A 72,089-nucleotide genomic window follows, 5' to 3' on the forward strand; every position below is an offset into this window, starting at 1 on the left:
ACACACGCACTCACAGACGCAACATGCGCACACACACACCCTCAGCCACGCCACACACCCTCAGCCAAAACACACGCCCTCACCCACACACCACCTCACACACGCACTCACACACACGCAACACGCGCGCACACACGCCCTCAGCCACGACACACACCTTCAGCCACAAGGCCTCACACACACACCCAACCCTCCTGTGCTGATACGCCACACAAAACAAGACTTCCACACACACCCTACCTACCCCCCACACCACAAACACCACAACGCATGCTGCGGCATATTCCACACACCTCCCCTACACAACGCTTCAACACACACACGGACGCACAAACTCACCAACACACCCTCGCCCAACCAAACACACCTCCCCTTCACCGTGCTGCCACAAACACACTACACTCAACACAATGCATATATACAGCTCTGGGACACCTCTCCCCTTGCACCTCAACCCGCCAAACCCCCAAACGTGCGCACCAACACACACCCTCCGCTGCCACCACACCTCCCACAGGAAATAAGCTCTTCGGTGAAATAAAAGATATTCAGAACATAATGCACATTCTGCCATCTGTGTCATTTCTTGCACAAACTCTCAGCACACCCACACACAACACCCACACAACAGTCACACACACCCACACAACAATCGCACAACACTCCCTCACCCACACAACACTCACACACACACACACCCCTCCTGTGCTGAGACACCACACACAACAACAATTCAACACACCCCTACCCCCACAACACACTCAACGCTGCAAACACAACTCTACTTCTCTGTGGTGCCACACACACGACACTCAAGACAATGCACATTGACACGTCTATGCACCCCCTCCCCTTGCACCTCAAACACCACACCCCCCTTCTGTACAACGCAAACACACCACAAAAACATGCACACCAACACACACCCTCCACTACCACCACACCTCACACAGCCAGTCCGCTGTTCCTTTCAATTAAATCAATTAGCAACACAATGCTAATTGCCCCGTATCTGTCATTTGATGCACAAACATTCATCACAGACACACACAACACTCACCCACACACACACACACACACACACAACACTACAGCAACCACACTCACCCACCCCACACTCACCCACCCACCCCACCATCACTCACCTATCCACCCCACACTCACTGAATCACCCACCCCACACTCACTCATCCACCCACGCACCACGCACTTAGCCACACACACCACACACATAAGCAACAATCACACACAACACACATACACACACTGTTCACCCACCCACACACACACTCACCCACCCACCACACACTCACCCACCCACCACACACTCACTCATCCATCCACCCACCCCACACACAACCAACAATCACACACAACACCCATACACACACTATTCAGCCACACACACAACCAACATTCACAAAACACTCAAACACACACCAACACACACAACATTCACAAACACACACCACAAAACACCCCTCAAGACTGTCACCCTTAACCCATTTACAACCCTTTCACAGACCACCGCCTGATGCCTTGAACACCTCGACACGTGAACGCTGTACACAGAACGCAACAATTGGATCCTATTGACCCTTCACACAACAACATCAGGAAGTATTCTAAGCACACATGCACTGAAACACTTCACTAACATCACACTCCACGCCTACTTTCGACAACACAGCACAAGTCACACACACAACACCTCTACACCACCTACAATACCGCACATCAAAACATCAACGCAAACAACACATCTTCCCAACACAAAACATGCCTCCCAAAAAACAACTTTGCAAAACAAAACATACACACCCTGACACTACACGCCACACGCACACACACACATCCAGGATGTGTACGACCTCACACTATGCACACACACTTGACACAATTCAAAATGGCCACACGCAATCAACACACACAACTCACAACGCATGACACAGTAGCTCTTCAACAAATACTCACAAACACAACATCAACTCCAAGACATAGCACACAACAACATCACACACTACTTCCATATGATACACAGACACCAACTACATCAAAGGGACAAAGAAACACAAAGCATCCTAACACACCACTTCCTCGACACACACACAAACAACATCAACTGCTAATCAAACACTACAGCGCCAAACACGCCTTGCACTACAAAGAGACAGAGCCAGAGTCAGAAGAGCAACACAACGACAACTACACCAACAAAAACACAGAGACACAAACACTACATAAACAGTCACACAGACTACACAAGACCATGAGCCACGCCTTGCTAAAGACCAACAACATGCTACAACATCACCAGCCGCACAAACACCAGAACAACATGACGCACGCCTTGCAAAAGACCAACAACGTGATACAAGATCACGAGCCGCAGAGACTACACAACAGCATGAGGCACGCCTTGACAAAAAAAAAAAACGTGCCACAACATCACGAGCCACAGAGACACCAGAACAACATGAAACACGCCTGGCAAAAATGCGACTACGAGCTAGAACATCAAGAGCCACAGAGACACCAGAACAACATGAGGCACGCCTTGCAAAAGACCAACAACATCAGACAAGATCACGAGCCACAGAGACTACACAACACCATGGGGCACGCCTTGCAAAACAACAACAACGTGCTACAATATCTTGAGCCGCAGAGCCTACACAACACCATGAGGCACGCCTTGCAAAAAAAAAATACGTGCTACAACATCACGAGCCGCAGAGACACCAGAAGAACATGAAACACGCCTGGCAAAAATGCGACTACGAGATACAACATCAAGAGCCACGGAGACTCCACAACAGCATGAAACACACCTTGCTAAACTCAGAACAATACGACGCACATCAAGAGCACAACAAAATACAACAACAGAGACACTTCAACAGCAACAACACAAACATACTACATTCACACATTCAACACATTACACTTTGCTACGCGCCACTTTCCTATATAATCCACACATAGTGTACCAGCAACATCCAAATGTTAACATTGAACACTTTGACACTTTATGTCGCTACTGTCAAGCAAAGAAATTCCACAAATAATCAGCTGGAATGTGCTGCAGCAATGGAAAAGTTCAGCTACCACCTCTACACTCACCCCCAAATCCACTTCTTTCATACATGTCAGGGATAACTTCAGAATCTAAACATTTTCTACAAAACATACGCAAATACAACTCCTGTTTCCAAATGACATCCTTTGGTGCTACATCTATAGTGGAACAAATCGGCTTTAAAAGTACTTTCAAAGTACAAGGTCAAGTTTACCACAGGGCCGGCTCTCTGCTCCCATTACCAGAACAAGATCCACAATTCTTGCAAATTTACTTCATGGGTGATGAACAACAAGAAGCTGATCAACTATGCTATTGGATACCCAATACAAGACGTGATATTGTCATCTCCTTACAAAGGATGTTACATGAACACAACCATCTCATTAACACATTCAAAGCATCACTTGAACGCATGCCAACTGATGACTATAAAGCCATTATCAGAGCCAACAAAATACCAGTGAGGCAACATGAACGTCGCTTTAATGCTCCTCAAATCAACAAAGTCGCTATTGTTATAGCAGGGGAACACTTTAATACACGGGACATCATTCTTCAGCGACGCGCTCATTCACTCACATGCATTTGTGAAACACATCGCTCATATGATGCACTTCAATACCCTCTCATAATTTGGAATGGTGATGATGGCTATCACTTCAACATCATGCAAATAGACCCAGCTTCACAAGCAAACACAAAGAAAACTGTCTCCGCTATGGACTTCTACGCATACAGATTAATGATACGAGATGCATCACAAAACCACATTTTACATTGTCGCCAACTCTTTCATCAGTTTATTGTTGACATGTATGCAAAAATTGAAAGTGAGCGTCTTCTATACATACGTTTACATCAAAAACAACTTCGCGTTGATCAATATATACATCTCAGGGATGCTGTTGGCAACGATGGTCACGTTGACAACATAGGCAAAATGTTAATTCTACCAGCAACATTCACAGGAAGTCCTCGACACATGCACGAATATGCTCAAGACGCTATGGCATATGTTAGAGCATATGGACGCCCAGACTTCTTTATTACCTATACAGTGGCGACCAAATTTATTCTAACTCGGCTAGCTCCGCGAATTTCAGAATATCCCGGTGATGTGCAGTTTTGTGTCGTTTTCGCCCGGAGTGTATTGCGTTATTTTCGCGGCTGTGATTTAAGCATTTTAATCCCGCTGTCTGCAATACTGCAATGCCGTGTAAAAACTCATGGGGGTGTTTGCGAGCTGTTGTCTTTGAAGCCGTCCCCTATAACCCCTAACATACACATACAGTACTGTATATGCACATCAATGATACTATAGGCCGGCGGGGGTGAGATGTGTTTGCAGCAGAGAGAGATCCGCTGCTCTCTCTGCGCAAACATCGGCACATTAAAAATTATTTAAAATATATTTTTATTCATAGTGTAGATGTGCAGGGGGTCTCCGGAGCTGAACCGCATTGGTTTCAGGTCCGGGGACCCCCTGCTTCCTGAGATACAGGCCCCTTTATGAGGTGCCGGTATCCCTCTGCATTTAAAGGTCCCGATCACGTGACCGCGGCATGTAAACCAAGCAGAGGGATACCAGCACCCCAAAAAGGGGCCTATATCTCGGGAAGCAGAGGGTCCCCGGACCTAAAACCACAGCGGTTCAGCTCCGGAGACCCCCTGCACATCTACAGTATGAATAAAACACATATATAAATAAACACTCATTCCTTACCTTTGCGGCTATGTGCTATGGTAACGAAGCAGCATGAATGTATTTTTAATAATATTGTACAGTGAGCAGGGGTTCCCTGAGCCAGAAATAAAATCTCAAGGGACCCCCCCTGCTCCTGCACAATATTATTAAAATACAGAAATGCTGCTTCATTACCATAGCTGATAGCCGCTAAGGCAATGAAGGGTTAACCCACCATGCCTGCTTTATTGTGGGTAGCGGGGGTGGGTGAAGGGGGTATTTGGCCCTTGGTGTGAGTTTAGGACTTGCGGGGGGTTGCGGGTGCACTTAACCCATTCACGACCATAATAGTTAATACTGCTACGGTCATGAAGGGGTTAACCCCTCCCGCTACCCCCCCCCCCCCGCAAGCCCTAAAAAACCATCGTTGGGGCTAATACCCCTTTCACCCACCCCCTCTACCCACAATGAAAAAAATTCACACACAGCAGCCGCCCAAAAAATAAATAAATACATCTAAATAAATAAATAAATACATGAATATAAATAAATAAATTTAAAATACATTTTTATTCATAGTGTAGATGTGCAGGGGGTCTCCGGAGCTGAACCGCTGTGGTTTTAAGTCCGGGGACCCCCTGCTCCCCGAGATACAGGCCCCTTTATGAGGTGCCGGTATCCCTCAGCATTTAAAGGTCCCGATCACGTGACCGCAGCATGTAAACCAAGCAGAGGGATACCGGCACCCCATAAAGGGGCCTGTATCTCAGGAAGCAGGGGGTCCCCGGACCTAAAACCGAAGCGGTTCAGCTCCGGAGACCCCCTGCACATCTACAGTATAAATAAAACACACACATCAATAAAGAATCGTTCCTTACCTTTGCGGCTATGTGCTATGGTAACAAAGCAGTATGAATGTATTTTTAATAATATTTTACAGTGAGCAGGGGGTTCCCTGAGCCAGAAATCAAATCTCAAGGGACCCTCCCTGCTCCTGCACAATATTATTAAAATACAGACATGCTGCTTCATTACCATAGCTGATAGCCGCTAAGGCAATGAAGGGTTAAGGCAGAATAGCATGTTTATTGGGGACATTTGCCCCAATAAACATTGCAATAAACAACATACAGTACAGTACACCCCCTGTGTATTTAAAATACATAAACAATAATAAATACATTAAATACATATGTTTAATGTGTCTGTTAAACCTCCCTGCCTTGACTGTAATCTATGTAAGGCCCCCTCTCCTTAATGTGTCTGTTACACAGATTACAGTCAAGGCAGGAAAATTTAAGCCCCCTCCCCCTAATGTGTCTGTTAAACTTCCCTGCTGTGACTGTAATCTGTGTAAAGCCCCCTCCCCCTAATGTGTCTGTTTAATCTCCCTTGCCTGTGTTTCTGTGAGTGCAGTGTATGTAAATGTGGGGATGTGCAGGGGGATGTGCATGTGTAAATATAATGCAGAGCCTCACTGCCAATGGCCCACCCCGTGAGGCCTAACCACCCACACCCACTACCCACCTGCCCATGGCCCCTCCGCTGCTGCAAAACAGAGACAAAAATTAAAACATCCAAAGTAATGTCCCCTAACCCCTCAATCACCATAGCGGTTATTAACCGCTACAGTTATTAAGGGGTTAACCCACCCTCACCCACCACTCGGGATGCCTACATACCCTCCCACACTAACCCCCCACCCCGTGAGGCCTAACAACCCTCATCCACTACCCACAAGGGAGGCCTACCCACATACCATTGGGGAACCCCCCTTTCCCCCAGTACCCACAATAAAAACAATACAGTGACCCACAATAAACATCATTATATTTATTAAATACATTACCCACCCCCTGTGCCCCGCATAAATACAAGATTTATCCTTTTACAAACAGGGTTCATAACGCAGCCCCATGCGAGTCCCCGGTGGGCTGGTGGGACACCTGACAGACCTACAGGGTACCAGCAGCTCTTTTCAAACAGGTTCTGGAGGCCTGCTGGTGGGTCCCGCCAGCACCATGGCCCCCAGGTGGTCTCCTTGGGTCACCGTGGGCCACAAATGGGTCCCCACGGTAGGGCCGCGGATGTCTTGGAGCCCCGGGTCAGACCCACAGGTGTCTGCGGGGACTCGGGTGGTTCCCACGGGGGTCTGGGAAACTCACGGGTGCTCACTATGGGTCCGCGGTGCCCCCACAGAAGTGGGACCACACATCTTCATCCCCGCACCTACGGGTCGGCGGTGCCCCCACAGAAGTGGGACCACACAGCTTCATCCCCGCCGACTACGGGTCCGCGGTGCCCCCACAAATGTGAGGCCACCGCTTCATCCCCGCATGTATCACCCATGGAACCACCAGCCTGATACCCATGAGATACCCGAGAAAACCACAGGTCATCTCCAGAGGTCTCACGCGGAACTACGGAACAAACCCTGAATGTAAAAAAATAAACCTGGCCTATACATTCAATACATACACCCCTCCCCCCCCCCCAACACCTACAGCATAATAATGTGGAAAATAACTATTATCCAGATATGGATAATAGATTAATTGCCCATTATTAAAAACATTAACTAGCATATTCAAATAAATAAAGTACTACTGACCTCATCAATAAGAAGTCTCTGTCGCCAGCGACATCCTTGTCTTGCCCAGAAAATACATAGCAAATAAAAAGCCAATACATTGCAAGTACATTCAGATATCAATTAACCCCTTAAACACCTTATCAGATAATAACCGCAAAGGTAATTAAGGGGTTAAGCCACACTGGCCCGATACCAACCCTTCGCCCATGAATTTGTACAGTGGCTTCATCATGCAACTATATATACAGTATATATATATATATATATATATATATATATATATATATATATATATATATATATATATATATATCAGTATATACACACACATGATGAACCAATATACAAATAAACGTAGAAGGGTTATCAAAACCATACTGTACTACAAATAACACTTTTCCATACAGACACACTACATTACAATGAATTTCCTTTAATAATCCTAACTGATCTTACAATCTAAATCATCAAATTCCAATGAAAAACCTCACATTCCAATCAATACATTGCATTTACATTGTATAAATGATGCATAAAATCTATGCACCATATACATTCTGCAAATGAATGTTAACAATATCATTGCAAGCAAAATACAAATACCTCCAAACAAGTAAACTACTTCCTCCTCAGCGTCTGGCTTCAAAATGAGACGACATAGGGTTTTAAAGGCCTATGACGTCACATTTTCGTCATATGGTTCCCACGGCCCTGATTGGGCCGTGAAAACCATGTGTTTTGGCCGATAAAAATAAAAATGATGACATCACTTAAAGGCAATGAAAGCACAGCAAATCAGAATGGCTTTGCTTCAATTGCCATTTAGATGACGTCAATAAAAGAAACATGGCCGGCCTCACATGGAATTCCATCCCTACTCTGATTGGCTCTAGTATAACATGTGACAGAGGCTTGGGGGGAGAAAGGATGTGACATCATTGAAAGCTTCTCACATGGTACTAGAGCCAATCAGAGCATGGGAACTCCATCCCTACTCTGATTGGCTGTAGTACCCTGTGACAGAAAGCCATTCTGATTGGCTGTGCTTTCATTGCCTTTAAGTGACGTCATCATTTTTATCGACCAAAACACATGGTTTTCACGGCCCAATCAGGGCCGTGGGAACCATATGACGAAAATGTGACGTCATAGGCCTTGATTGGAATTGATTGGAATGTGAGGTTTTTCATTGGCATTTGATGATTTAGATTGTAAGATCAGTTAGGATTATTAAAGGAAGTTCATTGTAATGTAGTGTGTCTGTATGGAGAAGTGTTATTTGTAGTACAGTATGGTTTTGATAACCCTTCTACATTTATTTACTACTCACCTCATCAATAAGAAGTCTCCGTCGCCAGCAACATCCTTGTCTTGCCCACAAAATACATAGCAAATACAAAGCCAATACATTGCAAGAACATTCAGATATCAATTAACCCCTTAAACACCTTATCAGATAATAACCGCAAGGTAATTAAGGGGTTAAGCCACACTGGCCCGATACCCACCCTTCGCCCATGAATTTGTACAGTGGCTTCATCATGCAACTTTATATAGAGTATATATATATATATATATATATATATATATATATATATATATATATATATATATATATATATACTGTATATATAGTTGCATGATGAAGCCACTGTACAAATTCATGGGCGAAGGGTGGGTATCGGGATGGGCGAAGGGTGGGTATCGGGCCAGTGTGGCTTAACCCCTTAATTACCTTTGCGGTTATTATCTGATAAGGTGTTTAAGGGATTAATTGATATCTGAATGTACTTGCAATGTATTGGCTTTGTATTTGCTATGTATTTTGTGTGCAAGACAAGGATGTCGCTGGCGACGGAGACTTCTTATTGATGAGGTCAGTAGTAATTTATTTATTTGAATATGCTAGTTAATGTTTTTAATAATGGGCAATTAATCTATTATCCATATCTGGATAATAGTTATTTTGCACATTATTGTACTGCAGGTGTTGGGGGGGGGGGTGTATGTATTGAATGTATAGGCCAGGTTTATTTTTTTTACATTCAGGGTTTGATCCGTGGTTCCACGTGAGACCTCTGGAGACCACCTGTATCGCACGGGTATCAGGCTGGTGGTTCCGTGGGTGACAAATGCGGGGATGAAGCAGTGGCCTCACATCTGTGGGGGCACCGCGGACCCGTAGTCTGCGGGGATGAAGCTGTGTGGTCCCACTTCTGTGGGGGCACCGCCGACCCGTAGGTGCGGGGATGAAGATGTGTGGCCCCACTTCTGTGGGGGCACCGCGGACCCGTAGTGAGCACCCGTGAGTTCCCCAGACCCCCATGGGAACCACCCGAGGCCCCGCAGACACCTGTTGGTCTGACCCGGGGTTTCCAGACATCCGCGGGCCTACCGTGGGGACCCAATTGTGGCCCACGGTGACCCAAGGAGACCACCTGGGGACCATGGTGCTGGCAGAACCCACCAGCAGGCCTCCAGAACCTGTTTGAAAAGGGCTGATGGTACCCTGTAGGTCTGTCAGGTGCCCCGCCAGCCCACCGGGGACTCGCGTGGGGCTGCGTTATGAACCCTGTTTGTAAAAGGATAAATCTTGTATTTATGGGGGGGCACAGGGGGTGGGTAATGTATTTAATAAATATAATGATGTTTATTGTGGGTCACTGTATTGTTTTTATTGTGGGTACTGGGGGTGGGGAGGGGTTCCCCAATGGTATGTGGGTAGGCCTCCCTTGTGGGTAGTGGGTGAGGATGGTTAGGCCTCACGGGGTGGGGGGTTAGTGTGGGAGGGTATGTAGGCGACCCGAGTGGTGGGTGAGGGTGGGTTAACCCCTTAATGACTGTAGCGGTTAATAACCGCTATGGTGATTGAGGGGTTAGGGGACATTACTCTGGATGTTTTAATTTTGTCTCTGTTTTGCAGCAGCGGAGGGGCCATGGGCAGGTGGGTAGTGGGTAGTGGGTGTGGGTGGTTAGGCCTCATGGGGTGGGCCACTGGCAGTGAGGTGCTGCATTATATTTACACATGCACATCCCCCTGCACATCCCCACATTTACATACTGCACCGACACACTTTATCCGAGCAAATACCCGGTATGTACCTGGCAGATACCTGGAATGCGCCGCTCCTCACCTCTGACAAGCCCCGTTGCATTTGCCTTCCCAGCCTGGGTTCATGCCTGGCTGATGGGCGGCTGATCTGTTAAATGATAATGATTAGGATTTAATAGGCTGCAATGCTTCGCGTGTCTACCAGATGGCATAAATTCATGAATTGTAATGCAGTATATATATATATACTGTGCAGTATTGCAGCCAGCTGGAATAAAATGCTTCAATCCCGGCTTGGAAAATAACTCAATGCACTCGGGCAGAAAACAGTCACAAACCTCAATACACCCGGGTATACCCGAATTCGTGGGACTAGCCGAGCTCGAATAAAGTGTGTCGCCAGTGTACACTGCACTCACAGAAACACAGGCCAGGGAGATTAAACAGACACATTAGGGGGAGGGGGGCTTTAACTTTCCTGCCTTGACTGTAATCTGTGTAACAGACACATTAGGGGGAGGGGGCCTTACATAGATTACAGTCAAGGCAGGGAGGTTTAACAGACACATTAAACATATGTATTTAATGTATGTATTATTGTTTATGTATTTTAAATACACAGGGGGTGTACTGTACTGTATGTTGTTTATTGCAATGTTTATTGGGGGCAAATGTCCCCAATAAACATGCTATTATGCCTTAACCCTTCATTGTCTTAGCGGCTATCAGCTATGGTAATGAAGCAGCATGTCTGTATTTTAATAATATTGTGCAGGAGCAGGGAGGGTCCCTTGAGATTTGATTTCTGGCTCAGGGAACCCCCTGCTCACTGTAAAATATTATTAAAAATACATTCATGCTGCTTCGTTACCATAGCACATAGCCGCAAAGGTAAGGAACGATTCTTTATTGATGTGTGTGTTTTACTTATACTGTAGATGTGCAGAGGGTCTCAGGAGCTGAACCGCTGTGGTTTTAGTTCCGGGGACCCCCTGCTCCCCGAGATACAGGCCCCTTTAGGGGGTGCCGGTATCCCTCTGCTTGGTTTACATGCCGCAGTCACGTGATCGGGACCTTTAAATGCAGAGGGGTACCGGCACCTCCTAAAGGGGCCTGTATCTCTGGGAGCAGGGGGTCCCCGGACCTAAAACCACAGCGGTTCAGCTCCGGAGACCCCCTGCACATCTACACTATGAATAAAAATGTATTTTAAATAATTTTTAATGTGCCGATGTTTGCGCAGAGAGAGCAGCGGATCTCTCTCTGCTGCAAACACATCTCGCCCCCGCCGGCCTATAATATCATTGATGTGCATATACAGTACTGTATGTGTATGTTAGGGGTTATAGGGGTTGTTGTTATACAGTATATATACTGTATACAGTATATATACTGCATTACAATTCATGAATTTATGCCATCTGGCGGACACGCGAAGCATTGCAGCCTATTAAATCCTGAACCATTATCAATTAACACATCAACCGCGTGTCAGCCGGTCATGACCCGTGGCTGGGAAAGCAAAAGGAATGTGGCATGCTCCGGGTGAACTGCGTGGCATTCCAGGAACAAGCCAGGGACAAACCGGTGATTTGTTAGAATAAAGTCTGCCGCAACAGTACATGTAATCCAGCTTGGCCAGAAATAAAACAAGATCTTGCCGAAGGACAAGCACACAGCGATCGACACGACTTAATCGCCAGAGTAGTTAGACAAAAACTAATCACATTAATTTACATCATCACTAAGAGTTATATCTTTGGACAAACACGATGCTGGATGTACTCAATAGAGTGGAAGAAAAGAGGCCTTCCACATGCTCATATTCTTATATGGCTCAAAGAAAAACTGCATGAGATAGACATCGATAACGTTATCTCAGCAGAGTTGCCAAATCCCCATGAAGACCTAGTACTGTTTGTGATAGTCACCAAAAATATAATTCATGGCCCATGTGGAAACATTAATATTCATGCACCATGTATGAAAGACGGGAAATGCACCAAAAAATATCCAAAATCATATATTGCAGCCACACAAAGTGGAGATGATGGATATCCTCAATATCGAAGACGCGCTCCCACAGACGGTGGATACACAGCAACAATGAATATTTGAGGAAACAAACACATCCAAGTCGACAACAAATGGGTTATTCCATACTGTCCACTTCTTTGTAAAATTTATAATGCACACATTAATGTTGAATACTGTAATTGTGTTAAATCAATTAAATACATTTGCAAGTATGTCAACAAGGGAAGCGACATGGCCATTTTCGGAATCACAAATGAACACATCCGGGACGAAGTTACGCTCTACCAGCTGGGAAGATATATAAGTAGTAATGAAGTTGTTTGGAGGATTTTTGCTTTTCCCATTCACGAACGACACCCAACCGTTGTTCACCTCACTGTTCATTTAGAAAACGGACAGAGAGTATACTTCACACCTCACAACACAGAGGCACTTGCAGCTCAACCACCAAACACAACGTTAACTGCCTTCTTTAGCTGTTCCAGGAACCAATGCCCTTGCAAGTGAAGCCTTAGGGCGTGTCTACACAGTTCACCCAAACAACGCCGAATGCTTCTTTCTCCGAATGCTACTTCATACCATTCCAGGACCAACTTCATTTGACGCTCTTAAAACTGTCAACGGTCAACTCTGTCAAACTTATAGAGAAGCTTGCCAGAAGCTTGGCTTACTAGAGGATGATCAACACTGGAATACTACCTTAGCCGAAGCTGCATTACACTCTTTCCCAGCCAAAATTCGCAACCTTTTTGCCATTATCCTTACCACCTGCAACCCATCAAACCTCAACACTCTATGGGACACATATCGAGAGAGCAGGACTGAGGAAATACTTGCCAAAGCACAGAGAGACAATCCATCAGTCAATGTTCAGTTTTCAACTGAGCTTTTCAACGAGGTGCTCATATTGTTAGAAGATACATGTCTATCTATCAATAACAAAACCCTACTTCAATTAGGTCTACAAGCTCCACAACGTCATCATCACGATGTACTCAATACAGACCTTATGCGAGAGAAACAATACAATATTTCACTTCTACAACAATATGTTGCTACCAGAAAACGAATGTTAATTGCACAACAACTTACCACCTACCAGAACATAATGGATCACATCACCAACGGACAAGGTGCAATACTGTTTCTTGATGCTCCAGGTGGAACCGGCAAAACATTTCTCATCAATTTACTCCTAGCAGAAATCCGAATGCACAATGATGATGCACTTGTACTAGCATCATCTGGCATTGCAGCCACTCTTATGGATGGAGGACGAACTGTGCACTCAGCTCTTAAATTACCTCTAAACATTGCTCATGAAGAAAACCCAACCTGTAATATTACCAAAACATCAGGTCAAACACGCGTTCTTCAAATTTGCAAACTATTGTTTGGGATGAATGTACCATGGCGCATAAGAAAGCACTGGAAGCCCTTAATAGAACCTTGCAAGACTTGCGTAACAATAAACAAATTATGGGCGGAGCTGTCATTCTTTTAGCTGGTGATTTCAGACAAACACTTCCAGTGATACCAAGATCCACACCAGCAGACGAAATTCATGCATGCCTTAAATCCTCTATTTTATGGCAAAATGTCAAACATTTCCCATTAAAAACCAATATGCGAGTACAACTTCTCGGCCACTCAAATAACCAAGCTTTTGCAGACACCCTTCTTCAAATTGGTGAAGGTACTTTACCTACTCACTTGACATCAGGTGAAATTGCGTTTCCCACAAAAAAAATTAACATTATGACATCACTTCAAGATCTCATACATCACGTCTATCCAAATCTCTTACACAATTACACAAATCACCAGTGGCTGTGTGAAAGAGCATCCTTGCTGCAAAAAATACTTCGGTCAATCACCTAAATCATCAAATTCAAGATATTCTTCCCCACACAATTACTCAATACAACTCCATCGACACAGTGGTGGATACCGATGAAGCCGTCAACTATCCAACAGAATTCTTACACTCCCTGGAACCATCTGGAATGCCACCACATCACTTTCGGCTGAAAGTTGGAGCACCCATCATGATACTTCGCAACCTACACACACCTAACCTTTGTAATGGAACAAGACTGTGCATAAAAACATTGATGCCAAACCTGATTGAAGCTACTATCTTAACCGGCAACTCCAAAGGACAAGATGTCTTCATCCCCCGCATTCCACTGATTCCAACAGACATGCCTTTTACTTTCAAAAAGCTACAGTTCCCCATCAGACTAGCTTTTGCTATCACCATAAACAAAGCACAAGGACAGTCCATCAAGTGCACTGGTATCAACTTAGAATTACCATGTTTCTCCCACGGCCAGTTATATGTTGGATCACCTAAAGAATTGTACATCTTTGCTCCAAGTGGAACTACCAAAAATGTGGTTTACAAACAAGCCTTACAATGAACATACACTTTGCTACATTTGCCTCACCACTACCTATTCTACTACCAACTTCAAGCAAGCACAAACACACTCAATGTACCGCACTCATATTTTTTTACCAACTATTTACACCACACCCACTTACACCTGCCATGAAATACAGTACTCTCAACAATGGAGCTAACCATCTTTCACCAAGCCTTGCCAAAACAAAAAACATTTCCACTAACAACCGTAACAACTTTGCTAAATTCTGCTCAACCGTAACAACTTTGCTAAATCCTGCTCAGATGCATGTTCTTTGTACTGTTCGTGGTTTACAAACACAGTTTGGAAAAATATTACTGAACATTTACATTCCATTTCAATTTTTCACTACACATTATTATACAACATTAACACATAATTAGTCACGGTTCCCATCCCGGGCACCGCCGGGTCTCTCAGCTAGTCCTTTTCTAAAAAATTGATCAGTAGTATGTTGTTTATACACTATTCTTTTTTTTTACATTTATTTTAATATTCTACAGTATGTTTTGTACAGTTTATCTTACCACTTCATGACATACATTTCTGAATATGGGCCTCTACTATATGTTACGAGGGGGAATACTAGAGGTCCAAATTCGAGCATCTACATCATCTAGGAGCAGGGAAGAGTTGCATTTAAAAAAAATAATCTTTTTATTTGACATCAGTTTGAAGCAGGGGTCTCTGAAGCTTAATCCCATTAATTTAATCTCCGGGGGCCCCCTGCTTTCTCTGTGGGGTGCTGTTAGCTGCATCATACTTGGCCAATAGAAAGCCGTGACATAATCTGGTCATGGCTTCCAATTGGTCCACGTGACGTGAGAGCTTTTAACTTGCAGGAGATATTGGCACCCCCAATGTAGGACTGTATCTCTGGAAACAGGGATCACTGGAGCTGGAATGAATGGGGTTCAGCTCTGGAGACCCCCTGCTTCAATCCTATGTTAAAAAAATTATCAAAAGAAGCAATTGTTTCTTTAAGAGGTACTCATAGAGACAGAGAAAAACTGCTTCTTTCGGGGACTCCTTTGGGCCACTCGTAAAAGCTGGCTGAGCAGTAGCAGAAAAATAAGAGAGAGTCACACAAGTACACAGAATTAACCCCTGAGGAAAATCCAATTGAGTTAAATGCGTAGGGTGAGCGTACAGTCTGTCTGAAGAACCCCAAAGTGTGTGGTGGATGTTTGTGAGGATCCTGGGCCAAGATTTGGTTCTCCCTTCCCTGAACTCTGACATCTTCTCCTGTGGATGCCACCACAGTTGACACCTCAGTGAAGGAAGGAGTGCTGCAGTTTTCCTCCACTGTCTGACTCTGGGTGGTCTCCCTGCTTGTACATGCAGCTTATTTGAAAGTGTATTACTTTTTTTTCATCTTTTATAAAGCAAAAAGCACTAACCTTGTGTCCTCTCTGTTCTTCGCATATGGGAATCCTACCCATCCCATACATCTTGTTCTGAGGGACGTCCTCCAAGATTACCTGAATAAACATCTGAATTGGTTACTCTATACTACCGCATTGCTTTTTACAGTCACAATAATTGTGAGTGGGATACCTATAATCCTTCACTTTTCACTTTTTGGTCTAAACTAAATTTATTTTTCATTGACATAATCCTGGATGTATTTGCGCTTTCTTGGCTGGTCGAGTTGGATTACTTCTGCAGGGGACCAAATTTAATCCTGCCAGGCTTCGAAATTTACTTTTTTTCTTGGCCACGGATGTACCGCCTTTATTTGCATGTTAGTCCACTGCACTGAAAAAAAGTAAGTCTGGACACATCTGTAAAATATGATGCTATTTAAACCTTGTTATTACTCCCATCCTGAGTGAAAGTTTGCGAGACAAAAAAAAAAGAGAGAAAAGCTTTATACCTTACCTTATACAGATGAAGCGGCCATAATTCGAACAAATCACGGAAACGTTTTTGTGTGCGCTGCTGTACTCCACGCGGGCATTAACGCTGCCAATCGCCCCAGGCACATGTGTTTATTGCGGTTTGCTTTGTTTGAATTGCATGCATTCTGTTTCTTTGTGTGCAATGAAATGAATGAATTGTAATGTGTACAGTACTGTGCTACTGTGTCGATTTCAGTGTTTAACACTAAAATGCCATTTTCTGCACTCACGTCTTAAGGCGGGAAGGGGCGGTATGGTTGGAAGAAATCCCGCGCCATGACATGGGTGTTCCGAAGTATAGAATGGGTGAAGTGTTTGAATAACGGTCGTTGCATCTGTATTAACTAAATCAAAATCAATATTTAAAAGAAATAAAGGACTTGGCATATATATGTAGTCTTTTATTGTACTATACTGTGCTTCATGTATTTCATAATGAATTCATTAGATAGCATATTATCTTCCGAGGAAGCAATGTTTTATACAATTTTATAAAATGTTTTAATAATTTGTTGCTGTTATACCCTTCACTTATGCTATACCTAAATATTTTCACTGCAATATTTTAGTACATTTACAGTATTTGTATTAATTGTATTCATCCTTTATGCCATTAATCAGTTTATCTTGCACAGTTGTATTCATCCATCATGCAATTAATCAGTACATTAATCAGTTCGTCTTGCACAGTTTTAATCAAGAACATAAGCTTCTACACTCTAGTGAAGCTTTTTTTGTAGCTAAGCAAAGGTTTTTGTACAGAAAAGTAAGTTAGGAAATCATCTCAATCAGTAATCTGTTTATGCCTTTCATCCACTAAATCTAACATTTTACATCAGCATAATAACACATTTTTACATGATAAGTGATCAACTTTTTCATGTAAAAAATATTTTAATGAAAACTGGAATCTGAAGTGACTTCATTTTCAATGTCCTTTTCCACTGAAAATGATTTATTGACCACTTATAACTGACATATTCCCCTGTCTCAACTAACATGCCACATATTTATTTTCATGAAAAATAGCCACCATCATAATTGATAGATTCATACAGAAGACTAGATTTATTTCTACAATGAATAAAACCCTTTGTTATATACAGGCTGCATAATTCATTTCAGCACTTACCCTGGATTTTATTTCACACCTCTTCCTGCTTATTTATCTTACTACAAATCAATCAGGAGATAACTATTTTGTTCTTTCTAACCATGGCTACAATGTACTATGAAATCTCAGTATTTTTGAGAATGCATGACATGACATTGCTTAGACTTTTATAAATCGAAGAACCTTCCAAGTGTCTAATGCATCCTTCAATAAATTGTCAATCTCAATTGAGTTTTGCTTACTGTTCCTCTTTTGTAATGCAGCTCTACAAACTATCTAAGTTGGTGTTCATTTTGGCATTGGCTATCATTGAAAAAAAAAACGTTGCTTTTATAATCTCTAGCTCATACAACTGTGTTCAAGATTGAATTGCAAAATAGGTTATAGGTTAAACCTCACTTAGTGAGTGATGTAACACTGGCGACACACTTTATTCGAGCTCGGCTAGTCCCACGAATTCGGGTATACCCAGGTGTATTGAGGTTTGTGACTGTTTTCTGCCCGAGTGCATTGAGGTATTTTCCAGGCAGGGATTGAAGCATTTTATTCCCGCTGGCTGCAATACTGCACAGTATATATATATATACTGCATTACAATTCATGAATTTATGCCATCTGGTAGACACGCGAAGCATTGCAGCCTATTAAATCCTAATCATTATCATTTAACAGATCAGCCGCCCGTCAGCCAGGCATGAACCCAGGCTGGGAAGGCAAACGCAACGGGGCTTGTCAGAGGTGAGGAGCGGCGCATTCCAGGTATCTGCCAGGTACATACTGGGTATTTGCTCGAATAAAGTGTGTCGGTGCAGTAAAGAGTGCTTATTTAAGAATTAACTGTATATTCATGTTGTTGCATTACCTCTGGGAGACAGTCAGAATAAGGAGCTTCTAAAATGGCAAGAGAGACTCTGCAACAAATTAAAAAAAACTACAAAAAAGGCCAGAGTATGTTCAACTTGTAAAATATCTGCGCTAGGGCTGAATAAATTATTTAAAGACAGTCTGAAACCAGTGTCAAGTGAAACAAACGAGTAAGTAGAAAACGTCTTATTCTGTATGAAATATACGGTAACACAGAGTTTCAAGTCTATCATATATAAGTGACTAAAAATCTCAGATGTATGTATGTGCTGTATGTATGTATGGATGTATGGATGTTACGTATACTGACTGATTTGTGTGGTTGATTTGAAGTGCTGCTTGTTTAAAGTGTGTGCAGTTAGAAACAGAAGCAGTTTGAACAAGGAAGTGGTTAAACAAGGTATATTGAAGTACAGTTTACTGTTAGTACTTATAAACTTCATAGTTGCTAGAATGAGCAGGATTGAAAATGTCACTCAATGCACATCTTGCCACATGTATGTGCACTTGGAGAAGCTGTTTCAATGAGCATACTGCTGTGAAAAGTGTGAGCGGGTTGTCTCTTTAGAGTCAGAGATTGCTGATCTGAAGAGGCATCTTGCAATATTGAGGGACATTGGCAATCTTGAAAGGGGTTTAGAGCTCACTGAGCAGGCCCTTGCTTTGAGTAGTGGTGCAGATGGTGGCACTGTTAGTGAGGAGCAGGTAGGTAGCTTGGTTGATGTTAGTGAGGAGCACTAACTTAGGTAGCTGGTTGACAGTTAGAAGGGGAAGCAGGGGCAATAGGGAGAGTAAACAAACAAACAGGGAAGCGCTATATGAGTTAGGATCAGGCCCAGCAGCCACTTTATGTTGAAAACCACATATGAAATAAGCATATAATTGCATGAATAAATACACAAAAATATATAAAATAAATAGCACAAGTCTCTGCCAGAGAGAAATTGTCCAGGTGGTGTAAATACAAGTTAATGCCCCTGTCTGATATAACAGACTCGGGCAAGAGTGGCCTTTGAGAGGTTAAAATCCAGAGTGGTAGCTTAGATGGAAAGCGCTACCAACTGTGCAGGTATTGAAGTGTGTAGAAATGGGAAGGTGCCGTAGGCATCAAATGTGGAAAGCGCTCACCCAGACTTCATACACTTCGCGCTGGTGGCTCCTTTTGTTTCCTCCTTCACAGCACTCGCTGCAGAAACACCGCTCCACAGCTCTCCTGGGCTCGCACACCAGTGATGGAACTGCTCACAGGGCGCCGGGTTTCCGGGTATGACGTCACGGCCGGACGTGACGCACCAACCCTTCCCGGGCGTTGCCTGGAACTACCGGAGCGCACAGGGGCTGAGAGCCGAATCTCACACACCCCACACAGCTTCAAAATTTCACAGCCTCCGCAGTACACTCTCCAAGGGACTCCACGTTAAACCACCAGGACTGGGGCAATGAGACAGGGATGCACAAGAGCTGCAACCCCTCGAGGCTCCTCCTCCTACACGTTTCAGCATGTGACGTGCTTTCATCAGGGATCAGGCAGGTCGTTTCTGAGCTGACCCATCCCAATAGATTTGCCATGTTGAGTGAAGATATTGGGAACGTCGGGGCAGAAATGGCAAGGCTGGGGAGACTAATTCCTCTAGCAGCCAGGGGAATAGTTCCTCCAGCACAGTGGGGACTCGAGATGCTCAGATACAAAGAAAGATTGTGTTGGTAGGGGACTCCATTATTAGGAAGGTAGATAGGGCAATCTGTTGCCATGACCGCATGAACCGAACAGTTTGTTGTCTCCCGGGTGCTCGGGTTCGGCACATTGCGGATCGGGTAGACAGATTGTTGGAGGGGGGGGGGCTGAAATTGACCCGGCAGTCTCGTACACGTTGGCACCAATGACAAAGTTAGAGAAAGATGGAGGGTCCTAAAAAATGATTACAGGGATCTAGGCCAAAAGCTTAAGGCAAGGACCTCCAAGGTTGTATTTTCTGAAATACTACCAGTGCCATGTGCTACCACAGGGAGACAGTTAGAGATCAGGGAGGTTAATGCATGGCTAAGAAAGTGGTGCAGGAAGGAGGGGTTTGGGTTTTTAGAGCACTGGGACTCCTTTTCTGAGTGGTGCCATCTATATTCTAGGGACGAATTGCACCTCAATGAAGAGGGATCTTATGTGCTAGGGGAGAGAATGCTATAAAGGTTGGAGGATATTTTAAACTAGGATGGAGGGGGAAGGGAATTAAACAGATAATGAACTAAATGGAATAGAGGAGGATACAAGGTTGTATGGAGGTAGAATGGGGGCAAGTGCGAGTTTGGCAAGCAGTGAGATACCCATAGTAAATACAAATAATACTAGAAAACTTCTAAAGACTAAACCAAGTGGGCGCAGAAAGGAAGGAGTAGATAAGATAATAGTACAGGCTGAAAAAATACTTAAATGCATGCTTGCTAATGCAAGAAGCCTGATAGATAAAATGGGGGAGTTTGAATTAATAGCTGCAAGGGAGCAGTATGATATCATAGGCATTACTGAAACATGGTGGGATGAAACTCATGACTGGACAGTTAATTTAGAGGGTTATTCCCTTTTTCGGAAGGATCAGACAAATAAAAGGGGAGGTGGAGTATGTGTATATGTTACAGATTCTCTGGTCCAAACTGAGCTATATATCAAAGAGAACAGTAGGAATACAGTACCTATTTAAGAGCAGACAGTGGACATCCACCAGCTCTCTTGAAAGGTATCGCCAAAGGGCAATTTTTACGAATAAAAAGACAGTGTTCTGACCAATATTCTTTTGAAATTCAGTCAAGGGACCTCATGTCCAGATTTGTTTCCAGAGGTTATAATGAATCAGATCTGGAATTAGCATTTCAACATGCGAAAGCAGTTAATAGATCCGATTTGTTAAAAAATAAAAATAAAATACATTGGCATAAAAAAATTCAATATCACAAAGCAGATTCTGATAAAATAGCACCACTGTTTATTACTCAGTTTAATCGTCAAGCCACACAAATTAAAACCATTATTAAAAAATACTGGCATGTCTTGAAATTGGACAAATCTTTGACACCATGGGTATCACAGTGTCCTCGATTTGTTTTCACAAAAGCGAAGACAATTGGCTCTAGGATTTCTCCTACTGTCTTTGAGTCTAGAAAGACTGGTTCAAGGTTCAATATACATTTTGGTTCATACAAATGTGGTAAATGTTCCATATGTTCATATATGCATCAAATTAAAACGGGATCCCTGACGAAGAAACCCACAATTAGGAGTTTCGAAATGCGTTGGACATATTTGGCATAGCAGGAACACCATAGCAGTGGACACTAGTGGTGACGTCAGCAGAGGAGCCGATCGATGAGACTCTGGCAGCAGCTGACTCCGAGCACGGAAGGAGGATCTTCTCGAGGTACTGGCATACTTCACCCCACGGCGAGCGGTGTCAACCAGCTAAAGAGACCAAATATCATTTGCGTATGTTCTAGCCACATTTGGGGAGTAGGATTCCAATTTTTCCAAACGGCGGAGCGAAGTTTTATATAGGTGCTATTGCACTGAGATGTTTTATACTTGATTTACACATATACGCAATTTTATTATTTTTTCATTGTTGTTATAATAAATTGCTCTGTTCATTTACATATATATTTAGTCCTTGGGTAATGCACTATTGCAGTGTTCTCTATGTTTTGTCTCCCCTCTCTTGAGGTATTCATTTAAAGGAACAGGACAATATCCATGGTCCAATCAATTCTCACAGGCCATTCCTTGCCTCAGTGCCACAAGAGGTTTATTACTCTTACATCTATTCCTGGTTGTGAGATAACCAGAGTAACTTTTTGGGCAGCTCCAGAACTCTTTTTTGGACTCTAATTCACAGGTTTATTATTATTATTATTGTCATTTGTTTATTTACTTATTTAGGTTGTCACGCGAGCGCTATATTGCACTTATTTTTTCACTTGTACAGTTTCAGCTTGTGCTCCACCATGCAATACCTTAGTCAATGCTATTATAGCCTGCCACCTTTCATCTTCAATTCCCGAATAGAACCTTCAAACCATGGGGTTTGGTGCTGTGCGGTGAGGGGTCGTATGTTATCAGGAGGAATGGTATCCATTGACGCCGTCAAACTTACTTTTATTGTAGTCATGGACAAGAGCACTGGTATCCATGCAGTCACTCAATGTGTCAGAGAAATTAAGGTTTGCCTTCAGGTCCTGGGGAGTAACACCCCTCAATGGTTGATACCTTTTCACCTCCATGAGAGAGGGCACCATGGAGTGGTGGTCTCATCAGAGAACTGGGTCTCGTTCTAAGTCATATATTTCTTGGCAGTCTGGAAAACAAGATCAAGTATGTGTCAACTGCTTTGGTAGCAGAGCAAACACATAATGACCATAAGACTGGCATTGAGAGCAAAGTCTCCATAATTACTGATGACACTACATTGTGTAAGGTAATAAAATCAGAGCAGGATGTAATTTCTCTCCAGAAGGACTTTAATGTATTGGAAACTTGGATAGGTCAATGGCAGATTGTGGCAATGAGAGGGTTAATCGGGCCTAAATAAAGGTATTATACCCGGCTGATTAACCCCAACTCGCTTTGGGAAGGAAGGGGTTATAAGTATTTGCACTGGACTGCTGTATTTGCCCTGTCCCAGCCTTCTTAACCCCCATTTGCAGAGTTTTCCCTGCCTGCTGTAATAGAAATACATGTAAGCTGTGCTATCTGATTTTTCAGGCACAAGATGGCGTGGTGAACACCAAAGCCAGCGCTGAGTATGGGGGGTCTGCTATATAGTATGAGTATCCATTTCAAGCTCTTGACTCCGTAACCGCAAGTCAATTGAATAAGTGGCTTGTGGTTAGACTTGAAGTGCTTTACCGATACAATGTATCCGTACCTTATTAGCTCGCAGAATTTGAAAGGCAGAAAGTCAATGGCCGTGAGAAGTAGGTCAATTGATGTGGGCAAAACAAAACACAAAACAGCGCACAACGCTCATGGTGAAGTAAGAATGAACAATTTATATTAAAAAATAATTCAAGGTTCTGCGTACATCAGATAAAGGTAAAATAGGCATGTAACTGTAACTATGACAGTTGTTACCACTCAGGTATCAGGACACAGGAGAAGGCTGCAGCGGATCACCCAATGTCAGGAATCTGCAGTCATATCAGGCTGTGCTTTCATCTGCTGGGCTCTTTAGAAGCGGAGGGTTCCCTTTAGGCTTCCACGTAATCCAGGTAGATATGTCCCAAGCTCCGTTTAGGAGTAGCTGGTAGAGGGACAGTCTCACCGATCAGGGTCAGCTCTGCCTCCCACACCAGTGCACTGAGTGCCGATACATGCCGACAAACAAAGATGACTTCACCGGAGAGGCGTCGGCTGAGATTATGCCGAAATCGAATTCTTAACTTAACCAGCAAAGTGATAGAATACTAAGGGTACTAGTAGATCAATAAAAGCATAATTCCAACTAGTTTCGTAGCAACTATAAAGGCCACTTCATCAGGGACTGAAAGCAGTGAGCAAATGGTCACATTAAATACCTTCTAAAGATCTACAATAGGTTAATTGTTAATCACAAAGCAACCAATAAGCAGTAGGCACACTGCATTGTTATCTTGTTACACTCCAATTGATGTGGGAACTTTGTGAACTTGAGTTCCCACAAGAAAGCTTTTCAATGAAGCGGGCTAACTTGCGAACGGAGGTTTTTGGTGTGCAAGTGTAAATAAATAAAAGACTCACATACATATAAAAATTACAGTAGTGGTAAATCCAGAAAATGATGTTTTAATAAAGTGTGTAATAATGTGAATTTAAAATGTACAAGCAGGAACTGTTTTCTGTAAGCCCGGGAAGAAATCCTTTGGCATGTAAATACTGCATGCTAAGGGTGCATGAGCTGAGGGTATTTATCTTCCTGCATTTCAAAGAGGTCCCGCTAAGTGGGAGCCTCTAAGGCTAAGTAAAATGCAGGGATGAAAAGCCTCAGAGATCCAAGGTGTGCAAATTGCCGGGATGTTGCGGAGTGCTAGATCCCGGCACGCAGCATGAGACATTCGCGCCTTGGAGCCAAACCCCAGACCCAGGGTCACCAGAAAAAGGGGTGTATTCCAGGTATGCTAAACCACATGGGTGTCAAGGACTTGGTGGGTTAAATGTTCCCACGGAGGGGTTTGGGCATACATGATAAGAAAAGGCTAGTGAACCCTATAACTGTGCCCACCGGACTATCCCCAGTGTGATCCAGATGTGATTCATGATGTGACTACGCTCTACGCCAGATTTCGTTCAAGTACAGAGGTAGCGGTTCCAGGACGCAAGGGGTTAATAACATCGCAACCAAGGATTTACCCCAAACACCAGAATTTGTTAGCCCTGGTGACTCCCGAACGAAGTCCTACGAAATTCCTTTATTTGGCGGAGTTATTAGATCGGCAACTTGCGATCTAGCCAACAGGAATTTAAACAGACTGCATTTCTTGCGCTTTCTTGCAAAGGACATGTTATTTTGTTCCCCCATCCCAGTAAGTGTTGTATTAAGTGTATTCTGAAGCTGTCGTGTATTTGTCTAGCAAGGCAATAAATGACAATTTATTTTGCCTCCTTGTCGTGTTCAATCGAGAATCCAAAAAATATAAAAAGTGTTGATAAGTTCTGGCCCACCGTGACACAGATGAAGTTCAAGACAAATAAATGTAAGATTATGCATTTGGGAAAAAAGAATAAACAGGTGACTTACAAATGAATGGGACTAGGATACTTGGGGTTGAAACTAGGGTTCTGTGGGACACTGTGAAGCCCTGGTGTTATTCACCTCATGTACCCGCAGATCATGCCTGCACGTCAGGGAGAATTACGGTACTACCAGTAACTTGGTTCCCTGAACGCCTACATAAGTTCTGAATTTATTTTCACCCAAATATCTCCCCTGAAACTTAGACTCCTGAAATCCCATTGTGATTCCACGATGGGAAAAGTTTATACATATACAGGACAGGTTTATAGTATGTTAAACAATGTGTCCCTGGCTTATGGTACACTTAGCTGCCAGGGACCTACGGTTTCAGGGGTACCCATTCAGGCTTCACCTTTATTATGAAGACTGTCTTCCCCCTACCGTCACACACATATTGAATATGGAGTACAGTTTTGGGCAAAACTCCATAAAAAGACAAAAATTTGAGATTTATATCTCAAGACTCCACTATATTTAATGGCAAATAGCAAAATAAATTGTAAAAACTCATGCAAGTGTACCCCTCTTTCCCCCACCCTCTGGGAAATGGTCTTGCTACTGGAGTATTCTGTGGCTGCTGTTTAATACCTGGTTTGTAAACAGGAGGCAGGAGATCTCTGTGATGTTGTGTGGAGGAAATCAGGACAGGCTCACGGTGATTCTTTACACTGGATCACAGGATTCAAATGATACCCCATCTTGAGACATTATCCATTATCTCCTTAGTACCCTACCCCCTATTAGGCTAGGCTAGGCCTCAGCAAACTCCTCTAGCAGGATAACTCTATTCTGTGTCTGCACACTCTGAAGTTTATCCCAGAACTCCCTTAGCTCAATCCCTTTACTCTATAGAGAAGAACACACCCCCTCCTTCCCTAGGGAGTGGCTTGTAAGTCGGCCTATTCTCTGTCATAGACCCCCCTTACAAACACAGGCTGGTCCTGAAATGTATTAAACATACACAATAAACATTAGAACATTCCCTGCAGGAATAATTCCCACACTGTCCACACTTATTGGAACTTACAGAGTAACTAGGGTCAGGGAATCAGTAGTCCAAGGGGACTTGGCTACACTAGCAGTAATGCTTTTTCATACAATACAGGTGCAATAATGTCTGCTAAAGGTGTACGTAAATATCCCAGCAATGAAAACGTAACCTGTAAAAGGCCTCCTGCCCAAACGTTCTATCAAGTTTATAGAAGTCTGCATGTCTATCCAAGTACACAAAATGTTGCAACTACATTTATTATGTCTGTAGATCAAAACTTTCACAAAAAAAGTTTGAAATATGTTGTGAAGCGACGGGTTCCCAGACATCACCGAAACATGGATCTGCTTAGTGGGACACCTCAATTTAGGTATAAAAAATGTAAATGTTTTTTTTTTTTTTAAAGCGTACAGGCAAGACTTTTGCAAGACTATTGCTTTACAATTACTACATTACTACATTACTAAATAACGTGTGGAATTAAAAGTTTATCAGAAAAGCTAAAAAGTTAACATACTTGCTAGGATTCTTTACAACAAAATAAGTGATGAACATGCAGTATAGTACATTTGTTTAGTTGAATATCTATTTTGGTTAAAAAAACACGCAGTATGTATTTATTATGTTAAAGAAATGTATAAAGCCTTATTGGTCTTATTGTTAAAGTGAATAAGATTTTGCTGACACAATAAAATATCTACTGCTAGTTGAAAACATTTAAACTTTATATACAGTAGCTGTATGACATGCACATCAAAAATAATATACAGCAAAGGTTAACTACTGCACCATACTATGCTGATAATTAGAAAAATGTTGCTGTGAAGGAAGTAACTCGAGCCCTAAACTGCATTAGCAGCAAAATAAAATAAAAATTCCTAGATGTAACTCCATGGATATTTAAATACAGTTTTTTCAATGTTACATTATTAAAATGTTGCACGCAAGAATTTATTGAATTGTAACAAGTCATCGTTTTTAATTCAATGAATACATGACAAAAGCATTTTATCACAATTATACATTTAAATTGCATTGTCAGTTTTAATAATTGTAGATTTTTATTTTATTGACTCAGCAGCCACAACAAAATCTGTATAATTAGAATACCCAGTTATGGAAGTTTCATTTAATAATTGTGTTTACTGTTTCAGATGTCAAAATCTGACCATTGTTTTAAAGTTGCATTTCAATTATATGCAGTAGGATAATCCATAACATATGTTCTAATGGGATTAAGGCTGCAGTTACCAGCCCAGTGAGAGTAGGGCTGCGCTGGGATTGACCACTGTACCCTCTGGTGAAAAAAAAAATGTAATCACCAAATTAAACCCCAAACACTACAAAGCACACACAATATCCCCGTTTTCCCACAACAAAATATATCAAATTAAATAAAAACAATACAACTGTTTTTTTTAAGAGGATGAGGAAATGTTCCAATTTAGTCAATTCTACAGTTCTATATATGTCCCCTCAAACTTCCCTCCAAATTAATCAAGAAGAGATGCGTGTGCTTATAAGGGAACCTGAGGTGCCATGGGTGACAAGTGTAAGGGCCCTTTTTTGTTTGCATGTTCTTGTATAGCGCTGCTAGTTTTACATAGCGCTTTACAGAGACATTTTTCAGGCACAGGTCCCTGCCCTGTTGAGCTTACAATCAATGTATTTGGTGCCTGCGGCACAGGGAGATAAAGTGACTTGCCCAAGGTCACAATTAGCTGATACCGGGAATTGAATCAGGTATCCAAAACTCAGTGCCAGTCAGTGTCTTTACTCACTGAGTCACACCTTCTCCCGTTGTGATAAAATAGCTACTGGTGTAAGACCCAACAGGATGAGAACCCACAGCCTCTGCTATTTAAGGCAGCAGCTCTTATACAATATGTTTTTGTACCCCATGCCTCTTGCCCATGACAATACTTTTTTTCTTAATAAGAAGATGAAGTTATTATGTTTCTCAATGCAAAGGTAAATTTAAAAAAAAGAAGGTACCTGTTTTAACTCTGAGATGGGTATCCTCTCAAAGTTCCTACACACACTCTAGTACTGAATAAATAAATAATAAATAAAATAAATAATGTCATTAAATGTGAATAACTAATACATATATATGCTTTATTGTCAATCACGTACTTCTTAGTTTCCTTTGTTACAGTGTACATCAAGAGCCTGTAAAAATCATATTTTATGGTATGGATATAAGTAATCCAAAGTTTAGCTACTGTATGTTCTTAATAATTATGTAACATTAAGTCAGTGTTAGCCTTAACATACATTAGTGAATATGTGTTGTTATAAACATTACTCATTTGCATTTGATTTGCAATTATTTGTATGATTAAACAATTCACAAAAATGTTCACTAAAGTATGAGTCAAAGGTTCTCTGAGAAAGACATCCACAGAGAAAACAGATAATTTTCAACTGCTTTACTATCAAGTATTGGTATTAAACTCTGGTACTATCAAGTATTGGTATTAAACTCTGTAGGTGGGGAATACAACTGCACCCTCTCCATTGGCAAATTGGGTATGCACCTTGGGCCTTAAAATGTATGGTGTTTAGGATGAATTTGATCTATTTACCTATTCACTTAATCCATATAATCAGTGATAAAGAAAGGATAAGGGGCTCTTGACCTCGCCGATATATATGAACAATTTATTTAATGCAACTGAGGCAAATGAGTGATTTATGAAAAATTATTCACATTCTATTAACTAAACTCTGATACCTGACAATATTGGACAAGCACCTAAAATATTGCCCATTTAATCCCCTACCAAAGTTATCTTTAAGTAATAAAAATACATAATATTGACAATCTACTGTAAAACATATTAATATATTAACCACGAAGTCGCTCCAAAAGGCAGCTACTTTTTATTGAAGAGTGTTTCTTATTATTGCACTGTTTCTCATGAAAAGGGATGTAACAAGATTAAAAGAGTTGACCAAGTATGTGCATGGATTGAGAGTGGAGTTTTCAGAATGTTATATTTTCTGATTAAACATTTGTCAACCTGGAAAAAAAATCCTCTTTCTATACAATTCCGGAAAAAAATAGTTTAGTCCTCAAATCTCAGCCGAAGCATCCACTCAAACTTTATATGTTGGGGGCAATTTCAAGACTTGGACCAGGAACCATATTGTTTTTCCCCAGCAATCCTGGATAAAATGTTCTTCCAGGAGGCCATATCAACCAAATAGCACCATACATTTATGATCTCTTCCCATAATGTCTTTGGATCTTCCAAGATAAAACCCAAAACACAGTGCATCTGCTACCTTTAATCAGTATAGTAGAATCAACTGGGTCAGAACACCACCAGAGTAAGTACTGTAACTGTTCTGAGCAGTATTATACTATTCACAGTTCTGTGTTGCTGTTGTGCGTACTTACTTTATTCTTGTCAATAACCATACAGTTTTTGTCTCTATATATTTAAATCCTCCAATTCGAACCACATAAAATTGGTGTGGCCTGCAATGAAATATCCTCTGAGGAAATATGTAGAAGCTGGGAAACACAGAAGAGCTTGAGAAGGGAATCCTTGATGACTGAGATGAGTATCTCAGTGTTGAAACTTGCAAAAATGTCATAAATAAAATGAATAATGTGTTACTTGTTTATTTAAAGATTTGGAATGGCTACAGGAATTTGATCATAGTCTAAAAATTAATTGTATTTCAAAATAAACAATTTTTCTAGTATATATTTTGACTTTTCCAGATACAGGTTTTGGTACCTGCTGACAAGTATTGACTGATGACTTGGTGTCAACAACTTGATCATATTTGACCATTGTTTAATAATAATCGTTCTCGCTTTTAAAAATGTATGCAATCAGTGAAGCATTAGTGTTGAGCAGAAATTGTGTTGCTGAAATCACACCCAGTTAAGCACAAACACTCAGGGACAGGAGAATATGAATGATTCACGCATAGCTTATTGTGTGTAGCTATGTATAGCAATTATTATAGCAATAACTATATCATACTATTATTAATATTCTTATTATAGAAACTATTATAGAAATCTTTTGCGAATAAAAGGAGAGATAATCGTTCTCAATTTTAGCAATGTATGCAGTCATTGAGGCAATAGTATTGAGCAGAAATCGTGTTGCCTACATTATGTCTATGTTAGCCCTAAGCACAGACACTCAGGGGGAAAAGCATGTGAATGAACCATGCATAAAGTGCCCAATTTTTTACAGTTACAATTTTTATATTTAAGTATAATAAATACAATTATAATAATGTATTTCTCTATGTGCTTATTCTTATTAATGTAATAAAAAAGTTGATTATGCTACACCAAGTAACTTTCCTGTACTTGAATACTTAAAGAAATAAAGGCTTAAGGTACCTGAGGTGTACTGTGCTCAATCCTGTCTATGTGCATGCGTGTCTATGGAACACTGTAAGGGACTCATGGAGTTAAATTTCCTTTGCAAGCATCAGGAGATTGCACTGGTGTCAGGTTTCCTACCTGAGCTGGGAGGTGGATATAATTAACTCCTGATTGAGCAGGGTTTATAAGGCAGGAAGTAAATACTTGTCAGTGTCCCTGTTAGGAGAACCACAGACAGAGTTCTCGCCCACAGGGGTCCAGTCTGTTTGGTCAGAAGATTTTGCCTGTCAACCGTGAGGAATAGGTATTTATTTTATGATGTATGTTGTGGCTTAAAGGGGCAGTAGACTTACTGTTTGGTTGCTGTTTTGTGGAATAAAATCACTCAACATTTGTTTACCCTAAAAATTGCATTTGTGGAATCTGATCTGACCTCACCTACAGCTGCTCCGTAACCAAACACATACCGGTATGTGGGTTTTTGAATTTAGTGGGAGGGATTATCTTCACATGAATGAAAGGCTGAAAAAACAGTTGGGACCTTGGCCACTGGTATTGCACTGTGGATATTTTTGTTTTGCTTATAGGAAGAGTTGTTGCCGGACCTGAGAAGCAGTGAGTGGGGGAGGGTACTGTGTGCAGGCTTTGTCTATGCAGTAGATGGTGTTGTCAATTTGTGTCAGTATTGTGGTCAAATCTCACATTACTAATGTCAGCATTCTATACATGTAAATATTACACAAGAAAAAGCCCATTCCAGTTACACTGTTTTTAATTAACATTCAATGAAAGGATGAATCCTACTTCACATAAGGATATCATATAGTAATACAATAGGTGAGGGGTGCTGTCTAGGATCTAAAGCTATATCACAGAATAAAAAAAGAGAGCATAAGGATCCCTTGTGCCGCACACTTTAAATGCCTCCTACAAAAGTATGATAAAAATAACTTAATATTAAAAATAATTATTTTTTTTTTAAACATAATTCTAAAAAATGTATGACATACATAGATCGTCACAAAAATAATAAAATCACTTAAAAATGTTAGGGGGTATACTGTACTCTGATCTAAAGATCAATGTTATGTTAGGAGATCAGTACTCATACATTTTTCTTGTTTCACTGGAAGTTTCATCCAGTAAAAATAACAATGGGCTAGATATTATAGGACACGGTTATTGTGAAATTGAAACAAGGTACTGTGGTGCAAACTATAATATTTAAAAAACTATAGTTGTTTGCTTACTATGAGTGTAGAAAGAAAATGTGTGGTGTTTCTTTTCTTTCAGTTACTTCTACATGTTATCTAACATTGTGACACTGACTGCTCTGCTCCTTTGGAGCCAGAGAAAAACAATACTAATTGGTGGGGAGCATTCAAGTCAAGCAGCGTAAAAAAATAGTATGCTTGGTTCAAAATCCAAAAATATATCTTCTCAAGTCTGGAACATATTCTATCCTGACAAAGAAAACAAATACATGGCCACATGCAGCACATATAATATCATAATCGCTAGAAGTGGGAATAACATTGGAACTTCAGCATTGCTTCACCACATGCTGAAATGGCACCATGTTTACAACCCTCTACTAGATCCATATCCACTGCATATTTAGATGGAGATGCAGTACTCTTTCTGAATTCCTGCTCATGTTCTTTGGCATATGATTTTGACGGGAGGGCGTAACCAGGCTATATAATAAAGGTCAAGCCCGTTTTGGTTACCCCTGATCCCTGTATATGGGTCCCAGAGAGTTAGCTCTTGGACCCGGTAACATTGTATGATCACATTGTACACTATGTAATAAAACTTTTTTGTGTGTTTTTTCCTTTCCGGGCATGCCAGCAAGCAGAGATTGCTATTGTATGAGATTCAAGAGGGGTTTTGCAGAGGAACCGTTGACAGAATGTGCCTAGGAAGTTGGGGTCCGGAGTTGTCGGGTCCCTATAGATGCACCCGGGAATCATGCCTGATTCTCGGATACATATAGGCACATTGTCCCAGCAATACCTCCCCTTGAAAATGCTTACGCAACTCACCACTAGGGTTACCTTTACTACAGATACAGCTAACATTGTATTTGTTCAAATCCTGTATGGCACCATCTGTCATGCAGTTTAGTCACTATACCAAGAGACATAGGGCCTTATTCAGAAAGCCTCGATAAGGCCCTTATCGAGCACTTATCGACCAAAATGGCTACTGGTATTCAGATAGCCTCGATAAGTGCTCGATAACGGCCTGTATCGACGCAAAATTTTATCTCCGTCCGAAATTCGCTGACTGAGCAGCGATCAGGCCCTTATCGACCATTTTCAGAGGGTTGATAAACTCCCGCTATTCAGAGACCTGCGAGTCGGGTGTCGCGGCCCATCGCAGCCCATCGCAGGCTTAAAAAACGATTTTCTCCCCAAATCCACTTCCCCACCAAATTGTTGGACAATTGGTGGAGAGATGGCCTCGATGAGCTGCGATGGGTCGGGACTTAGAAGAAATCAGGCCCCTTTCCTGCCTCGGATTGATGCCGGGGGTCTCCGGAGCTGATATCCATTAATAGCAGCTCCGGACCCCCCCGGCATGCATCCGATGCAGGAAACATGCATGTACAGCAACTTCATTACCTTAGCGGCTAACCGCTAAGGCAATGAAGGGGTTAAACACCCGTGCCAGGCTTACTGTAATAAACATACAGTACAATGCAATACAATACTGTGGCTATCGGGGGTGGGTGAAGGGGGAATTTGGCCCTTAGTGGCTGTTTAGGCATTGCGGGGGGGTTGCGGGGGGAGTTAACCCCTTCATTACCTTAGCGATTAATACCGCTAAGGTAATAAAGGGGTTAACCCAACCGCTACCCCCCCGCAAGGTCTAAACACCCATCCTTAGGGCTAATACCCCCTTCACTCACCCGTGAGGCCTAAGCACCCACCCCAGACTGACTATACCCACCCTATACCCATTGAGTAGTATAGTGGTACATCATACCCATATAATAATAATATGGGCATGATAAGCCTCTATAGCACTCAATGGGCACCCTAATAAAAATACAGTAATACACAAGACACACAGTAATAAAACCTAACTATACTCCCAAAAAAAACACTTCACTAAATAAAATCAGAAGCCAGCTAATCCAATCAATAGAAGCAATTACAACATCAACAATGAATTAATTAAACCATTACCAAATCAAACCAATTAATCCCTAAAGCAACTCAAAAGGAATAGTAACACTAACCAATGTAAACAATGAATTAATCCTACATTAATTAATGTAACCATTGAAAGACAAATAAATACATTAAAACTATCTCTGAATTATCCATAAAACACATTAACATAATGTAACTTTAAGTACAAGCGAACACCAATCGCAAACCTTTTAATACATTAACCATAAACAAACAATCACATCCACATCAATAACAAGCGAGAAATGCCCCCCAAATATTGGCATAATAATGTATTAATCTGTACCCGAAAGAGGTACAGATTAATATATTAGCAGTCAATGTGCCTCCCCCAAAAAATCAAAAAACACACCCAAAAAATAGACCTGTAAAAAGAGACATTTACAAACATAGAATATCTTACTTACCATTAGAAGCGGTGGCCCTCCGACTCCCGGGGTAACAGGAAGCTCACGTACCTTGAAGACCTCCAACAGCATCCGATGCCATCATCCATCTGGATCCGGCTCAGGTACCCCAAACTTCTTTTTTCTTTCTTTACTCACCGTCTTCTATCTTCATCTGTAACCATTTCTTGTTGTTCTTTATCTTCTTTCTTCATCTGTCAATCCATAAAACCCCATGTTAAATCCCAGCCGATGCTGTCTCATCAGCTTCTTGGGCTCAAATGAGGCGTCACGGCCTTAAATATGGCTTGTGACGTCACATTTACCCTCACAATGGTTAACAGTCACCTGATTGGCTGTTAAAACCATGTGCAGACTTAAAATTTTTTTTTTGCTGTGACGTCACTTAAAGAGAATGATGCCAGCCAATCAGAATGGCTGTGCTTCATTTACCTTTAACATGACGTCAGTAAATCCAAGATGGCCGCTGTGTCACAAGGTATTTCAGCCAATCAGCGTGTGGAATTGGTTCCCACGATGTTGCCAATATTTGGGGGGCATTTCTCGCTTGTTATTGATGTGGATGTGATTGTTTGTTTATGGTTAATGTATTAAAAGTTTTGCGATATGTGTTCGCTTGTACTTAAAGTTATATTATGTTAGCTAATGTGTTTTATGGATACTTCAGAGATAGTTTTAATGTATTTATTTGTCTTTTAATGGTTACATTAATTAATGTAGGATTAATTCATTGTTTACATTGGTTAGTGTTACTATTCATTTTGAGTTGCTTTAGGGATTAATTGGTTTGATTGGGTAATGATTTAATTAATTCATTGTTGATGTTGTAATTGCTTCTATTGATTGGATTAGCAGGCTACTGATTTTATTTAGTGAAGTGTGTTTTTTGGGAGTATAGTTAGGTTTTATTACTGTGTGTCTTGTGTATTACTGTATTTTTATTAGGGTGCTCATTGAGTGCTATAGAGGCTTATCATGCCCATATTATTATTATATGGGTATGATGTACCACTATACTACTCAATGGGGGGGGGGTTTGGGGGGCGTGTATTGATGTGTTTTTACATATTAATTTAAATATCCATTTCTTTAATAGTGTAGAGGTGCAGGGGGTCTCCGGAGCTGAACCACGTTGGTTTTATGTCCGGGGACCACCTGCTTCCCGAGATACAGGCCTCTTTATGGGGTGCCGGTATCCCTCTGCATTGAAATGTCCCGCGTCACGTGACCGAGACATTTCCTTGCATAAGAGATACCGGCACCCCATAAAGAGGCCTCTATCTCGGGAAGCAGGGGGTCCCCGGACACAAAACCACCGTGGTTCAGCTCCGGAGACCCCCTGCACCTCTACACTATTAAAGGAATGTATATTTAAATAAATAAATTTCGGGCGACATTTCCGCTGGGAGAGGCGGCTCTCTCAGAGCAGCTCTCTCTGCAGCAGAAATGAATCGCTGGTTTTTGCCTTTGCAGAGGCTCGAGGCTCGAGCTGGCAGCAACTTGCCAGGTTTGGGCATTCTGCTATCACAGGTATTCAAGCCTTTCTGAATACCGTGATAGCAACGCCCAAAAAACATTCATTTTAAATTCCTTGGCGAATTTTTTTATGAATGTTCTCTGAATAAGGCCCATAGAGATAGAGTCATACAAACACTGAGGGCCTCATTCAGAGAAGGTTCATAAAAAAAATCACCGGACCATTTAAATCACCCTTTTTATGAGCGTTGCTATCATGGTATTCAGAAAGCCTTCATTACCTGTCATAGCAAAATTCACAAAACGGGTGATAAGCCGGTGATCTGATGAACGACCCTCTGAAAAGGCCTTACTCGGCGAGTTGTATCTGCTGCAGAGAGAGACGTCTCTCCCTGTGCAAATATTGCCCGAAATGTATGTGTATAAATTTAAATTTTGTTAAAAGTTTAGATGAGCAGGGGGTCTCCTGAGCTGAACCGCATTGGTTTAAGCCTCAGGGACCCCCTACTTCTCGAGATACAGGCCCTGTTATGGGTGCCGGTATCTCCTATGCATTTTATTCCAATGGTCACGTAACACGGACATTTAAATGCATAGGAGATACTGGCCCCCCATAGCTGGGCCTGTATCTCGGGCAGTAGGGGGTCCCTGAGACTATCCGCTATGGTAATGAAGTTTACTGTAAATGCATTTTTATTGCACAGGATTCATGCCAGGGGTCTCTGGTGCTAATATTAATGGATATCAGCTCCAGAGATTCCCGGCATCAATCATATGCAGGAAAAATGCATTTTTTTTCTAATTCACATCTCGCCGCTTCTCTGCAGGTTTCCAACACCTTTAAGCCAACTTTTTCTGGCATGAGAATTTTGTGATGAAATCACCATTCTAGAGCGGTGATAGGCATTCATAGCCAAATCACTGCTAGTAGAATTGCACGAGTTTATGAACATGCCGAAAAGTGGTGATAAGTGGCTTATCACCGCTGCCTCTGTGATTTTTTTTATGACCAATTTTTTTTGAGCAATTCAGTCTTTTATCACCCACTTATAACTTCTTACTGAATAGCAGTAGGCATTTTGGGTGATAAGTGCTTGATAAGTGGCTTATGAACGCTTTCTGAATGAGGCCCTGAGACTCTAACGCGCATAGACACTCATACATCCTCTTGGCTATTTACAGAAATTGTTCTCCTCCAGACCGTTGTGGCAAGCCTGGGACAGCTAGGACAAAAATACTTACTGACTTTTGCTGTAACAGGCAGACTATTTTCGGCAGACACAGGGTTAATCTTGTGGTTCCACCTCCCGTCTACCACTCAGGTGGTGTATAGAAAGGACAATAGGGGAATTATATGAAAAGATCGTTGACATTTTGGCACTTTGAACTAGACCACTCAGGATCACGGATGGTAACTACATCTCCGTTGCACACACTACAATCAATGACTAGCATATTGACATCACAGGGTAACTCTATATAAATAATCTGGCTAGAACAACTTTGCTATCTATAAGATGTGAACATAAATAAATGTAAACAGGTATCATGCCTGAGATTCGGATACATGTAGGCATATTGTCATGGCAATACTTCCCCTTGAAAATGTAAGCGCGACTCACTACTAGGGTACCCTGCTTAACACAGCCCAGAAAGGAGAATGAGGCACAGGGATAAATATTATTCCTGTAGCTGAGGGAATCCCTAGGTTAAGGGGGATACCCCAGCTAGTGCAAAGGTGACCCACAACCAGTATAGGGTTTGATGATGTCCAACCATATATATAAGGTTGGGGAGACTCTGGGGGTCATGCACTAAGCTCCGTTAAGTCGTTTTTACAGCGCAAAGTGCTCTTAGAACGTGATGTTGCGCTGAACACGCAAACAGGCACTTTGCGCTCTAAAACTGACTTTTTTTCAGGAATTTTTTCTAAGTCCAACTTTGCTCGTTTGTTACCTTGTTTGCGTTAAATTCTGCCCTTAAGCGGGATGCACTAAGCTACGTAACCTTAGCATACGCGAAAGTTGCGTTCAACAGAACACGTCAGCTCAAGGTAGACGCAAAAAAGCTGACTTTGAAAAATGTCTTGCTTTACATTTTTGCATGCGCAACACCCATACAACAGGCCAGGGGGTGTCCCCAGCTGACCCCGCGGGGGTCCCCGCGGGAGGCTGGAGTTCGCGCGGGGGTCCCCGGCTGACCCCGCGGCCGTCCCTGGTCCCCGCGGGAGTCCCGAGTACCCGCGGGCCTGCGGTACCAATGTTGTGCCTACAAAAATACTAAACATTATTTCTAACTAAATACACCCCCCTAACACATACAGTACAATAATGTTCAAATTAACTATTATCCAGATATGGATAATAGATTATTTGCCCATTATTAAACACTGCATTAGCATACCTAAATAAAAACACTAGCCAGCTAATCCAATGAATACAGCAGTAACAATAAATTAATTAAACTATTAACCAATGAAACCAATTAATTCCTAAACCAACTCAAAATGAATAGTAACACTAACCAATCAAAACAATGAACTACTACAACATTAATGAATGTAAACATTAAAAGACAAAGAAATAAATTCAAACAATATCTGAAATAACCATAAAACGCATGAGCTAACATAATACAACATTAACTAGAAATTAACAAAAATCGCAAACATTTTAGTACCATTAAGCAGGAAAAAAACAAACAATCACATCCACATAAGAAATTGAAATTAAAAAAACCAACAGCAATACCAAGCCACAAATGCCCCCAAATAGTCATAATAATGTATTAATCTGTCCCCTAAAGTAGTACAGATTAATATATTATCAGTCAATGTGCCTCCCCCAAAAAATCAAAAAACACATCCAATGAGGAAACCTGTAAAAAGAGACATTTACAAACATTCAATATATTACTTACCATTAGAAGCGGTGTCCCTCCGACTCCCGGGGTAACAGGAAGCTCACGTACCTTGAAGGCCTCCAACAGCATCCGATGCCATCCGCCATGAAGATCCGGATCAGGTAGCCAAATCTTCTTTTTTATTTCTTTAATCACCTTCTTCTATCTTCATCTGTCACCATTTCTTGATCTTCTTTATCTTCTTTCTTCATATGTCAATCCAAAAAAAACCCCATGGTAAATCCCAACCGATGTTGTCTCGTCGTCTTCTTGGGCTCAAATGAGGCATCACGGCCTTAAATAGGGCTTGTGACATCACATTTAGCCTCAAAATGGTTAACAGCCCCCTCATTGGCTGTTCAAACCATGTTCCAACTTTAATTTTTTTTTTTTACATGACGTCACTTAAAGGGAATGATGCCAGCCAATCAGAATGGCTGTGCTTCATTGGCCTTTAAGATGACGTGACAAAGCCGGCGTCACATGGTATTTGAGCCAATCAGATCGTGGGAACCAATTCCACACTCTGATTGGCTGAAATACCATGTGACACCGGCCATCTTGGATTTAGTGAAGTAATTTTAAAGGCAAATGAAGCACAGCCGCTTCGTCTATGGTTATTTCAGATATTGTTTGAAATTATTTCTTTGTCTTTTAATATTTACATTCATTAATTATGTAGTAATTCATTGGTTTGATTGGTTAGTGTTACTATTCATTTTGAGTTGATTTAGGAATGAATTTGTTTCATTGGTTAATGGTTTAATTAATTCATTGTTAATTGTTGTTCCTGCTTGTATTCATTGGATTAGCTGCCTACTGTTTTTATTACTTTATTTAGGTATTGTATTGTATGTCTTTATTTATATAGCGCCATTAATGTACATAGTGCTTCCCAGCAGTAGTACACGTGGTAATCAAATAAATAACAGATAATATAAATAACAGATCATGGGAATAAGTGCTTTAGATATAAAAGTAACATTAAGGAAGAAGAGTCCCTGCCCCAGGGAGCTTACAGTCTAATTGGTAGGTAGGGAGAACATACAGAGATAGTAGGAGGGAGTTCTGGTAAGTGCGTCTGCAGGGGGCCAAGCTTTATGTATCATGTGTTCAGAATATCCACAGTGCTATTCATATGCTTCTTTAAGCAAGTGTGTCTTAAGGTGGGTCTTAAAGGTGGATAGAGAGGGTGCTAGTCGGGTACTGAGGGGAAGGGCATTCCAGAGGTGTGGGGCAGTAAGTGAAAAAGGTTTAAATCGGGAGAGGGCTTTAGATACAAAGGGGGTAGAAAGACGACATCCTTGAGAAGAACGCAAGAGTCTGGATGGTGCATAACGAGAAATTAGGGCTGAGATGTTAGGAGGGGCAGAAGAGTGTAAAGCTTTAAAAGTGAGGAGAAGAATGGAGTGTGAGATGCGGGATTTGATCGGAAGCCAGGAGAGGGATTTCAGGAGGGGAGATGCTGAGACAGATCTAGGAAAGAGTAGAGTGATTCTGGCAGCAGCGTTTAGGATAGATTGTAGGGGAGACAGGTGAGAGGCAGGAAGGCCGGACAGCAGGATGTTACAGTAATCAAGACAGGAGAGAATGAGGGCCTGAGTCAGAGTTTTAGCAGTCGATCAACAGAGGAAAGGGCATATCTTAGTTATATTGTGGAGGAAAAAGCGACAGGTTTTAGAAATGTTTTGAATGTGAGGGGCGAATATGAGAGAGGAGTCGAGTGTGACCCCTAGGTAGCGTACTTGGGCTACTGGGTGAATGATCGTAGTTCCAACAGTAATGTGGAAGGAGATAGTAAGGCCAGGTTTGGGAGGAAGTATGAGGAGCTCTGTTTTAGCCATGTTGAGTTTAAGGCGGTGGAGGGCCATCCAAGATGATATAGCAGAGAGACATTCAGAAACTTTGGTTTGTACAGCAGGTGTAAGGTCGGGTGTTGAAAAGTATATTTGTGTGTTGTCAGCATAGAGGTGATAATTAAACCCAAAATATGTTATTAGGTCACCTAGAGAAAGTGTATACAGAGAAAAGAGAAGAGGTCCCAGGACAGAGCCCTGGGGTACCCCCACAGAGAGATTAATAGAGGAGGAGGAGGTGTTAGCAGAAGAGACACTGAAAGTACGATGGGAGAGGTAGGATGAAATCCAGGATAGAGCTTTGTTCCGAATACCAAGAGTATGGAGAATGTGAAGGAGGAGAGGGTGGTCCACGGTGTCAAATGCTGCAGAGAGGTTGAGTAATATGAGCAGAGTGTAATGACCTCTGTCTTTGGCAGCATGAAGGTCGTCAGTTATTTTAGTGAGGGCTGTTTCCGTGGAGTGAGCAGTGCGGAAGCCAGATTGTAGAGGGTCTAGGAGAGAATAGGTGTTGAGAAAATGGAGCAAGCGAGAGAATACAAGACGTTCAAGGAGTTTAGAGGCAAAAGGCAGGAGGGAGACAGGTGGATAGTTAGAAAGACAGGTAGGGTCAAGCTTGCTGTTTTTGAGTAATGGTATGACTGTTGCATGTTTGAAGGAGGATGGGAGCGTAGGGATTATAGTAGGAGCAAGAGGTTTTAGGAGATGGGAGGGAATGGGGTCAAGAGGGCAAGTGATAGAGGGAGAAGAGGCGATCAACAGCGACACATCCTACTCTGAGACAGTGGAAAAAGAGTCAAGGAAGGCAGGAGGAGAGTTAGGAAGAGGTGTAGGATGGGAGGAAGAAACAGAGGGGATGTTCTGACGTATGGATTCCACCTTTTCCTTAAAATAGTCAGCAAAGTCCTGAGCAGAGATGGAGGAAGGAGAGGCAGCTGAGGGTGGTTTGAGTAGAGTATCAAAGACAGAGAACAGTCGGCGTGGGTTAGACTTGTTCATGTTAATTAGTGAAGAAAAGTAAGCTTGTTTAGCTTGCGAGAGGGCAGAGTTGAAACAGGATAGCATAAATTTGTAGTGAAGGAAGTCTGCGAGAGTATGAGATTTCCTCCAGAGGCGTTCAGAGGAACGAGTGGAGGAATGCAGCATGCGCGTGTGGGAATTTAACCAAGGTCTAGGGTTAGATGGACGAGTGCGGCAGAGAGAAAACAGGGCATGTAGATCAAGAGAGGAGGACAAGGCCGAGTTGTAGTTCCTGACCAGGTTGTCAGGGTCTGTAGCAGAGCTGAGAGAGGAGAGGGAGGAGTGTAAAGTGGACTCAAAGTCAGGTAAGTGAATAGAGCTCAGGTTTCTGCAGAACCGGGGGGTAGACGGAGTTGGAGAAGGGGAGAAGCGAGATAGAGAGAATGAGATGAGTTGATGATCAGAGAGAGGAAAAGGGGAAATGGGGAAATCGGAGAGAGAGAAGTTTTTAGTGAAAACCAGGTCTAAGTAGTGGCCATCCTTGTGGGTGCTGGCTGAAGTCCACTGTTGAAGGCCAAAAGAAGAGGTTAGAGAAAGAAAGCGGGAAGCCCAAGGGAGAGAGGGGTCATCAATGTCCGACACGTGGACAGTGAGAGGAGAGAATATCTGGACTGTGTGAACCTCAAAGGAGGGAAAAGCAAGAGAGGGGGGAATAGGAAGGGTTCGGTAACGGCAGAGAGAGGAGAGCAGGAGCCCCACACCTCCACCCCTGCCATCAGGGCGCAGAGTGTGGGAGAAGGAAAGGCCACCATAAGAGAGGGCAGCTTCCAGAGCAGAGTCAGACTGAGTCAGGTCTCAGTTATAGCAAAGAGATGCAGGGAGTGAGAGAGAAAGAAGTCATGCACAGAGAGGAACTTGTTAGAGAGGGAGCGAGCATTCCAAAGGGCACAGGAGAATGGGAGAGAGGAGGGAGGGTGGCAGGGGATGGGTATGAGGTTGGAAGGGTTAACACCAGAAGGAGTAGAAGTTGTATGTGGGAGGCGAGGACGAGAGCAAGAAGAAATAAGGCAGGGACCAGGATTGGGAGAGTTATCCCCAGAAGCGAGGAGGAGAAGCATGGACAGAAAGAGAATGTGTGAGGATGATTTGTAGGGGTGTGTTTTAGTGCAGGGTGTATAGCTGTGTTGTGACAGAGGGCGCAGGTAAGAGAGTTCATGTGAACTGAGAAGTGGGGAAGAAAGGAGAGATGGAGATATATGAATAGAGTTAGAGACATAAGGAGACTGGTGGAATGAAGTGCATAATTTGAAAATAAGTGAGGTTACAGCAAATATAAAAATAAAGGCTGCATCACAGCAATAGTTAAGTGTTGAGATGTGCAGTCTGGGATAGATGATATCCTCCCTTCCAACGTAGATCAAAAGCAGGAATCAGAAGCAGTAGGTGTTGTCCACTTTTCCACTTCTTTTAGAACTTCCTTTTTAAACTTCATATCTACTTGAAACATTTCTACTTAAAAGCATATCTGCTTAGGAGCATTGGCTGCAGGCAGCAATGGCTTTTATGAGTTTACTTATATACTTTTAGAAAGTCACCTGGTTGGCACAACAAACTTAATTAGCACATGTGAGGGACGTTAAAGCAAATGGTTTTTCTAAGGTGGGTGTTGTCTTGCACAAGTATGAAAGCTAAATTAAATTAAGACAGTAGGGGGATGATTTACAGCCAGACAATTTGGAATATGGTTTTACCTAAATAGAACTAAATACACAGCAGGGGAAGATATCAGGACAGACTGACAATTTGGAATATGGTTTTACCTAAATAGAACTAAATACAAAGCAGGCGAGGATATCAGGACAGACAGAGAATTTGGAATATGGTTTTACCTAAATAGAACTAAATACACAGCAGGGGAGGAAATCAGGACAGACAATTTGGAATATGGTTTTACCTAAATAGAACTAAATACACAGCAGGGGAGGATATCAGGACAGACAGACAATTTGGAATATGGTTTTACCTGAGGAAAGAGAAGAGATGAGATGGGTGATTCAATAGTCTTCCTTTTTAAACTTCATATCTACTTGAAACATTTCTACTTAAAAGCATATCTGCTTAGGAGCATTGGCTGTAGGCTAATGCAGTGTTTAATAATGGGCAAATAATCTATTATGCTGTGTTATAGTGAATATAAAGCGCTAACTCTACTAGTGTCCACTATCAATATACAGTGGTTATTCTTAAATCAATTGATGCAGGAATATGACAAATGCATGTACACACGTGTATAATATTAAAGTGTATAAAAAATGATATAAAGACCCCCTGCTCGACCCAGCTGGTTAGGGACTGGTTCCACTGGTCCCTCAGGTTGTACAAGTCCGTGCGTGATCCAGGGGGAGCATGGGAGAAAAGAATATAAAAAAACACAATATAAGTGCAGACAGTTTGATACTGGGTGAATTAAAGTGGTTTTTATCACGGCTCATGAGTGTTGCCTACTCACAAGATTTAAATAGGACACGGGCAGTTTAGACACAATGGTCTCAGTGGACTGGATCTGTGGATTCTGAGTATGATGCGATCTTCACTCTCAGCCAGACAGCATATGTGTGGAGGGAAAGAGAGTATACATAGTGCAGACCAGTATGGTAAAAAGGTATAACTTTATAGAACTTTAAAAATGAACACTTACAATAAAAACATTAATTTCAGGCATGTATCACAATAATTGTGAGTGGAAGGAGGTGGACTGCAGATCTTAGGGCTCACCCGCCACCTTTGCTGCGCAGGCACTGCAAGGGAAACTGCTCCGCTGGAGGGTCCTTCTCAGTCCCTTCCCGGGTACTCGGATGCTGGAGGCTCCAATCTCCCTGGTGTGTGTCTGCTGCGGTATCCCCACTTCAGAAGTACGCCGTCTGATGGTACTCGAGTGACTCCGATACGTCACTTCCCGTGTAGTCCCGCTGCGTCACTTCCGGTGGTGGGCTCCCGATCTCCGTCCTACTCCTCTCTCCCAGAAGGCGGATACCACTCTACGCGTTTCGCCAAAGAGTGCGTGGCTTCGTCAGGCACTCTTTGGCGAAACGCGTAGAGTGGTATCCGCCTTCTGGGAGAGAGGAGTAGGACGGAGATCGGGAGCCCACCACCGGAAGTGATGCAGCGGGACTACACGGGAAGTGACGTATCGGAGTCACTCGAGTACCATCAGACGGCGTACTTCTGAAGTGGGGATACCGCAGCAGACACACACCAGGGAGATTGGAGCCTCCAGCATCCGAGTACCCGGGAAGGGACTGAGAAGGACCCTCCAGCGGAGCAGTTTCCCTTGCAGTGCCTGCGCAGCAAAGGTGGCGGGTGAGCCCTAAGATCTGCAGTCCACCTCCTTCCACTCACAATTATTGTGATACATGCCTGGAATTTATGTTTTTATTGTAAGTGTTCATTTTTAAAGTTCTATAAAGTTATACCTTTTTACCATACTGGTCTGCACTATGTATACTCTCTTTCCCTCCACACATATGCTGTCTGGCTGAGAGTGAAGATCGCATCATACTCAGAATCCACAGATCCAGTCCACTGAGACCATTGTGTCTAAACTGCCCGTGTCCTATTTAAATCTTGTGAGTAGGCAACACTCATGAGCCAAGATAAAAACCACTTTAATTCACCCAGTATCAAACTGTCTGCACTTATATTGTGTTTTTTTATATTATTTTTTTATATTCTTTTCTCCCATGCTCCCCCTGGATCACGCACGGACAAATAATCTATTATCCATGTCTGGATAATAGTAATTTTGCACATTATTTGTACTGTATGTGTTATGGCGGAGGGGAGGGGGATTCGTGTATTGATGTTTGTTAATTCTTTTTTTAATATACATGTGTTTCATAGTGTAGATGTACAGGGAGTCTCCGGAGCTGCTACACGTACAGAAAACCTGCACTGCTATTGTTAACCTGTGAGGTGCTGACTGGATGGAGACGTGATAATATCGATTGGAGAAAAAGAACCCAGTCTTGTAGCACTCGTACACAACAATTGTATAGTGATAAATTTAAAATACTTTATTAATAACTCTGAATAAAAAATAGGGTGTTAAAACGTAATTAAATACTGTGTAGAACAGCACGTGACTGTATCCTTTGGTAACCCACCCTGGTATAGGTGGGTAGATATAGTGTGATCCCTGATAGGTACTAGAGATCAAATGCTATAAATTATAGCGACCTAAAATGTAGGAGAGGAGCCAAAGAAAGCCCACCGAAAGGACTGTTTCTATTGGAGTGCGTCTAGGCGTAGATTGCGCTCTAGAGGGATACACTCATGATAATGTGGCATATACTACGCTAGGTAAGACCTATAAGTATCTCCCCCCCAGATAGAGATTGCTCTGTTTTGTGTACAAATTCACCTTCATAGTATGAGCTACATCTCTATAAGGGATATGTGTTGCCTATTTTCTAAGGTGCAGGCTATTAGGCAAGCAGTGATTACTGTTGTAAGGTATAGCTAAACTAGAGCAACTATAGGAAATCACCAAAACACCTAGGAGGTGATATGAGGCCGGATAGGTACTCCTACAATGTTGTGGTAGGTTGTTGGTGATGTCTGCTGCTCTGCTGTTGTTGGGTCAGTGCCCCTTACTGTTGTAGCACAGTATAAACTTAGCTGCCACACACAAGCACTATGCGCTTATGGTTAATTCCCCTAAGCACACCAGGGTCTTATCATGCGCAGGAGGTGGAAGCTGATGTCAGAGCAACCTCCACAGTGATGCGTGGGTAAGTATGATGCTTGCGCTAACTGTAAGGGTTAATGTGTGGACATAAACAGCTTGAGAAGCTACTCAGCAGGTCATGGATCGCTGCATATGCCAACAAACGAGTGTGCTGGAGTAGGGTATACAGGAGGTTAATATTGAAATGGGGTCAAAGCCCCAACACACCCCGTGGAGGGTCCCGCAGTAATGATATACAGCGTGATCCCTAGTAAATCATGCACATCAGGGGAAGTTTAAAGCCCAAACGCAGATCAATATCTTCAAGTTGAGCTGTTTAAATAAACAAACTTCCCGCGTGTGCAGGGAGAAAAATGCCAGTTAACATGCACATCAGGGGAAGTTTAAAGCCCAAACGCAGATCAATATCTTTAAGTTGAACTGTTTAAATAAACAAACTTCCCAAGTGTGCAGGGAGAGAAATGCCGACGCGCGCGTTTCACGTGTTAAAACGCTTCTTCAGGGCACCCAGGAGTCTCTGAATTTACTCACCTAACAGACAGGCAGGTCCTCGAGCACATCGGCACTGATATAACCAGGATCAGTGCTGATGTAGGGGACACTGCGATGATCAGCTAGACCGGCTCCCCATGTCATTACTCTGTGCACGCTATTGCTCCAACCTGTAGAGAGGGGGGATGGGGTGTGTTGGGGCTTTGACCCCATTTCAATATTAACCTCCTGTATACCCTACTCCAGCACACTCGTTTGTTGGCATATGCAGCGATCCATGACCTGCTGAGTAGCTTCTCAAGCTGTTTATGTCCACACATTAACCCTTACAGTTAGCGCAAGCATCATACTAACCCACGCATCACTGTGGAGGTTGCTCTGACATCAGCTTCCACCTCCTGCGCATGATAAGACCCTGGTGTGCTTAGGGGAATTAACCATAAGCGCATAGTGCTTGTGTGTGGCAGCTAAGTTTACACTGTGCTAACACAGTAAGGGGCACTGAACCAACAACAGCAGAGCAGCAGACATCACCAACAACCTACCACAACATTGTAGGAGTACCTATCCGGCCTCATATCACCTCCTAGGTGTTTTGGTGATTTCCTATAGTTGCTCTAGTTTAGCTATACCTTACAACAGTAATCACTGCTTGCCTAATAGCCTGCACCTTAGAAAATAGGCAACACATATCCCTTATAGAGATGTAGCTCATACTATGAAGGTGAATTTGTACACAAAACAGAGAAATCTCTATCTGGGGGGGAGATACTTATAGGTCTTACCTAGCGTAGTATATGCCACATTATCATGAGTGTATCCCTCTAGAGCGCAATCTACGCCTAGACGCACTCCAATAGAGACAGTCCTTTCGGTGGGCTTTCTTTGGCTCCTCTCCTACATTTTAGGTCGCTATAATTTATAGCATTTGATCTCTAGTACCTATCAGGGATCACACTATATCTACCCACCTATACCAGGGTGGGTTACCAAAGGATACAGTCACGTGCTGTTCTACACAGTATTTAATTACGTTTTAACGCCCTATTTTTTATTCAGAGTTATTAATAAAGTATTTTAAATTTATCACTATACAATTGTTGTGTACGAGTGCTACAAGACTGGGTTCTTTTTCTCCAATCGATATTATCAGGTCTCCGGAGCTGAACCGCATTGGTTTCAGGTCTGAGGACCCCCTACTTCAGGAGATACAGGCCCCGTTATGGGTGCCGGTATCCCCTGCACTTTCAAGCGTCCGCGTCACGTGAAAGGGACATTGAAATTCTGCAGGGGATACAGGCACCCCATAACTGGGCCTGTATCTCCTGAAGTAGGGGGTCCTTAGGACCTGAAACCAATGCTGTTCAGCTCCGAAGACCCCATGCTCATGTACACTATTATTCAAATGTTTTTATTTAGTGTACGATCGCCTGTAACAGCCTTGCATGGAGATGGCAAATCTCCATGCAATTGTTACATGCGGCTTTTTTTTCTAGCTGCTAGCGTACTTGAAGTTTAAGAACGCTAGCAAGGGGAAAAAAAGCAACACATACGCTGTGGGTGTTTTGAGCACGTACGTTAAAAAATGGGCTCAAGGCCTTAGTGAATCACGTCCCTGGCCTCACTTTTTAACGGACGTGCTTTTTTTGAACATCAGAACGCAAACCCATTGAGCTTAGTGCATATCCCCCTCTGACAGTCCAAACTGAGTCACAGGGAAAGTGTGTGGGGAAATAAGACAGGCAGAAATAAAGAGACAACCTTTTTTCCTTTTCTATTCCTTGTACCCCAAGACTCAGAGTGTGAACAGCATTTGGTCAGTGGCGAAAGGTGGAGTACTAGGTCTGGAGATCAATGGCAGTCCTCTGGTATGCCATTTGTCTGCCAGACCTACTGAAGCCTGCCCAGTGGGTGTCATTTGGATGGCTGCGTGGGGGGGGGGTATGTGTCAGGTTTGTGCACGCCCCTTAGCTGTTCTGAATTTCCCGCTGACTCAGCTTTTCTAGCCGTCTTGGCTCCGATTGGCTACTTGGGAAAGTTCCCATTTGCTGATTGGCTGTCTGCTTCGCTTCTGTTTTATGAATGAAGTAGAGAATACTGTAAGAAGCCTTGAGCAATCAGATGGTGTGTTCTCTTTTGAGTCTGAGCCAGAGGAACGTGGGCGGGTTTTTCAAAGATGATTCGTTTGCAATAGAAAAGCAAATGGCTACGATTTCAAGCCTTAAAAGCCTGCCCGCCAGAAACTAAGTCCAGCATTTTGCGCCCAGGTTCTCAGAATCCAACATAGCGATCGCGGCTGGGATTTTATGCCGATTTGAGTTCCAGGAGATTTGGGCTGACTCATGGTAAGGAGGGACTAAATTTTCAGAAGAGAATGTCGCTGTGGCGTTTGGAACTTCACACCGATTTTGGAACCAGGAGATTCCAGGCCGGTCAGAATACAACTCTCCCATAGAGTTCCCTGCACCTAGGAAAGTCTCCCTAGCCCAAAGTAACTGTGTGTTTTTGTCACGGTAGACCAGGTCTTACCAACACATTAATACCGGGATTCTAGGTATTAATAAAGCAGTGTGCTCAGCTGGTTACCCTATTTTGCATTGGGGATGAAGGGGTTAAATTTCCATGCACTGTACATGTATTATTTTTCCCTCTGTCCCTTTGTTGTCCCCATTTTGCAGGAGTGTATGTGCCTGCATTAGTATATAACCCTGTACACTGACGTTACTGGCTTTGGACACAAGATGCCGCCGCGAGCGCTAAACCACAAGTTAAGTGGATAAGCAAGGTGCGGTCTCTTTGTTCCATTGCCAAGTATACAGTAGGTATTCATTACTGAGACTTGAAGCCGTAACCTCAGAGTCAATTGAATCAAAGGGCTGCGGTTTCTAATCTCAAGTGGTACTCGGATACAATATATCTCTGTCCAGTTAACGGCACGTCTTAAAAGGCAATTCCCAATTGGATTGGAACTCGGTCAATTGACGTGAGAATACCATAGCCCAGTTCAAGAAGAAGCCATAACTCGGGAACGGCAGGGGGTAAAAACCTGAAATTTGGTGTGCAGCTCCCGTGTAACATCCCAAGCACACACATATAAAAATATAATTGTGAGAGTAGGGGAACATGTATTTTCAATAAAGTGTATTTTTGTTGAAGGTTTTAAAAGGACAAGCAGGATTAAAAATTTTCTCCTGTCACTAAAATGCACACAAGAACCAAATGTTTTGACACTTATGAACTGGATCACTTTCCTATGCAAGCTTCAAAGATTGCATGCTGGGCCAATGCCTGTGAGTCTAGGGAAGTGTTGCATATGAAAGCCCAAGAGTCAGCATGTGTGAATTAGCCAGGATGGTTGCTAAATAGGAAATCCTGTTAGCCATCTGGGCTAGCTCACACCCTCAGTTCCCTCCCCAGCCACGGAGATGCCAGGTAGAAAGGGGAGTACACATATGCTAAGCAGGCGAGGTTGCAATGTCGCACAGGCGCGGTAGCAACAGGAAATCCCTAGAGTGCCCACTCTCCAAACTGTGGGCAAGTAAGGAATTGTGGGAATGAGGAAATTCCCACGAGAGGGATTGGGTGGACATGTTGGAGATAGGCTCTCAAACCCTATATACATGCTGCCAAAGCTATCCCCGTTGTCTTTTGTTTTTCATTTAACCATGTGAGCGGACTTTCATCAAGCTTCTAATAGCGGATAAGAGCAGCACCAGCAAATTCAAAACGCAACGAAATCTTTCCATCGAAACCAAGTACAGAACTCTGCTTCAGGATTGCGTTAGTGCTGGGGGTTACCTAACAAACCAGAACGAACTTTGCCATTTTCACGGAGATATTGAATTTACAGCATGCACCCCTCGCAACAGGACTGCATGTTAAAGAGACAATATGCCGGGGCTTTGTTTTATTTCTGGACATTCTATCCCATTCTCTGTTCAGTAAGTGTTTTTATTAAGTGTATTCTAAGGTTGTCGTGTGTCTGTCTATCAAGGAAATAAATGACAATTTATTTTGTTCAACTTGTATGCACAATCTAAACCCAAAATATAAATGTGTTGATAATAGTTGTGTCCATCGTGACAGTCCCAATCTTCAAAAGTGGGGACAAAAACACTGTCTCAAACTAAAGGCCAATCTCCCTTCTCCCAATCCTATCCAAAGTCATGGAAAAATGTGTCCACTCCCAATTAAGCGATTACTATACCAAGACAAATTTCCCTAGCCAATTCCAATCTGGCTTTCACCCCAAACACTCTACTGTAACTACCCTGCTAAAAGTGTGCAATGAAATCCAGTGTGGAATGGAACGGTGTCAACTAACTGGTGCAATATTCCTAGATTTTGCAAAGGCTTTTGATACTGATCATGTTATCTTGCTTAACAAACTCCAGAGCTCTGGAATAGATAAGCATGCTGTAAACTGGTTTCAGTCCTACCTATCAGGTAGATCCCAACATGTGTCCATCTCATGCTCTAACTCCAACCCTCTGAATATCACCTGTGGCATCCCGCAAGGCTCTGTTCTAGGGCCCCTACTCTTCTCAGTGTTCATCAATGATCTTCCCACAGCTTGTAAGGAAGCTTCAATACACATGTATGCAGATGACACAATCCTATATGCACACAGCCATAGCCTCTCGGGCCTTCAACACATACTTCAGTCTGACGTTTTGAGACTCGAATACTGGATTTCCCAAAACAAACTGGTTTTAAACACTGACAAGACTAACAATGGTATTTGGGACCAAGACTAAATTTTTAAAGCTTCCAGTGACTGAGCTCCAGATCAGAACCAACGCTAACACTACCCTAACTCCTGTTACTAGTTTTAAATACCTGGGCATATGGTTTGACTCCCACTTAACATTCGGAATGCACATTGATACCCTTACATCCAAAACCTTTTCCAAACTAGGTATACTTTACAGGAACATATCATCCCTAAGCCTGCTGGTCAGAAAGCGTATCGCACAGCAGATGCTAATGCCAATAATAGACTATGGAGATATAGTATATGGCTTGGCACCCCAACCCCACCTCAGCAAACTTGACACCCTCTACAATTCAATTTGTCATTTCGTTCTCCAATGCAACTACAACACACATCACTGTGAAATGCTCAAAGAACTAGATTGGTCATCACTCAAGTCTAGGTGCAATGTTCACCTTTCCTGTCTTGCCTTCAAATACTTTCTTGGCAAGCTATCCATCTATCTGAACAAGCTCCTCACCCCTACCACATGCAGCACTTATCATCTAAGATCAGACTCGAAAAGACTGTTCATGGTCCAAGGCTCAATAAAGTATCCGACCGCTCCTCCTTCTCTTACCGTGCACCCCAAAACTGGAACAACCTACCAGAGACTTTCAAATCCACCACCAGTTTAAGTTCTTTCAAAACTAAGGCTGTCTCACATTTTAATCTGGTCTGTAACTGTTACATACAGTAGAGGCAACGATTATTCTAACATTTGCCGTAAACTAGCCGGGTTACATTCTGGGTATGTGCTGGGTATGTGCTGGGTATGTTCTGGGCTAGTTTGAGGCACGTTTAAGGCATTTCTGCATTGACTAACGACCCATAGGATTAACACAGCAGGGATCCCTGGCATTCCAATTCAGTTTGAATGGGACTGCCAGGGACCCCCGCTGTTAATCTGATAGGACATTAATCAATGCAGAAATGCTGGGGCTAGTTTAAGGAAAGTTTAAGGCATGTATTCAGAATGTACCTTGGTGTTTCCTGGGTTTTTTGGGGAATTGCCACTGGTTTTTGTTCGAATAAGAGTTGCCTCTACTGTAAGCCTATAATATGCATCTTCTCTAACTGTGCATGCAATGTATTGTATATAATGTATACCATGTTCATTTATGTAACTGTATTTTTAACCATGTATTATTTGTCATATTAACATTGTCCAGGACATACTTGAAAACGAGAGGTAACTCTCAATGTATTACTTCCTGGTAAAACATTTTATAAATACAGTAAAGTGTGAAGCGCCCATACTTCACACTGGTATCTGGTACTTATAAATATCCCGGCCACCCAAACACCTCGGGTCACTGAGGCTTTTCAACTTCGGACTTCTTTGGACACTGGGGCACCAACTTAGTAGGGTGCCCTTTGAAGTACGGAGATGAGAAAATCCCTCAGCTCATTCATCCATAAAATATGGGCATGTTAATGGATTCATTGCCAGTCTGGCAGGAAAGGGTTCCTGCCTGTACATTTTATAACACCAATACAATACAGTTTATTTATAAATTTATGTTCTTCTTATGCAACAATTATAAACCTTATATGTATGTTTATGGTTTCTTTCTACCTAGTTGAACTCCAAAAATGTGATGGTCTGACCACACCCAAAGCATTGAAGCCTTTACCAAGGATTTCCGCAGGGTATTCGATACACCAGGTCGAAAGGTATCTGCAGCTTCTGCTCTATTCTTTATTTCTCAGGGTGCCTGCTCCGTCACCCGTTATGCACTCGAGTTTAGCACTATTGCCGCAGGGATGGATTGGAATGGAGAATCATTGTCTGCTGCCTTCTGGCGGGGATTGTCTGAGACTGTGAAAGATGAACTTGCGACTCATGATTGCCTACCGACCTGGAGGATCTCATTGCGGTGGACCATCGCCTCCAGGAGAGAAGGACGGAGAGACGTCTTCATCGCACGACTTCTTCCAGGATAAACCCCAACCAGGTGGGTCAGTTAGAACTTCCTGCTCCAGATTCTTCTGAACCTATGCAATTGGGAGTTACTATTCTTTCACACACTGAGAAGCAACGGCGCATATATGCTGGACTTTGTCTGTATTGTGGGGGTCCAGGACATTTCACCTTTTCTTGCCCCAACAAAGCAGGAAACGCAAGGTTACCATGAGGCCATGGGGAGTCTCATTGGGAACAATCTCTCTTTCCCCTATAGCTACTGTACTTCTAATCCACAAAGATCATTGTCCCTATCTCCTTGTCTGGTAAAGGATTCTCTGTCTCCACTTTGGCATTTCTTCATTCGGGTGCTGGGGGCAACTTTATTGATCAAGCTTTTGCAGAGCATCACAAGATCCCTTTAGTGTGCAAGAAGAACCCCATCGCTCTGGAGGCCATTGATGGTACACCACTTCAGCCTGCCTTCATCTCATTGGAGACCCAACCATTCAGCTAAGGCCGGTGAATAGTCATGTAGAAAACATTTTGTTAAATGCCATTCACACTCCCTCTATTGCAGTATTTTTGGGACTACTCTGGTTACATATTCATAATCCACAGATGATTGGGTCAGCAAGGAACCATTTTCGGTGGAGTTCACACTGCGAACAAAATTGCCTAAAGAGTTCAAGTACCGTGTGTGCCACAACGGTATCAGAAGATAAAGAAAGGGTACAATTGCCGGAGGAGTAAATCGACATCAAGGATGTCTTCGACAAAGTCAAGTCAGAGTTACTTCCTCCACATCGTCCCTACGATTGTCCCATCGAATTACTTCCAGGTACTACACCACCCACAGGAGTTTCATATCCTTTGTCTATGCCTGTGTTACGCTTGTGCTCCTACACACAAGCCGAGGGAAAGGAAAGGGACCCAATAGCAAGGTGGGGAATCCGTAGGAGAGACGAAAGGGAGTGAGTTGCCGCGCAGCTGGGGATCGGCACACATAGTCACTTGAGCGCGCCGCGCGCAGGAGAATGCGCGATGGATACGGAGGTGCGGAGCCAAGCTCAGGGACAAGACTAGCCCAGCTGCATGTGTGCGCATGTCAGACAGCAGAGCGGGAATGCGCGCATTCTCAGGCACCAACGCGGGGGAAAGCCAACGCTTCAGCACAGGAGTCTGGAACAGGCCTCTGCGTGGAGAATAGCAGCAGACCTAAAGAACTCAGGAACACTGGCCTTAACGTGGAAAGTAGCAGTACTGACCTCTGCATGGAGAGTAGCAGCAGGTCTCAGGAAACATGGTACACAGGCCTCTGCGTGGAGGGTAGCAGCAGGCCTCAGGAAATCAGGAACGCAGGCCTCTGCATGGAGAGTAGCAGCAGGCCTCAGGATACTCGGGTAATAATAACGAGAACTAGAGAGGAGCAGGGGAGGTAGAGTCCAGAGCACAAGGTAACAATAGAATTGCTTATGGAGGACGTCCAGCCTCCTTAACGGCATAGTGCCAGTAACAGAAGAGTGCAGCAAATACTAAGTTCAAACTAAGGGTTGTTTAGTTGAATACTTTGGCCAAGGTATTCTAAGCCTGCTACCACATCAAGGTAAACCCTATCAGCAAGTCCTATATTACCCGATGTTAAACTAACCTCAGTGGTAGAATGAGTGACTGTCCCAGTCTTCCGGAATCCAAAGGAGATGAGTACAGGTCTCAGAGGAAGCTCAGGCAGGAACAGCATAGAGTACTGGAGTAGTACTTAGCAGGGCCCTGGGCAGGTAGCCACTGACTGCTTTGAAAAGGAAGCGGCAGCTGTAATCAATGAGAAAATCAGAGAGAGGCTTACTTCCTGTCAGGAGGAAGAGGGCAGGATTTGCCAGGAAGCAAGATGACGTTGTTTGCTTCAGAATCCTTAAAGACACAGGATCTTGACTCGCAGCTAGAGGGTGGCGATCAGAAGAAAATAGGTGAGGAAGGAACACGCCTCAGGGGGCGTGTTCCGTGCATCGTAATAGTACCCCCCTCTTCAGGATCGAACTCCGAGCGATCCAACAGACTAAGGGGCAGAGATGCATAGGAAGATAGACTCTCAGCTAGAGGGCAGCGCCTGCCACACAGAGAATCAACAGGGAATCTTGACTCGCAGCGAGAGGGCGATGTATGCCATACAGAGAGATGTCAGAGAATCTAGGCACACAGGTAGAGAATACGCCACAAGGGGGTGTGAAACTTGACTCGCAGCTGGAGGGCGGCACAGGCTGTCACGTGTACGCGCTACGCCTGAGAGAATGTGCAACGCAACCGGGAGTGGCCGGGCTCCGTGATACTAGTAGGGAACCGCGGGTGCATACATGCTCTATAAGGAGAGCGGGAACTGAGATGCGGCAGGTAAGGAGGGAGCACGCCACAGGGGGCGTGTTTCCCAATTACTTACAGCCTGAAACCAAAGCCATGAAGGAATATATCACTGAGAACCTTCTGAGGGGCTTCATCCACTGGGGCCGGGTTTTTCTTCGTGAAGAAAAAAGATGGGACCCTGATGCCTTGTATTGACTACCGTGGACTTAACAGAATTACTATTAAAAATCGCTATCCTATTCCTCTTATATCCGAACTCTTTGACTGTCTTCAAAGGGCTAAAATCTTCTCCAAATTGGATCTACGGGGTGCGTATAACCTCATCAGAATCCGTCAGAGCGACGAATGGAAAACTGCATTCAATAACCGGGATGGACATTATGAGTACTTGGTCATGCCTTTCAGTCTTTGCAGTGCCCCGGCTGTGTTCCAAGATTTCGGCAATGAGATATTCAGAGATCTTCTCAACACTTTCGTAATTGTGTACTTGGACGATATTATAATTTTTTCTAAGTCTCTAGAGGAGCATATTGGACATGTCAAACAAGCATTACTTTTATTACAAGAGAATCATTTATTCACTAAATTTGAAAAGTATCACTTTCACCAATCTTCTACTGTTTATTTCGAACTCTGACATCATGATGGATCCTGCCATGGTCAAAGCGGTTTTGGACTGGCCATAACCCACCACGCTCAAGGCTGTACAGCGCTTCCTGGGGTTTTCCAATTATTACCGCAGATTTATTCAGAATTTCTCTACTTCAGTAGCTCCCCTGATGGCTCTTACCAAGAAAGGAGCATATCCCTCAGCCTGGTCTTCTGCTGCAGTTAAGTCATTTGATGTTTTTAAGAAAGAGTTCGTATCCGTCCCCATTCTGGTTCATCCGGATCCCAAGCTCCCCTTCACCCTCGAGGTGGATGCATCTGATGTCAGTTCCAGAATCACAGGGTAAGGTGTCTCTACCCCCATCCTCTCTTAGTGATTCCAGCGACCAACTACTCGTGGTGATGCGCCAGCTGGTGGACCACTCCTGCAAAGACACAGAGCCAACTATCTCGGTGGATACAGAGCCTGCTGTGGGTCCGTGTGCCCTAGATGAGGTGTATCCAGATGCTGCCGCGTGCTCTGTGGTGGGCCCGATGTGAGATTGCTCATGACCTGGCGGTGGGCCCGTTGTACATTGACGTTCCCCGAAAGCAAGTGCAGGTGCGGCTGGAACCGCGGAAGAGTCCCACGGCCGTGGCGACTCCCAGGGTGTCGGAGGAACAGCCGGATATTAGACCGGAGGAAGAGAATCCCATCGCAAGCCAGCAGAGTGGTGAGATACACTCTTACTCCCCACAGGCTCCGATGGAGGCGTCCGAAGAGAAGGCCACGACCAAGGCCCAAGCAGAGCTGAGGAGCGTCGCTCGACATCCGGCGCCGGACATAGAAGTAGAAGAAGAGGAAGTTACGGTGCTGGACCCAGTCCCAAATGGCGGCTGCCGTCAACTTGGGAGTCCGTGCGTTCCAATTCAAAAGGTCCCAGGACTGGGATTCAACGCTCCTGAGTTTCCAGAAAATGAGTGGACTGCCCCAGAAGTGTCAATAGCAGGTCCCCAGGAGATTGAGGGGTGTGCTATCCCCACTAGCCAGGCTGCGGTGTTTCCCACAGACGGTGTTTCCCACAGATGATCGCTACCAGGCAGTACAGGATCAACATTGTGTACCGGCCATCTGCCAAGTGGAGGGACAATTCAACTCTACCCTGATGTCCAGTGCAGCTGAGGTTGTAACAGTTAGCGTTCCTGATGACCTGCTGGACACCGTGCATCAATGCAGTGGTAAGGTATCAACCCTTTACCCCCTGCAGGATGTAACAGAGACTTTGAGTACAGAGACATTGCTAATCGCTAGGTTCCCAGTGGAAGCCTCTCAAGTGCTTATGGGCAAAGACTGTGTTGTGAATGCCCCATTGAAATTGGCCTCCCTTGAGCACTAAAAGTAGCGCTCCATTCCTCATGTGGTGGACCGAGGAAAAGGTCAAGACCTCTTGGCCTACCGCATCCATGCCGCGGATGGCTGGGTAAGGGTCTGGCACAGAGACCCCATACTATTCCTTCCACCCGGAGGAGAAGGTGGTTTGGAACTAGAGACTGTAGCACCCATTCATGATTTTCAAGAGACTCACAGGAGTCAAAGTGAGGAGCCCTCACTCGATCAGTTAGGGGTACCCCACTATGAGTCTCAGCTGGTCTCGTTTATCAGTGTGATTATTGAGTTATGTACCGTTGATGATAAAGTGCATGTGACCTGTTCTATATACTATGCAATGCATTTTTATTATATAGCTCTCTGCTGTATGACACTTTCCCAAGCGAGATCGTTGGGGATTTCACCAGGGGGAGAGTGCAGCAGGGTCTCCCCTGGTGCCCCTCACCTGTGCAAAGTAGCGGGGACCACTGCAGTATGTCAGGCAGTTGCAGGGGCGATCACGAATCCCGGCGTAATCAGTGATAGGGCGCCGACATCTTGTGCGCGGTCGCGCATGCGCGGTGCGCGTTTGCAGTCGCGGCGGCCATTACACCTAGTGCAGGAAAGTGTAGGGAGGCAGGAAAGCCCCCTAGATGTTGCGCAAGTGCAGGACAGTGGCGCGGTGGCCATTGGTCTAGCGCAGGTGCAGATAGAGAGAGGTAGGCAGCCATTAGAGTGGCGCCCATGCAATCCTCATAGGGAAAAGCCCCAGAGTGGACTACAACTCCCATCAGACTCTGGGGACTGCCCTATGATCCCTGTCACATGTAGTCAGACAGCCACTGAGGCTTACAGATTCTCATTCTGCATGTGGATACATTGTTGTGTGGAGACAGGAAGAGTTAGTTGGAGCTGGGAGAAGGGAGCGGGAGGTAGGTGTAGGGAGCAAGTGGCTTCATACACTAGGTCAGGTTACCCCCAGGCCCCAGCTAGGCCCAACTCACTAGTAGATGTGTAGCTGCTGTGTAGGGAAGGCCCTAAGGTAGGGACTTTACCCTTTTAGCAGTAGCTTAGTCAGTGAGACAGACGCTGCTGTGTGCTCTGACAAGGAGGGAGCAGTGTGACAAGTGTGTCTGCGATCAGACCTGCATCACTCAAGATAGAGACTATCTGTGTGGTGATATTATCTGTATTGGGAGAGGACGCCATTGCTGCGGATTCAGCGTTGGATGCAGACGGGTCCTTTTCTGTTGTTGCTGAACCCAGGCGCAGGAGCCCCGGGCAGGTATTTCTACAAGTGCACCAACTGTACCCTACATACCTGTTTCCTGCAGGCGCTGATCACGCCTAGTGGGTGGGTTGCTGGACTATTGGAACACTTGGGTATAGGTGTAAGGGTATAGCCCAGTTAGGGGCCAGGTTATAGCTGCCAGCTAGTGGCAGAGGGTAACACTGCTGTGTTGCTATTGTTGATGTGATGTGATGTTATTGTTATGCCCATATAGTAAACAGTTATATATATACTTCAGTGTATGTGTTTCCTATTTGTGGGTCCTGTGTCAGGGGTCATTCTATACACCTGGAATCCCTGCACAGGTGGAGGCGCTGTAAGCATACGTTCCAGGATACACCCCAGGCTCCCAGTGGCGGAGGTTCAGGCCTCCTGTGAGCCTAACAGGTATTGCACCACACTGTAACATATGTAGATTTCCCCACATGGTCCCTATCTGCGATTCGGGGGGGGGGAGGGGGAATAACTGTTACACACTAAACAGTCCTATACTTAACCGTGCAGCCAATCTACTCAGTGGGAATAATTTTCCCCACCTATCCCGGAGTTGCCAATACTTTGCCAAACCTGGCAGAGGGCTTCTTAGTTTTTTAAGGGCATGCGCGAACCTCGCACCTTTGCCACTTAGCATACCAGACCTGGCCCCCTTACCTGGCAAAATTTTGTCTGAGCTGGCCAGATATCTGGCCCATTTGCCCGGACATTTTCTAAGATGGGGATACTTGAGTTACAACTCCCCACTTCACATCTTAGTAGGTCGGAGCCTTTGAACTCCGGACTTTTTCAGACATCCTGGCAGCATGCCAGCGCGGTATCTTAGAAGTTCAGGGCTTAATATGCGCCATTCGCTTGCAGGAATTTCCTGCCATACATTTCTAAACGACAGTACTAACAACTTAAGGATTTCCGCTGTCTCCGGCGTGTTGGTTGAAAATTCCAATGTGCCTAACATCTTGGCACAATTTAAAATAGGGGGTCTTTAATTCATCAATTTTTATGTAACACTATAAAAATTGCGCAATATGATATTTCCTGATTTTACCCGAACAGTGCTCACAGCAAATCTCACGGCACTAGGAGATTCCTAGCGAAAGTTAGCAAAAAGCCAGCTGCTAAGCTGCTAGGTGCTGGGTTTTAAAACCATTTTTCCTTTGCACGGTTACAGGAAAACACTGCCACAGTAATACCTTTTATTTTTATAAATTACATTAGTCCCTCCACCTTATACCTGGTGGGAGATACACATACATTTATATTGAAATTATAATGTTCATGCCATTACTGGGTTGCAGAGCTGACAATCTACGATTCCTCAATATGGCTCAGGGGCACCCAGCCGGGCATAATACCTTTATTATTGGCCTGGGTACCCCCTTACCATCATAATGTCCACCAGCCTGCTTAGGCTGGATGCAGGAGCAGGCTGCCAAAGGCAGGCCTTTGGACCCACATATACAGACAGAATGGGGGGGTTGTAATGTTAACGTAGTGCTCTGGCACGGAAAAAAAACCTCAATGAAGGTGTGCGAGTCAGGGGACATGACATCCTTGATCTCCTAGAGCAAATGGCAGGGAACTGTTGTGGTGGTAAAGCTCATGAGGTGAATGATAACATCTGCCTCCATGCAATCTGACCGTTCGAAGTCCAGGAGATCACTTGACTCAGGTTATCCATGACTGGAAAAAGCGGCAAATTATGCTGAGGGACGCCAACATCCAAGCACTGATTACTGGATTTTTTAGCAGGGGATAGTTCAGGAGATACTCCCCAACAGCCACTCCTTGCTTACATATGGAGACCATGCTTCAGGCCATGACAGTTTCATGGTAGTATGACGGCAACACTGAGAGATCTCTCCCAAACCCCTCATGCTTGATAAGGAACAGTTGCTGGTCATACCCATATTGCACAGCTGGCAAAGGAAGCTGGATGCAAGCTGGCATCACTGTGTAGATGGGCCTACATACAGGTTGCTCTGCAGGTATTGGTGGCGGAAGGTGTACACCTGGAAGCACACACATAATTCACTGTCCGTCCTCTGCCAGAGGGAGGCACGTAACACCCACAGAGACCACATGCTTCCCCATCCAGTGAAAGTCCAGCAATTTCCTCTGGATTTTGGGGATAAATTCAGCGGTTGGACTCAGAATAATCAGTTGGTGCATCAGCTTATATGCAAAAAGCTGTTTGATCACCAGAGTTCTTTCCCTGAGGGAAAGCATTTTCGCAAGACCCTACCACGATCCCAGATGAACGTGAGCCATAACTGTGCATGCGGAGTGGCTATGAGGTATCAGTGATCCACCCTGGCAAATGCCTTCTCTTTATCTAGGGAGAGAAAGACAAGACACAGAAAGGTCCTGTGAGTGTAGTGCAGTAAATCCCAGCCCAAAAAGATATTATCAAAGATGGTCCGGGATCATATAGGACTGGTCAGGGTGAATCACCTCTGCCAGCACTGACTTGAACCTCAGCGAGATGGCTTCGGACATGATCTTATAGTCTGTGCATAGCAGCAAGACCAGTCACCATTTCTTGATTTTGTGGAGATCCCCCTTCTCGAGAAGCAAGGTTAATACTTCCCATTTACATGAAAGGGGCATCTTGCCGTCTTCGAGGGCTTCCTCAATGAACTTTTGGAAATCAGGTCTCAATCAAACAGAAGGTTCGGAAGACATCTACGGTCAGCCCCTCCAGCCCTGGAGATTCACCGTAGGGCATGGGACAGAGGGCATCAGAGAGCTCAGCTAGAGTAAGAGGCTTATCCAGCCTCTTTCTGTCACTCTCGCTGACTGTGGGAAGCCCCTCCAATAGCACCCTGCAGGCGCCTGAATTGATGAGATCCGGAGAGATTAAGTTGGAATAAAGAATTCCGGCCCTATCCCTGATGCTATCTGAAGCCATCAGAGGGGAACAGTCTGTCACGGGAGACCGAGACTTATTAACACCTTAATACTGGGATACTGGATTGAGCACAACAAGACGGGTAAAATAAATTTTAAAAAATTTCCTTTTAAGACAAACACACAATTCTTCACAATTACACTCAATTTACACTTACTGGGATGGGGAAACAAAATATAATGTCTATGGAACGAATAACTGGAAAGCAAAGTTCCTAGGCACCACTGCACCGGAGCGGGGTGGTGCGCAAACATAGCCGTGTGACAGTCCTTGGCTAGGGGTGCAGAATGCAAACCATTTCGTTGTGTCCTTATAGGATTAGTTCGGGAATCCTTAGCTCAAACGAATTCTGGAAGAGGGTAGCAATTCTTCATTACAATGTTTTAAACCCTAACATTCCGGAACTCCGCTGACGCTGGAACAGACCTTGGTTGAAGATTAAGATGTTTCTTGGCTGAATCTTACACTGGCGACACGTTTAAAGCTTAGTTGGCTAGTTCCGCAAGCCGGGAGATTTCCCGGCTTGCTAGCCAAATCCCCTCGGCGTGCCGCGCGTCACTGATGCGCGGTCACGCTTCATCGGGTGCCTGCGCCCCATGCGCGCGTGCCCAGAGCTCCCCGAGGGAGCCCTGGTGTCCCGCGATGTGGGGGACGGCGGTAGGGGGTTCCGGGGGACCCAGCGGACCCGGAGACGGGAGGGGGAAGCCCCGATCGGAGGACCGCTCCTCCGAGGCTTCGGCGCGCGCACAGGACACCCCGGCACGCGCCCGGTTACTGTCACGGCCGAGACCGGGTAAAGGTAAGAATAAACTCGGCCGCGACAGTAGGTGAACCTGCCTAAAACTGGGCTGCAGGCATTCTTTTAGGCTTAAGACTCCTATCCTTAACCTGTGCAGCAAATCCCCCCATGGGAATAACTTTTTCCACCTATCCCAGACTTGCCAGCAGCTCATAAACCTGGCAGAAGTGGCTTCACAGTCTGCAAAGGCCATGCGCTAACCAGCCTAGCAGGGTGCCCTTTGAAGTACTGAGTTGGAAATCACTCAGCTCATTGTTCCCAAACATATTAATGGATTAAATATGTTAATGAATTCACTACCGGGCTGACAGGAAAAAGGTTCCTTTCTTCATATTTTAAAATACCTTAAACAAGGTTTATTTCATATGTAGGGAAAAAGGAGACCAAAAGCGCACCAGCAAAAACGGAGCAGGAAGGACCCAAAATGAAAAATAATTAAAAGTGCACTTTAATGTAACAACAGACCCATCCAACGCGTTTCGAACGTCACAGTGTTCTTTTTCAACAGCTATTTTTCTACATTATTTTCATATGTGACTTATATATGAGTTGGTGATATTAGAACAACATGTATGTGTATGACTAGTCCTTAGCTATCTACATTTCAAAAATTAGGGTGCTAGCTCCCTCCTAACGCAAGTTATCCCCTTAATTGAATTGGCTCTGTGATGTGGTTTGCGGTTTGACTTATAATCGTTCTGCTGTTGGAAGCCGGCAAACACTGTAGCATTGCTTGACGGGATCAATAACCGCAGAAGCACTTCACCAATTTACCTTAATTGGTTAACGAGACCGCAGGATACATTATTGCACTCTGCCACTTCAACTAGACTGCAAGCCACTTACCCACTTGAAGTTTGTGGTTAAGGCTTTTCCTGAGCGGTTTGCGGTTAAGGAAGTTATTCAGGGCTTCAATGTAGCCGCTCACCACAGGCACGCTTATTCCATTAACTCTTTGCACAGCGCTAGGAGCCTGTGACAGGGCTGCTTGCATTATTGTGGAAGTTAAAGGCCTGTTTGCTTTCTGGCATCAAGTGCACCGCCTATCTTTCTTTCTTTCGCTTTTTTTTGCTGGGCCCAGCGATCTATTTTTTGTTTCCTTTATCTGAAACCTTACTAACCTTTAATGTGGTGTCCTGAGGTCAGTCAGTACAATGCAGGTGTGGTTGGTGTTAAACACAGTTTGATGTTACACAGCCATGGGCAGTCTCTGTTAAAAAGGAAAAGGGCATTTCCTTCCTGCATACCATCCAGGGTGGATTATACCATGGTATGGAGGGGGAATTAAAGTAAGTGATACTGGATGTCATTTATTTTGCAGAGTAAAGACATGCATGGGATGTTTGTAAAAGGTACTGTTTTGGGGCTTGCTATAGAAAATTATATGTTGTGTGAAGTGTATTATGTTTGCTAATTGTGTAAGTTTTGGGAGACAACTCCCCTGTGTGGTATACTTAATTTGGTTTGGTCCAAATTAACCAGTAATAAAAGGGAGGGGTTTCTTTCCCTGGGGCGGCTGCACTCCTTGTTGTTGCTGTGTGATAGGAGGTTGTTCTTTTTCTGCACTCCTTGTTGCTGTTATGTGATATGAGGATGTCTGGGAAACTTCAGTGAAAGGATGCAAACTTTCTAATGCAGATATTGCTGGCTACTCTCTGTATGGAGACATCACGCTGGGGGAACTGGTTGTTGTACACCTTGAAGTGGAATACCTAATAAAAAGAAGGTTCAGAGAACAGCAAAAGCCTCTTCCATTCTTCCCAGGGTCTGATGCTGTTGCTTCTTTAAACAAAGGCAGGGACGCAACATTTCACAGAGCCCCCCTTGTTTTGCGGGCACATTCTACACATACAGTATATGTTAACAGGACTGCAGCGAGGTTCTGAGCTGCAGAACTGACACTCCATTTCTACGGTATGACCCAGGGGACATCAAAGGTGATTTACAGGGAAAACATGGCATTATGGTGACCATACCGTTAACCCCTTCATCCCCAACAGGGTTTAGGGGCAACCAGACGGGCATAATACCTTTATTATTGGTCTGGTTATCCCTTCACCGTCACACCGTCATTGGCTAGAAGGCAAGTGATATGCCTTCGGTTGCACCTCTTTTTCTCCAGACCATAGAAGAGGCACCCGTGAATTCAACACCCATAAACAATGGAGGTGAGATCGCACGTATGCTCCCTGTGCCTGGCACTGTTCCAGCTCACGGAGGGCGCACTTTCTCTCCATTTATTTATGCTGCAAACAAAAGGCTCAAGTGCACCTTGCCCCCATCCAATGTGGCAAAGTCACCATTGCAACCTCTTCACGCCATCCAGAAGTCCAGAACCAATGTTGCCCTGGTCCTTCAACAAGGAGTTTTTGAAATGCCATTGAAGTGCCAATAGACCAACGAGGGCGCTGATGTCATGAGCACCACCGTTATGAACGCACAGTTGTGGGCTGTGAATGGCTCCTACCTATGAGGTGGTTAGCTATATAATTCCGGTCGATTCGGGAGTGGGAAACCAAACCATGCCACCCCCTAACGTACATGTAAGTATCAGATGCCCCTGGATGTTCCCGCCAGACCTCAACTAAGGAGAAGTGGTCCCAACTTTGTCCAGATCATTGAGGGCGCAATTAAAAAGTCACCCCGAGTACCATCCACTCATCCACTTTGACAGTATCCAGGAAAGCTGACAGCCTGGCTAAGAATTTCACTCTTTGGGCCCGTTCGATGGAACATACACGTTTAAGAAATTCAATGTATATTCCAGATGACGGACCTGGAGGTGGAGTAGATGGGCTGCAATAACAGCCATGACAAACAACAGCTCTGGCTGGAAGAACTCGGAGGGCAGGGTCACCACCCCACATGGTGATGAAGTGCGGTGGCTTTAGAAAACCCTGCCTTGCCACTCCAGGTACTATCTGGCTTTACCATGAATTGGTATTAGACTCATGCAGGAATCTTACAGAGTTTCCACCCTTTAGCAGATAGGGGAGTACCTGAAACCTGCAGAAACTGTCACTACAGCCATTAACCTTGAGCGTGCTGATGCGAAAAGCCATTATTTTTATGCATCTGGATTACTGCGTGTTCCAGCCACATATTCAATACATCAGGAGGCCTTGTACTCTCGCAGATGGTTTCTGAATTTCCGAGCTCAGAGATGCTGTGTTCCCAGAATTCTTGGCCCTGTGGTTTGCCCTCAAGTATACCTGGATATAGTGAAGGATGAAATTGACATTGACCCACTTTTCTAAGGCCAACTGCACCTTCCTGTCTTTAGAACCATGGTGGGTGTTCTCCAAGATAGGTGTTTGTTCCCTGGTGGGGATAACTGGTTCATCCTCGGGCTCCTCCTGGCTGAGGAGTGTATATTCCCCACCCTCCTCTGCAGGGACTAACCTCCTCAGCTTGATCTTAATAGACCATCCTCTTGGTGTCAGAGAAGGAGGGTCCATTTCACCCTCTATGGTGGGACCTGAGGATGGTGCTGATTGCGCCTTGTTTGGGGCACCTTGAGGAGTGGCTGGAGGAATCGCAGCAGACGTTGTGGTATCCCCAGTATTTTTGGAAGGCACAAAGTGCCTTAACGGCCTCCTATACTCCTTCCTGTGAAACCTGGATGTCACAGATCTCGGGGCTTCTCCAGGAGGGATCTCTACAGTATGACACTCCAAGGTATTGATAGAAGGGCCCACTTGATCTTCTGCCCCAAGCAACATTTGTATATGTGACTAATTAAAAAGTACTCTATCTGAAATAGAGATGTCTCATATTTCTCAAAGGGATGCATTTAATTAGATTATTAGTGTTATTTTCTATTACTGTAATCATTTATTTTCTATTGTTTATGTGTATATGTATTTCTATTTAGAGTGCAAACAGTAGTTAATTGTTTGCGTTTGAAAAATGGTGCTTTTCCATTTAGGGAAGAAGTTTAAAAAATACAAACTGTAATTTATTTGTGGGAACTAGAGGAAAAGACAGAGTGCTAAATTATTGTTTTCTAGTACTTAGCCCAAAGTACTGTACAATGAATATGTATAATGTTTTAAAACATTCCTCACTAATTTGGTCATTATTTAACTGCAATGACAAATGAACATAATGGGGGTCATGCACTAAGCTCCATTAAGTCATTTTTAGAGCGCAAAGTGCTCTTAGAATGTGATGTTGCGCTTAACATGATGCACTAATTCACGCAAACAGGCTCTTTGCGCTCTAAAACTGACTTTTTTGAAGTCCAACTTTGCTCGTTCGTTGCCCTGTTTGCGTTAAATTCTGCCCTTAAGCGGGATGCACCTAGCTACGTAACCTTAGCGTACGCGAAAGTTGCGTTCAACAGAACACGTCAGCTCAAGATAGACGCAAAAAAAGCTGGACTTTGAAAAATGTCTTGCTTTACATTTTTGCATGCACAACACCTATACAACAGGCCAGTGGGTGTCCCTGGCTAACCCCGCGGGGGTCCCCGAGGGAGGCCGGGGGTCACGCGGGTGTCCCCAACTGACCCCGCGGCCGTCCTGGGGTCCCCGTGGGAGTCCCGGGGTACCCGCTGGCCTGCGGTACCAATGTTGTGCCTACAAAAATACTAAACATTATTTCTAACTAAATACACCCCCCTAACACATACAGTACAATAATGTGCAAAATAACTATTATCCAGATATGGATAATAGATTATTTGCCCATTATTAAACACTGCATTAGCATACCTAAATAAAGTGAATAAAAACAGTAGCCAGCTAATCCAATGAATACAAGCAGTAACAACATCAACAATTAATTAATTAAACACTTAACCAATGAAACCAATTAATTCCTAAACCAACTCAAAATGAATAGTAACACTAATGTTATGGATTACAGGTAGCATAAGGTATATATAGCATAATTGTTATAGGTTACAGGTAGCATAAGTTACACATATAGTATAATTATATGTCATAGTACAGCATACTGTCTGAATATTAGCTATTTTTATTGCCCTGGACATAATATCAGTTATTAGAAGTTTTGCAGTTAGGATTTCTTTGATCTGCTGAGAAATGGCCAGGATATATTGTTGTGACATATGTCGTTGAGAGGCAGGTACTTACGTATAAAAGCAGAAGTTGTTTGATCTGTAAGCACTCTGTGGTTAAACTGTAATGCCAGTAAGACACGTCAGAAGCCACAGAAGATGTTCACGTGTCACTCGTACACCACGTACGCCACATACGAAACACACAATAAAAGGTAAGCATAACGCCCTGTTAAAATTAGAACCGAGTGGCAAGCCACACTGAGACGAGACATAGATGAGACTGACATGACCTATCATAATATCTTTGGGTTCATGAGTATGACAGGCATACTAACTAAATAATCTCTGCATAGATAGAAATGGATGGTTAGCTTACTGTTAGCTGTTAGCGTACTGTTAGCTAATTTCTTTGCAATTTTGCTTATGATGTTTTCTGGTTATTTTGTTGTATAAACAACAAACCTTATCTTATACAAACTCTGAGTGACCTTTCTTTATAATAATCTCACAATACCCTGACACAAAAAAGGGTGTGGGACTGAGTTCTGCAGGTGAAACATTGCAATGAGTGCTTCTGCTTAGGGCTGAATATAACTTATCACGAGGCATTACCTGGGAGAAGAAAGTTTGGCATTGTGCCCAGATTATTTGGCGCACATACGTGATTGATACTCATGAGTTATATAAATAAGTCATACATTTATGTTACCCATTTAATCTTTGAAGTACACGTGTATGCTATTTCATCTTTATAATAGAGTTGGTACAAATTTCAATCGTATATCATGGCTGTCAGGGATTTTGCACGAGTTGCAGACCTAAATGTTTTAATGAGGAATCAGTATCAGAGAAATCTAAATGATGGTGAAACTCTTGCATTTGAAATCCAGTTTGGTCCATAGGGACCCGGTGCCAGATATTCATATATAACTGTAGATACTACTGCTGATCCAGTCACATATCAATACATACAACAGGCATATAATCCGTTGACACATACAATCGTTAATTTGGCATATAATGCAGCAACTGTTATTTTGGGGCAACAGCCGGTAATTGCTACAGGCATAGACAGACATGGTCCTATAAATTCTGGTGCAAAATGGGGAGAAAATCGCACACACTTATTTACACCAGTTACATTAATTGAGTTAACACAAGCTGCACGGGATGTAGCGACAGAGCGTGTTAATGCTATTGCAGAAATCACACTGCTAAGAGAAATTGTTAATGTCTTCTTAGCAACAAGAGGAGCTCAAGAGTTAATAGATGCGCCAGCTCTGGTCCAAATCTGTATTCCTATGGCCAATATTAAAGCAACAATTGGTCAACTACCTACTAATCCAAAAGACATTGCATTATGGCATAATGAGAGAACACATTCATTAGATGGAGTTTATCCAACACCCACACCACAACAAAAGCTTGCTTTGGTAAATGCTTTGCTCCCGGCAGGTTTGTCAATCACATTAGCTGAAGCACGAGACTGTGATTCAGTCATCAGCAATGTGTATGAGAAAACTCACGGGAAGGTTACTATTTCATCACTAGCAGATACGCTAGGACAGGTTAATGCCTAGTGGGATAGTAGCTGCTTATATTTTAGGGCTACGTTTTACACAAGGCAACCATGAGATTGTTTGGGTTGTTTAAAGTCACTAATTAAGGGCCAGGGCCTGCTGTTAGACCTTGAGAGACAAATACAAGGTTTACCAGTAGAACAAAAAGCAGAAAGGGTTCATGAAATATTAAAAAATACGTATACTCTCAAAGGAAAAACTCTGACAGGAGAGAACGCAGGAACGCCTAAATCGCAAACCAGTGACAGGAAGCCTGACCGATCTGATACAGACAAGGGGAGAAATTTTCCGAAACAAAACAGAAAGTGGAGAGGATCATACAATCAATATCAGATTCCAGTTTATCCTAGAGACGAACAGTGGGACAGAAAAGGTAATTGTCAGAGAGACTGGAAGTCAGACAATAGGGGTTATCAAAGTCAGAGACAACAAGACACTCCTACTGCATAAACACCACAAAATACACATTATGAACAGCCCCCTCGTTATGAGGGTGGGGGGTCCAGATATAATCTGAGAGAGTACACTAGGACTCCTGACAGGTACGGGCAGAACAAAGGCAGCAAAATCAGATTTCGTGACAAACGTACAGGTTATAATACACAAACCTCCGAACCGACTAACAGTCAGCGAGAGGTTGTAAAACAAGCTACTACTCCAGCAACCACAAAGAAATCTGTGGGCAAAGTTACACAACAGCCTACAGAGCCTCACGAGGAATGAGTAATTTGAAATTACTCATTGAATACAAGGGAAATGTTTTTGACGGTTTTTTAGACACACAGGCAGAAATATCCCTTGTAAGAACTGATATTTTAATTGATGAGGATTATGTACAAAATATCACAATACAAACAATTGAAGGAGAGGGTACTTGTCCTTCGTATTATTTAGAATTAAAAATCAATGGTAGAAAGACTTATGTTGAATTAGTTGAACATATTAATTTAGGATGTGATTTTTTAATCGCTTTTAAGGATGTTGCTTCTTTCATTCAAATAAAAGAGGAAGTGGCAACAAAACCATAGCCAGAGCTGACTGTGAAAATTGACTTGGATGCAATCATCACAGAACAAGTTAATAACAGTGCATTTATTGATAAGGCAAAGTTATATAATTGGTTAATGACACATAAATATATTTTTCAACAATGGAAAAATCAAGTGGGTTTAAGGAAAGGTATTATACATGACATTAATACATGTTCTTCAGTTCCAAAGAAACAGGCCCAATATAAAATTTATCATGCTGCCTTACCAAGCATACACATTGTAATCAATGATTTGCTTAAACAAGGGGTACTATTTGAGCAGTTCAGTCAAATGAATACTGCAGTATATCCTGTGCCTAAAAAAGACGGCACATGGAGAATGGTGTTAGATTATAGGGAAGTTAATAAAGTGACACCTTCAGTGACAGCACAGAACACACATTCACCTTCAATATTAAGCGGATTACAGCGTAAACGCTTTAAAACCGCCATGGACCTAACCAATAGGTACTGGTCTCACCAAATCCCACCTGAGAGTTATTGGCTAACGGCATTTACCTGGAATGGTAAACAATTAATCTGGTCACGTTTACCACAAGGTTTCGTGAACAGTCCATAGGTAGAAAGGATAGAGAAGAACCCAGTGTAGCACTCGAGTTCACCCTCTGGTGATTAGTGTACGATTTAAAATAAACTTTATTGATTCAACACATATATAAAATAATGGGTATTAAAATGACGTACTAGAGGTGGTGGGATCAAAATACTGACAGCCATAGGGCTCGCAATCAATATAGTAGGTGTCTCCTGTTGTGTATTGATATCACACAGGAAACAAAATCCTTATAAAAGACCTCAGTGAGGGTAAGGTAGGGTTAATTCGACAATGTACTGTATCATCAGATCACAATAGGCGGTGTGCATAAACCATAGGTGGTAATAGTGTGACTGGTGATAACTGGTGTACTGAAACAAATATATTGTGCACCAGTAGGTATCAATATGCAGTCTGGTGAACCTTCCTACATGTGTTATATATGTACACGCAGTGTTGTGTGGAGCTGATCATAGGTAACCCCCAGGGGTTCACAGTATAGGCGTATGGTACCCTATAGTGACCTCTGCAACATGTCACCATTAATACTGATAGATAATGTGCATAGAGTGAATTGGTGGGCACTCTGATATGACCAGCTATACACACTGATGATCACTGCATGTGGGGAGGTGGAGGCTGTATACAGTGGTGATATAGCTTAATAGCAGTTTAAAACAGCACATATCTTAACCAGACTGCAAAAGTACTGAGTAGAGCAATAACCCTAATCCTGTAGCATAATAGGAGGCTTTAGGTGTCCATCGGGGCACCAATAGCCTGTGTAACAGCATTAACCCGCGATCAGAGGCATAAATGCGGAAGTAATTACAGCCCTGCGCGTGCACGTGTGGAACCAGAGCCTACACTGGGTTCTTCTCTATCCTTTCTACCTATTCATTGTATACCCTAAGCACCGTTCACCGTTCATATCTACTATTAATGAGGCAGCAGCAGGGGCTCCCCTATCACTTTTTCGTGAACAGTCCAGCCTTGTTCACAGCAGACGTAATCTCACTATTGTCTAAAT

This window comes from Ascaphus truei, chromosome 1 (genome assembly GCF_040206685.1).
Source record: "Ascaphus truei isolate aAscTru1 chromosome 1, aAscTru1.hap1, whole genome shotgun sequence".
Taxonomy (NCBI): Eukaryota; Metazoa; Chordata; class Amphibia; order Anura; family Ascaphidae; genus Ascaphus; species Ascaphus truei.